The 72,089-nt window shown below is 43.2% G+C and overlaps 1 pseudogene across 1 annotated transcript; it reads right to left on the minus strand.

The window, feature by feature from the left end:
• Positions 1-31,799: 31,799 nt before the first annotated feature.
• On the minus strand, positions 31,800-54,982 carry LOC308308636 (cullin-2-like; annotated as a pseudogene). Its single transcript has 5 exons — positions 54,968-54,982; positions 54,707-54,771; positions 41,420-42,570; positions 40,189-40,378; positions 31,800-31,821 (listed from the first exon to the last, which is right to left on the minus strand). The product of its transcript is annotated as a cullin-2-like (transcript).
• Positions 54,983-72,089: the final 17,107 nt, after the last annotated feature.

Below are 72,089 nucleotides of genomic sequence, written 5' to 3' on the forward strand. Positions count from 1 at the left end.
CAATGTGCATCCAGTGACAATTTCAAACCCCCTTTTTTGTTTAAATTATTTATGGGATACAGCTCATGAATATCAAAAATCCACATCTAAAAATATTACAATATTACACAACCACGCAAAACAAGGATTTATAATAGAAAGAGAAAAGTCAACCTTCTGAAGTCAGAGTTGCTTGAAGTCCAGTCTAACGTTTCCGCAGTCGGTGATGATTTGGTTTGTTATGGAATCTGCTTTAGGTGAATGTGTATTAATCCCTTACACTGCATGTTGTAATGAATATTAGGTGTTATTGCGACCGTCAGGTCGCAGTTACTATCAAAACCTCCACCAGCTGTCCGTCAGTCTGTCAGTCAGTCACACGTCACACGTCAAACTTTTGCCCTGCTCATATCTCCGCAACCGTTGCCCCGATCCATGCCAAATGCCACCATGAGGCCGATTCTTGCAAAACACATTTTTGGACACTGCTCCTACAAATTTTGCCCTAGAATCACGCAAATCGGTACACACTTGCTCTACACTCATGTCATCAACATGGATCTGTCCCATTTAGCGCCACCATCAGGCCGATTATTTCAAACACATTTTTGGACACTGCTCCTACACATTTTGCCCTAAAATCAAGCTGCGACCTAACGGTCGCTTATCTCCCGATTAGGGAGTCTTACTGGTATTGCATGAGTTGTCTCCCTTTCTCTCACCAATAGTAATTTGGTAGTAGCCTATATGGTTTGCACTGGCCGACAGAGGACAGTTAACTGTAACTTGTCACTTGATTAGATAAATCTTGCCTTACTGACCAATAATTGCCCTGATCCATGTATTCTGTATCTGTAGCTCTATTATAATAAAGTACGTTCTATTTCCCCACAAAATGACTCTTGTGCATTGTTTCTGTTAAGGGGAAAAATCACTATCATCACTACTGCTACATGTAGATACAATGTAACACTGACATCTAAACACAAAAAGGCAGAGATGAATGCTCAAGTATTTTATTGATTGATTGGTATTTGATTGTTGATTATTATTTAGAAGGGATAGAATAGAGATCAAGATAACATTGTTATAAATCAGTGCTTAATTTGTGTCATTGAGAAATGAATCACTGTCATAAATGTTAACAATTCTCCTTAAAACGTTGATTGATATCAGCAATTGTTTCCTGTCTCTCAAGTCAGGTACGATATTCATACAATTACATTTTTCATATATTTTGGAAACAATTGCTGATTTTAAACCGCAAAACATACAGAGCCTACACAATATGGTGTGCTAGTCATAACTATTCTATGTATTTCAGGGGTTCGGGTATTTTAAAAACATATTTCTGTTTCTGAAAGATGGCAGTCCTATTGATACTGGTCGCCATTTTGAGAAAAACGTGTCTCCCTGCTAAATTTCCTGGTTCGTACTAGAGGGTGCTATAGGCTATCTTATTGATTCATTTTGGATATCATTTGTGTTTTATATTTTCTCAATTCATTTTTATAAAAAGGGGGATGTTGGTTAAAAGCAAGTTAAAGGCATACTGTATTAACTTCACTGTAATGGCATTAATGTTAAAAATAAATGTACATGCAGCCTGACTTTGCGGAGACCTGTTTTCTAGTTTATAGGCTATATATTTTTTGCCAGGTCATTCAAGATTTGTTAAAATGTTTCAAAAGTAAAATGTTCAAATTCAAAGACATTTTGGAAATGTCAGATCTACAAGCTCACAACGTGTCACATTGCAACACCTTGTGAGCAATACCTGTCCTGTGTTATTTTGTACTTCTGAATGGGGTCCGCTCACTATCCCGACGGGCCGCTGTTCCGACTAGCGTCGGCAGGTTAGTTACTGAGGTACGGATACTGAGGTTAAGTTTAGGGTTAGGGGTAGAGTTAGGGTTAGTTTTAGTGTCGGAATACCGGCCCGTCGGCACACTGATGCGGACCACTTCTGAATGACAGCAGAATTTCCCTCCCGGGATCAATAGAGGTTTATCTCATCTTATGTCACCTTATTGTATCTGATCTTGAACTGGTAGAGGGGTTGCTGGTGGCTGCTGGTTCCTCCCACCAATACATATTGAATTTACACATTTCTTCTGTGAACTATTAGAGAGTCGTTGTTAAATAACGAAACACTCGAGCTTGTAGAGCTTCTCGCTTGTGGGGTAAATGCTCGGTGCAACGCAGCCTAAATGCCAGGCAGCACAGTGTCCATGGAGTGGACTCCATGGACACTGGAGTATCAACAAACATTGCAAAGACTTGTAAACATTTCTGACTTAATAGAAGACATTCAAAACACATTACCTGCAGTGAGTGATCACAAGACACTACACATACAACACGTGGTTAGCAGCACCTCCACTGGTTTTAATTTGACGTCTACAGGGAAAAACAACAATGCCTTCAGTAAGTAAATAAAAAATAGGCCTACAACTGACGTTGTGGGTTACAACAGATACCACCGAAAATGCACTGAAATAACATGTTAAGGGCTGTTACATGGCTGTGTATCTTCGAATTTTTTGTGTACTTTAATGATTATTTCTGCAGGAGCAACAGCAGATCATGACTCACCATCAGCAGAGCTAGTAGACTGCTGACGTGGTTCTGGACGTGGCTAACAAAATGAACCCCACCGTTCATAGGATGCAATGGATGGCACTCGTGTTTAAAAATGCATTCCATCAAACTTTCAGATGCCGTTTTTCTCCCAGTGAGGAGGAAGAATGCTTAGGATTTTTACTGTAAATTCTCACTCTTGAAATATATAATCCTTAGGCTGGACTCACACATATGCGTGAAACATCGTCTGAGAATGGCCACTGGGGGCGCCGTACTAATGCATTGTCAACGCAAGGTTGTTTGGTTTTTTGTCGTTGCCGTGCCTCAAGCTAGCTAGGCTAGCTTGAGACACGGCAACGACAAAACACCAAACAACCTTCCATTGACAATGCATTGGACCTCCCCCTCCCCCCCCTCTTTCTGACACGATAGCTGTCGCAAATGTGTGTGGCGCGCCTCAGTTTCTGTTGATTGTAAACAATAATAGCGATTCAAAACAGTTGTCCTTCAAAACCCACCTCCATTCACCGTCATCAGAACAGAGGGAGCTCCTCATGATCACCAGAGCGTCTACTGCTCGCCCAGCTGCAGTCCATGAAGCATCATTTATGCTCCGTCCTGCGACGATGTCGCGCGCAGACCTCTAAGCTCAGAAGGGTTGCATTGGTGGCACGATGTGAGTTTGTATATCAGCTACTCTTGACGTGGAATACCGTTGCGCAATGAAGTATATATGTCTCGATAAGGGCGCACCTCACTAGCACAAAAGAGGACGTTGAATAACCAGTGCTCCCCAAAGCAACAGGTTTGGGGATCTGTTGGGAATTGATTACATGATACAGTCAGCTGTGTATTCAGTCTCAATGTTTGTAAACAAATAATTGGTCTAGGCCGATCGCAAAAAGAATTGTTCTCCATTGGACCACATTCATTTTCCCCTTTAATTTTCTAACCTTAATTAACATTTTCATAAGTACTTTATTACTGAAGTAAATGGACTTTTACGCAATAATCTTTTTTCAAGCGTCATAATGCCATTGTATAACAGTGCGTTTCCTTACTTGATGTTCTGTGTAAATTACACTGAATGGCCTTGTTATTGAAATGCCTTGTCTTGCATCATCAGACAGCACTGGTTTCATGGAGTCTTTATTGTCTCATTAAAATATGTCTGAATAAAAGGACTCTTAACACATCCTGTGCCAAACTCGTTCCTGAACGAGTTAAGAAAAATAATGTACGTGTGCCAGAGTTATCTAACTCGTCCCTGAACGAGATAAGCTTTCCACTGGAATCCACTAGATGGCGCTCCTGTGCAACCTATGAGTGAGGGTCCATGTGCTTGTAACATAATGTACACACTAGACCACATGATCCAAATGAACTAAACAACAGTGGTGAGTCTTTTCTATAGGATCAGTAAGGAAAACACACACACTTGGCTGTGTTCTATAGGTCACTTCATGTAAACAGAAATCACACAACCCCAGCCCAGCTAGTTTTTTTTTTTTTTTTTTTTTTTACCCAGCCCTATAAATACTGCACTCCGCCCCCAGCCTGTTGTTGCGTGTAGGTTGGAATTGAGAGACAGAGAGAGACAGAGAGCATTGTATTGTAAGAGTAATTGATAGTGTTTGTGATTGATTGACTGGTGACGTTTGAGAGAGAGAGGAGAGAGAGAGAGAGAGCGAGCGTGCGAGCGTGTTTGGAGTGCAAGGTGAGAATTTGACTGTCTGGAAGTGTTTGTTTGTGTGTGTGTGTGTGTGTGTGTGTGTGTGTGTGTGTGTTTGTTAGCGTGTTAGCTGTTAGCGTGTTAGCTGGTAGGGAGGTGTAGGTGGTGGAGGAGAGGAGGAGAGGGAGAGATAAGTGTTTATTCATTGTTTGTTCGTCTGTCGTGTTGTCTGTTGTCTGTCTGTTTACTGTGTACTGTTGTGTGTCCGTTTTGTTCTGTGTGATATCTGTTTTGAGGGCGAGGGGGAGGGAGAGAGAGGGGAGTTAGTATAGTTTAGTATCCGTGTTTTTTTTTTGGGGGGGGAGGCATGAAGCGTAGCCGGGGTTCGCTGCCGAGCAAGGGACAGTCAAAGCCGACACTGCAAGTGTTGAAACGCCATGTTGACAAAATGACAGTCACAGATGAGGAGCTAGAACCTGAGCCCATTCCGTTTCTCAGTCAAGTTGGGCGCCGTAGTGGCAGGACGGCAAGCGTAAACCCCGACGTGGATACTGATGATGATGATGATGAAGGACCGCAACCCAGCGCCAAGCAGGCTCTGTGCGTGCACGACATTGGTAAGAATTGAAACGTGAAATGACATTGTGTTTTATTAGGCATAAATGCAAACACTCAAATAAGTCAAGGAAGCACAGAAAATGTCTTTGCTGCCTACACAATCAAATGTGTATTATAACATCAGTCACTTAGATCCTAAAGTAGGGTTTTGTGTTCATCATTCATCTTTTTTTTTTGCTGGTGCCAACACATGCACAAAACGTACAGTCTGTTGATGTTGCTGCTGCAGAAATGCACTACAGTCAAACAAACTTCCTAAAGGAAGCTCAACATCTATGCTGAAAACAAGAAATAAAAACACTGCACAACTGGCACGTGCACACATAGACATCAAAGGGGGCTGTATCTATGTAAAAAAAGTGCCCTTTCCATGCCATACATGAAGGCAGCAATCAAGAGAATTGCCTTGTCCAAACTCTCCTGAACGTGAATGAATTATTTTATGTTGAAAGAAGTGCCCTCTCTGTAAAAATCCATGCCGTTACGGCACATCTCAAATATTGACTTGATTATGCTTAGTTCAGTGTGGTATCACACACCGTAAATAGCAGACCTCCAAGCTCACAACGCTGTATGTGCCCTCTCTCCAGACCATGCTTAGTTCAGTGTGGTATCACACAGTCACACACCGAAAAAATAGCAGACATCCAAGCTCACAACGCGCCGCACAGCGACACGTTGTGAGCATGGAGGTCAGCTATTTTGAGCTTGGAGGTCTATTTTCGGTGTGTGAGGTCTATTTGTGATATTTCCACCAAAAGGCCCTTTTTGAAATCGCTAACTAACATTCTCTGCACGTTCCTGCTGCAGATGCAGATTCAGATTCTGAGGAGGAGGAGGAGGAGGAGAGGAGAGGCGGGCCTCGCCGGGCAAGACTTGAGTCCAGTTCTTCAAGTTCAGGTCACTAGATAAAATCACATTTCTGTTGTTCAAATGTATGTATAATTTACATCAAAGTCATGGAACACACAGATGCATGCATGACTGGGTATGATGCTGGGGTTGAATATATATTATTTTCCTAATTTATTTTCCCTTTGTCACCAATGGAAAATGTTGTGATTACAGTGGATGATGATGATGCAGAGATCTTCCTGACTCAACACGGAGGACAATCCCAGTCCAGGCATGCAGGTACGTACATACAGTAAATACAAAAGAAATCTTGCATTCATGTAGTTTACATTCTGTATATACGTTCTTGCTAAATGGGAAATGATTTGTGATTACAGAGGACGCAGAGGGGAGTGGAATTGTCCCTCCCAGGTTGCAGACCCAGTAGTGAGATGATGGCTAGATGTCTAAATAGTAAGTTGATTTGATGTGCATGATTTTTACTATTTCACTGGGACACTGATGGGATGAGGGACACTGAGATGGAGGGAGAGCCATGATTTTATTTCACTGGGGTTTCAGACACACTGACGGAGGACCAGCCAGGACCACCACCTTCTGCTGCTGCTGGCCCATCCGTTCACCGCAAGTCTAAGAAGAAAAGTGGTGAGAAACGTTTCTGCTCATCACACACAATATGTCCATCCTTATTCTGGCTTTACTTGCAGCATGGCAAGGCCATAGAGGTCAAAATCATTTTGATATCTGTCAATGTAACTTCAGTTGAATCACTTACAGTTGAAGTCTACAGAGTACCATGTCTGTTCACAAACAATAGCCGATCTACAAGCTCACAACATGGCACAATGTGATGTGATGTGGTGTGAACTTGTAGATCGGATATTGTAGGTGAAGGATGATTAGGATATTTACAGGGCTGCCCTGAGCCAAAATGTTTGAGAAATACACACACCACATGAATGAAAACAATATATATATATATATATATATATATATATATATATTTTTTTTTTATGGTAAATGTTTTTCTATGATTTACAGCTGGTGGCAGGCGCAGAAGAACGGATGCTCCAGAGTGGGTTGATGAACGCAGATGGAGCCCCAGGCAGTTTCCGGACTTCCGGGCCCTCGTGGGAGAGCAGCAGATCTCCTGTCAGACAACCCTGTAGACTATGCAATATGGAGATTGATGCAAGTGACAGACTTCATAAAATCCGCCCCATCCTGGACATGCTGCTCAGAAAGTTCAAGGAGAAGTATAAACCTCACCAAAACATCAGAATCGATGAGGGCACACTCCTATGGCGCGGGCGGCTGAAGTTCAGAGTGTACAACCCAGCAAAACCCATAAAGTATGGCATAAAAAGCTACGTGCTGGCCGACTCCAAAAATGGTTACTGCTACACCATGAAGCCCTACTGCGGCATCAAGACTTCCCTGATGGACACAGTGAGCCGTCCATTCCTGATGGAGGGACAGGGCTATCGTGTCTTCCAGTACAATCTATACAACAGTGTTCAAATGTCGCAGCTCCTCCTCAGTCACAGCATCCACTCGTGTGGCACGCTTCGTCAGAACAGGGGAGAACCGCCATCCATCCGAGAAGTGCAGCTGTCTAACCTGAAAGTAGGGGAAACGGTGTCTCGCCACACTGATGATGTCATGGTCCTGGCCTGGAGGGACAAACGTATAGTCCGCATGATATCCACCTTCCACCAGGATGAGACGAAAACTGTTCAGGTGAGAACCGTTTCTGCTCATCACACACAATATGTCCATCCTTATTCTGGCTTTACTTGCAGCATGGCAAGGCCATAGAGGTCAAAATCATTTTGATATGTCAATGTAACTTCAGTTGAATCACTTACAGTTGAAGTCTACAGTGTACCACGTCTGTTCACAAACAATAGCCGATCTACAAGCTCACAACATGGCACAATGTGATGTGATGTGGTGTGAACTTGTAGATCGGATATTGTAGGTGAATGTTCTCTACCAGAATAGGGATGCAGAATAAGAACAGTCCAGTCTAATGATATTCACAAGTGTTGCTCATGACATAGACTGTATCTTAGGGGGAAATGTTTACATAATATGTACATACAGTAATGACATACAGTTCTAAAAGAAAATAACAAAATTCAGGGGTGCCGTGGATGATTAGGATATTTACAGGGCTGCCCTGAGCCAAAATATTTGAGAAATACACACACCACATGAATGAAAACAATATATATATATTTTTTATGGTAAATGTTTTTCTATGATTTACAGTTGGTGCCAGCGCAGAAGAACGGATGCTTCCGAGTGGGTTGATGAACGCAGATGGAGCCCCAGGCAGTTCACTGGACTTCCGGGCCCTCGTGGGAAAGCAGCAGATCTCCTCAGACAACCCAGTAGACTTTGCAGAGCTGTTCCTCAACGAAGAGGTGCTTCAGCATATCGTAGAGCAGACCAATCTCTATGCTGACCGAGCTGCCTTTCTCAAGGGTCCGTGCTTGGAAGGAGGTGACAGTGGAGGAACTGAAGACATTCCTGGGCCTACAGTTTCTCACTGGCCTAGTGTGGAAACCAAGCCTCGAGAGCTACTGGGCCACAGATTACATGGTCCTCTATCACTCAGTTGTCAAAAAGGTTCAAGGTTGTACTTTATTGTTACGTCTTTTGTAATAAAAATAAATCAAATGACCAGTCTGTCTTTTTATCAAATGTGTTGATAGAACTAGCCTGTTTCAACTATCATACTGCAGTGTAGGTGAACACCCCATGGGCCCTTACGGGTCCATTTGGTTCCATGTTACGTTGTAGAGTGCATTCATTATGGCTTGTTTTCTAGGCTCTGATGTGTCATAGTAAATTGGGTTCCCTTCATATGTCTTGTCTTTTCATCAAACGTGTTGATACTGTAGATCTAGCCTGTTTCAACTATCTATACTGTATAGGTGGTAAATGGTAAACACTCACGTTATTTGTCTAAGTGGGGTACAATGAGTTTCAAGAATTCAAACTGTAAACGCAATCTAAAAGCATCAAATCTCTCCATTCCCATAATTCAGTAAATGTACTTACTTTCTAAGTAATTGTCCATCACATACATACCTGGCTACCTAACTGACCATTACATGGTCCTCTGAGAGTACTCAGAGAGTAAAAATTGACCCGTAAGGGTCCATTTGGTTCTATTTGTACACTATTTCATGATGGTAGCCAGAGATGGGTGTAATGATATGGAATGGACACATGAGGGGGCTAAACCTCCCTTCATCACAGCAGTCTATGCAGGCACTTACTATTTACAGAAAATGTCAAAAAGACCACCTTTTATTGTAATGTATAATGAAAGACAGCAATTCAAAGGGTTGTTTGAGATATTTGCTGTAAAAGTTGAGCATTTTATGTTGGTCTGGCAATATTTCACAATATTTGGCAATATTTTTCTTCTCTTGAGAGGTGATTTAGGTCAGAAAATATTGTAACCTTTTGGTCATAACTTCGAAAGGAAATGTCATATGAACTTAGAATTTTTGTTCGTAGAATAAAGAACATCCTCAGGCTTTCAAAACAGGTATCACATTTCCAAATAGTCCTGGTTGAAATTACTTACTGGCAGAATATATACAAAACATGTGTTTTTCTCTGACATCCATTTCTGTGAAACACTATTACATAGAATATTGTACTTTGACGATGTGAACATCAAAATTTCAGAAAATAATGATTCAGCTGTCTAGTTTCTCTGAAAAAAAAATTATGACTCACAACATATTCTTTCATGGAGTTTTTGCCTTTGAAATGCTAAAAGTTACCACAAAACAAAGCACTATTTTGATAATCTTTTTTTATAAATATGACTAATATGACTATATATGATGAATATTTTTTACTTTCAACCCTTCACCAGTAAAGTGAACATCCTAAAGATTATTTTTCATACAGGCCATGTTGAGATAGAGGCAACAGTGACCGCTCTGTCGCATTGTCAAACATAAAAATGCGATTATCTCAGAACTAGTTTGAAAGGGAAGATATAGCAGATGACGCTCTCAATTCAACAGCAAAGGAATTCTACATGGAACCTTTTTTTAGACTCAACGCTCTTCAACATATGAAAGAATAAACCCTAAAGTTTATCCTGATGTGTTTGTTGTTCATATAGCACTTCTACACAAAGAGTTACAGCTGTTTTAAAAATGAATGGGAGTGAATGGTGGCAGGGACCTTTTTCTGATTTGGAAGAAACCTTGGCGGCAAATGTGTTAATGAGTTCATAGTTGTTTATTGCCAATCTGTTGATGTGGACAGTACCTCACATCAGCCACTAGAGGACACCATAACCCCTGATCAAAGAGAAAACAATGTCATCTTTATTTCTGTACAATAAATAATGTATCAGGCAATAAATGCAATATAGCAATCAGTTTAACAAAATTCAGAAAATCACACCTGGTTGTTTAAAGGAGCTATAGTCAAACTTTTTCTTGAAAAACGGATGCTAAAATAAAAATAATGTTTTGAAAATAGTAATAAGCTTCATATACGTGTTTCAATTAAAAAATGACCACAAAAAGCGTAACAATGATAAAATAATAATTTTGGCCATTGTCGGGCCGAAACCTAGTCTTGATAGCAAAGAATAGACTAGGATGTAAACAAAGTGTCGGTCTGACAATGGCCAAAATTATTATTTTATCATTATTTTACGCTTTTTGTGGTCATTTCTGAATAGAAACACATGTATGAAGCTTATTTTTTTATAAAATATTTTCGAAACATTATTTTTATTTTAGCATCCGTTTTTCAAGAAAAAGTTGACTATAGCTCCTTTAAGTGTCATACAAATGTCTGTTTATAAGGATAGTTTTAGAGAGTGTGAACAAACTGTTCTTACTCATTCATCACATGGCAGAAATCATTTAAACATCGATATCTGATCAGATTTATTTATTTAGTTTTCCATTTTTAATTCCTGCTCCATTGTCGTCGTGCCACTGTTCCTCCAACTAGTAAGGGAAAGTTAGCCTATTGCTAGACCAATCTGGAAACTAAATCTAAATCACTAGCTTTCTTCACAAATGTGTTCATAAACTTGTCTACTATTACACACCTCATACGTTCATATTGGCCATTTTAAAAATTTCCCCCTTTAATCCCAGGCCCTTGGGATACCCAATATCTTTGATTGGCTCCCACAAAGTATGTCAAGGGAGTTGGGTTTGACAAAGTTCAGAGGTGATAGTAGACACCTTTATGAAAACATTTGTGAAGAAAGCTAGTGATTTAGATTTAGTTCCCAGATTGTCTAGCAATATTAGGCTAACTTTCCCTAACTAAACCCCTGTATGATGAAGGACAACCTTTATTTATTAAAGATTCATTTAGTTTTTTATGCAAAAAAAAAAGTAATTGTCACCACCTTCCCCTGCTGCGTCTTAATGACGTGCCCTGGTCTAGAGCAGTGCTTCTCATCAACCTTTGGGTCGGGGGGGTCCCCAAATTATATTGTGGGGGGTCCCCAGATGATTAACTTAATGTGAAACATTGTTTTCTCACTCAACAGTAAACAAACCAACATAAGGTTTAAGTGTATAGAGGGTATCTACACATTTCTAAAGTTACAATTCTTATAATTATCTAAAATGACAAATTAATTAATTAGAGGCAGAAATTGTGAACATAGCAGATCTACGTGCTCATAACGCCTCGCAATGCGAGGCGTTATGAACCGTGTTAGAATCGTGTTATACAAAATGTAATGCCTCAACTCTTAGTGCTCGTCAGGGGGGGGGGGGTCCCCAGTGAAAATCAGATTATTTTGGGGGTCACAGCCTGAAAAGGGTTGAGAACCACTGGTCTAGAGCGTTAGGTCCAGGATCTTACCTCAGATCATAGATAAGGAATTCCGGTGCCCTGCGAGGCCCCGACTTCAGTAAAAAATAAATTAATCTACTTCACTACTCATCTCAACGAAGGCAGTTTTGTGTTGTCGAAAGTCTATTCTCCAGGGTGGGAAGCCTCTCAGGACCTTCTCTGTAAAATACACTTTTTGGGCAGAAAATAAAACATGTCTGCCACACGGAAACTATTTTGTTTACTCCACTGCGACCTCTACATATCTCGTCGATATAAATGACCGTTGACACCTGACAGGGCGTTAGATAGAACTCGCTAACCTCTGGACCAGGGCTAGTAGGGCAGATTAAGAAACTAAAGTAGTTGTTAAACTGTTTCCTTGGTTTCCTGCGTTCACTTTGAGTCGAACTTCTGCATAATCAAGGTGGAGGGGCCTTAATTATTGGAAAATAGCAGATACACAAGCTCACAGCACGGCACTGAGTGCCACGCTGTGAGCTTGTAGATCTGCTATTTTTGAAAAGTCGTGAAAAAGTCGTGCAAATCTTCGAATATGTATTTCCCTAGAACAAAATATTTTGGGATGGGAAACGTAGGTTTTCAAAAAAATATTCAAAATATTCAAATATTTGCACCCATTTTCACATTTTCAAAAATAGCAGATCAACAAGCTCGCAGAATCTCAACCTTTTTCTGTGAGCTTGCATATCTGCTATTTTTTTCAATAGTTAAAGCACAAAATAATGCGTAATAATGCGTTTCCAGTCTAAATGGGATAAACCCCCCTCCTCCCCCTATGAAGAACATTCACGGGGGGCCCCGCAGGGAATCCTTGTACCCAGGGCCCAGATTTTTTTTTTTTTTTTTTTACGTCCGGTGACAGTAAAGGGCAGACCTCAGACGCTCCTCCTCAGGAGTCTTGGTTCAGAGATCTGAACCTGTTTGATTTGGCGTTGGGAACCCGTTGTGACCGCATGCCCTTGCCCAGGCGGGGTTCGAACCCCTCGACCCGCCACATGTAAGTTACATGCTCTAACCACTAAACTAGGAACGGACCCTGATATCCTGTATAATGGGTCCAATAAAAAACACCCGGGTTCCTGACGGTGATCCCAAAGTCACTGACAAAAAGTCTCAAAAAATCCAGCAGATCATGACTTCACTGCTCGACCTGCAACACAACCTTGGAAACAATAACATGCACGCTGGTTAATGTCCAGTGGAAAATGGGCCGGGCATTCCTTACATACAACCTTTATGGCGTTGATGCTGTGTCAGCCAAATATCATATGAGCAGGCGTCTGCAAACCTTTCTGGATCACAGCCAGAGAACATCGCCATGCTGGATTATGGCCGACATGTTTTGTCAAATCTCTGATCTTGCCACAGACATGCAAATGAGAGGACAATAGTATTAGCAGAAACACTTAAAGAGCAAGCCCTGAATGAACCACCATAACAGAGACATCTGACCTGCTCTTATGCCTTAACTTAAGACCTGAAGACGTGGCAAATGATGTTTGGCTGTTTTGAGTGACCATTCAGGAGATGTCTAAAAAGGCTATAGTGTGTGCGGCCACTTCTGTCTTTTTTAGACGTCTCCTGAATGATTTCACTGTCGTGAGCCTGCACCACCACAAGGTGTGCGTAGCATTCCTGTGCATAGTGTTTTGAGTGACCAAACAGCATTTGCAGGATTCAGTACCGAGAATCCACAATACGGACAGTCGTGAGAATTAAACCCTCACATTATGTAGTTGTGGCCAGGACAGGGAATGTCATTTGTCTTTATTGATGTACCATTTCACCAGACAACCAGTCCAGTGCCTTCACTGCCATGCCCAAAAGACATGTGGTTATCTGGTGTCACAAAGTGTCATAATTCACGGACGGACGACATATTACACGTACGCGCCACTTGACCTGTGGTCATTTCCACTCTTGTTGACTGACTCACTGTCTTGAACGCCTTTAAAAGACGCATTGCATCATGGGAGCAGAGAAGTCGACTCCCAAAGGTGAAACCTTTCCATTGTCTCAATCTTCCAAGCACATCGTGTTTCCTCTCGACGCGATATGTCTGGTGTCTCTCATGTGTCTCTCTGTCCCTCTCATGTGGGACTTCCGTCATACGTATTCTATGTTTCCCCCAGGAACCGATCATTTTTGACCAATCACAGAACACTCATTTCATTCACGGAGAATGTTCAACAGATTTGTAAAGCGCCAAAGTCATTTCCTTTTGGGGGGGCGTGCAAGTACCGCCAAATTGCAGTACTTGCTGACGGTTTAGACCCTCAACCAGCTAGGTCTTGTGGTTCTCCTCTACCAAGCTTTCCAAGCCTCTCCACTCAGTCCATTCATTGAACCTTCTCTCCATCCATCCATTCTACCTTCTCTCTATTACTGTAAAGTCAGTCCTACTCTGTGGTGCGGAGACTTGGAGGACCACAAATCTGGTCATACATCAACACCTGTCTGCGACCAATCCTCCAGATCCGCTGGCCAAACACCACCAGCAAAAAAGAACTGTGGCAACGCACCGACCAAAACCAGCGGACGGAGAGATCCTCTGAGATCCTCTAACGGCGTTGGAGATGGATAGGCCATACTCTCCGTCTGCTTGAAGCCAGCCTCAAGCATCACAAGACGTCCCCAAGGGAGAAGAAAGAGGTCGGCAATTAACCTGGCGCCGAGACTGGGAGGCAGATGCCAAGAACACGGGCCACACATGGAGACAGCTTGAGATGTTGTCTCAGGACCAAGACGCTTGGAGAACTCTTGTTGGCAGCGTAAGCCCCAGAAGAGGTAATAGGTGTAATAAGTCTCCCCATTACAGTATATTCATTTAAACGAAAGTTGCTCAGTGGTGTTTGAAGTACCCGTTTTTGGAAGTCTGCCGGAAGTATCTGGATTTAGCCTTGCGTAGCGAGACTGTATCACTGCGTGGATGTGAGTCTGGAACTTCTACATGGAAGTTTTTTTCTTCCAAGGGGAGGGATGCAAATGGTTAGACCAGACCAATACTGGGCCCTGATTGGTCACCCAACTCTTCAGGGTGAGGATCCGCCAATTCGTTTGCACCGGCGGATTCGTTTGATTCCAGGCTAACCTGGATTGGCCTCAATATCGAGGTCAACTTTTGCGTCCCACGAGAACCGAGCAAGCGGCGCACTTTAGGGTTTCAAACCGTAGACGCAGACGCGCAAGTCGCATTTTACCCACGGATGTGTTGCTATCCCAGATCTGCCCACCAGGTGGCTTCACTGTATTTTCTACCATGGTTCTGGGGGCTTAGTGTAAAATCAAACGCCTCCGTAACGATCCACCGCGTTCCCTTTCAGAAGCTCTGGACGAATCGCTCTCCCTTCCCAGCCTCTCCGCCGCTGATCTCCCCAAACATGGTGAAGAAGAGCTCCATCTCGCGCTGCAGCGTGGCGTTGCGGCGGTCGGCGTCGGTCCGCGCCCGCTCCACGTTGCGGATCTTGATCTCGGCCACGTTGTGCCAGCGCTTCTGCTGCTCCAGGCTGGCGCGCAGCACCCTCACCTGCCCCTGGAGGGCGGCGTTGCACCTCTCCAAGCTGGAAGAGGAGGAAGAAGAAGAGCATGTTAAAGACTATGTAAACAGGAAGTAGTCCAATAAACAGGAAGTAGGTGTATAATCATCAATCTGCCATAGACACATTCATTAGGGATTATTTTTCTTTTAATTCCGTGTAACCCGGAAATAATTGGTGACCCATAAGCTAGCACACAGCGCCATCCAGTGTCAAAATAAGGATAGGTCATCAAACTCGTCAGTGGCTCGCCTGTTACTGAACTAACTAACACTCCAGAGCAATGATTATTAGAGCTTTAACCTTTTAACAAAACACTGTTTGTTTTAACCAAAGACTTTCACCTACCCTACTGTTGATCGCAGATACATATTTAACTTGAGAAGCATTTTAGTTGTTTGTCTTTTCAATTAAAACACATGTTGGTACACGAGTGAATCAATAAGTATTTTTTCTTTTTATATATATCAAAATTACCCATCCACTGGGCCAAGCAACCCATTAAGACAAGAAATATACCTTAAAAAGTCTTCTAATATGAAGTTACTTTTAGGTTTTCTGAAAAAAACTCTGTTTCGTTATCTGTGGTATTCTAACCTTTTCATGTCAAGGACCCCTAGAATCATATGTATTTGAAACAGACCCCCATCTCAAAATATCCCAAAAACAAAACTATGGTTTAGTAATGAGTCATCACTTTTCACAGATTTGTGGGGGGCATTTTTAGCCCAAGGAATGTTTTTCGTAAACTTTCCCTCACTACTCTCTCACCTGTGGATCCTGGCCTGGTATTCCACCTTCTGCAGCGCCATCTGCTGGCGGAGCTCAGCCAGGAGGGAGAGTGGGTCCTCTGGTTCTTCTGGTTCCTCCTCAACCAGGAGGGAGTGCAAGTCCTCTGGTTCTTCTGGTCCTTCTGGTTCCTCCTCAGCCAGGAGGGAGAGCGGGTCCTCTGGTTCTTCTGGTTCTTCTGGTTCCTCCTTCTCCTCCACAGGGTACCGGGGCCGAGGCCGAGGCCGCGGCTCCTGGAGGTCTGAAGAGGACTCCTGGAGGTCGGAGGGTCCGGAGGGGAGGAACACCTCGGAGCTGCCCGTGCTCAGACGCTCGTCCGTGGGGCCCGAGGAGGACGACTCCGGGGTGTTGGGATGGAAGATGTCGCCGTCGTCTTCGTCTCCCGCGTCGTCGTCATCGTCATCGATATGATCGTTGTCATCATCATCATCCTTGTCGTCCTCTGCAAGGTTATGATAGTTTGGGTTACACATCGGCACTCCGAAATAATCGCTATTCCGACGACCTAAATCTAACCCTGACACCTGAACCTAACCATAACCAGTACAACTAACACTGGTGAAGGCTAATCTGGTGAAATGCTAACCTGCCGACACTGGTGAATGCTAACCTGGTTTCGGAATGGAGAACTTCCCCCAATAGTTAGGGATGTTTAATTATAGTTCGTTTTGACACATAGCTGTATAAATTTTTTTTCTAATTCAGTTAATTTGAATTGTTTTTTATAGTGTGTTTGCACATTTTTAAATTTCTATTATTTTTATTTTTATATACATATTTTTCTTGTTTTCATACTTTGGGTTATTTGTCAGGTGCAGGAAGTCAGAGTAAGTAGGCCTATTGTGTAATAAAAACCCAACAAAAAGTAACATTTACAAATATATAGCCTACACCAACAGGGGGTCCTCAGAGTTACTACTGGGGCGCCGCCAAATCTTTGTGTGATATGATAATTCTTTTAAATTGACAACTTGAACCCTCGCATAACTATTCTGAAGAGAACTTTAGACAAAAATAGGTTTGGTGTAGATTACGTTAAAAAAAAGGTGCAGACCAAGTACAGAGTTAAGGGCAAAGTTTAGTAATTAACGACGACTTAAAGCTGTACTGTGGAAGCTGCTCAACTAGTGGTCAGTAGCGGTATTGCTTTTTTCGGCCGGAGTCGCCGCGGACCACCGGAACGGGGGTCCGCGGCCCATCATTTTTAGACCAGGATTGAGGGAGTAGCAAGCAAGATTCCTTCACCAATGTAAACACAGTTGCTGAGGGAAGCTACTTCCTTTAGAGACAGCAAGACTCGCTGTGATTGGCCGGTGGTGTATGATCGGCGCTGTGATTGGCCGGTAGTGTATCATGTGGGAGATGACATCATTTTGCCGTGAAATTCTCCCCCCCTCACAACTCATAGAAAACATATAAAGAGAAGGCTTCAGAAGCTGAAAATAACAGAGTAGGGGTTCTAAAACTTTAGCGATTTAACAGTTAGGACAATTTTAAGATTTGTTTTATAAAAAAAGTTACATGGTATAACTTTAAGTGCTTTAAAAGTCTGAAAAAAAAACCCACATCAACACAAATCTAACAGACTGACGACTGTGCTGTCAATGGAAATATGTATCACACATTTATACAATATGGTAGTGGGGGTCCCTGCTTCATGTCTCTCTCAGCTAAGGGGTCCTTGGCCTGAAAACGTTGAAGACCCCTGGCCTATACAGAATATATTCAGTCACTGTTGGAACAAGAGAAATTTAAACTAAGGGCATTTTGTCTATGATTTCAGTTAGCTTTAGTTTCGTACAGTTTTACAAATGTATACAGTTTCAGTTTGTCTGTTTTTCTTTTCTTATTATAGTTTTTATTTAGTTCAGTTAAACCATTTGGTGCCATGGCATTGGTCTGAAGGTTCATTAGTCCGAATTTGTTAAGAATACTATGCCTAACTCTAACCCTAACCCTAACCTCAGTAACCCTAACTAAATTCGGACTAATGAACCTTCGGACTAATGAACCTTCGGACTAATGGGCAGTCCCCAACGATTTTATCCAATTTTAGTTTTTGTTATTTCTTTACTTTTCGTTAACTATACCAACCTTGGTCCTCTGTTCCCCGGGTCGGAGAAAACCCTGGCGATCTCCCTGTCGGCGAAAAGTAGGCGGGACTATCCCCGGCTCCGCTCTCGTCCAACGGGATGATCTCGCAGGACGACCAGGAAGAGGCGGAGTCGATGGTTTTCCCCGCCTCCTCCATCGAGGTGGTGGCGTCGTGACCACCCGCGGCGCCGGCACTGCTAGCCTGGAAGTAGCGTCCGTGGAAGCAGTGCGGCGGCATCGGCCCGCCCACCTCGTCCAGCCTGTCGCTCAGAGACGCTGGACGCTCCAGGTTGTCGTAGACGGACAGCGTGCTGTCGTCCAGCGCGTCGCTGCTGCTGCCCCCGCTGGCCGTCCCTTGCATTACACCGTCAGCAGCCGTTCTTCTCCTGGTCCCAGAGGACCAGAAACAAGCCTCCGCCTGGGGATGGGACCATAAGAGATATTGATTGATTGACTGACTGACTGACTGACTGACTGACTGACTGACTGACTGACTGACTGACTGACTGATTGATTGACTGAAGAGCTTATTAAAGGTTGCATAGGAACAAGTACAGTTTCATGACATACAAATCACAAGTACAAATCACTGGTACAAGGTCAACTAAAAGGAGATCCTAGTAAGCTTTTCAGCTTATTTACACAGGAACCACTTTATGTATCTCATATAACAAGACAGACGGAAAGAACACAGTACTATGCATAGGAATTTAAATAAACAGGAGAAGCAGATATTTACAGTGGAAAAGGGGAGGTGAGTATGGGCTTAGTCTATTTACAAGTTTCAAGTAGCGGTTACATGCTGCCATTCAGACATCCCCCCATTCAGACACTAACCCTAACCCTAACCTCTATGGAAGTGTTGTCACTCAGACACTAACCCTATACCTAACCCTAACCATAAACTCTATGGAAGTGTTGCCACTCAGACAGTTAGAAGTCAATGTCTGAATGGCAGCATGTCTGAATGGAGAGCATATACCTCAAGGAGCAGCCGCTTGTAGGTGACTTTTCAGACCCATTTTGAAGGAGGCTAGGGATTTACTCTCCTTTAGGGCTTGCGGTAGGGCGTTCCACATGTTAGTGGAGCAGGAGAACAGCAGGGTGTTCCACATGTTAGTGGTTTAGCAGGAGAACGAATTAGAGCCTTTTTAGAGACAAATCTGGCCGGGTTGAACGTGATTAGTGGAGGAGCTGCCTCTGGTGTTGTAGTTGTGGACATATTATCGTTTATCGTGATAAAAACACTCAAGATAATGATATGGTGGAGATTTAATTTATGGTGAAATCCCCACCTCCGCCTCCTCCCCGAGGTCGGGCCGTGCCTCTGCCCAGCCACGGAGCGCCGGTCTGGGCTTGTTTAGGGTCCTCGTCACAATATCTCCCGTGGTATGGTATGCTGCTGCAGTTTCACCGTGACGGACCAGGAGATCGACAAAGCCACAGATGCGGCGTGGTTCTGCACCACATCACTGACTACTCCTGATCCGAAGAGACCACCGTCTCTAAATGACGCTGCTTCTCAACTGATAGAGGATGTAGAGCCGTCGTCGACGCTAAAACACAGTCTACACCTTCAACACTGTGTAAATGAGACTGGAATGACTGGACCTCGGGTCTCCTCCTACAGCAAAACAGATCATGACAAGTACGGTTCGAAAGAACCAATACATAAAGGAAACACCGTGACTGTTTGGAAGAGACTCGGGTTGACATCGAAGCACTCTTGGTTCGTCTGGCAATGATACTTTTTTACGTCTATAATATGGAACTTAATGAACCTTCAAATATCCAGGCTTTATGCCTATTAAACTCTTTGAAAAGAAAAGAAGAACGAAGATCCGAGGTGTTGACTTCTCAATAGCCTATTCTAGAGAATTGTATTTCTTGGCTGCCTAATAATAATTGTGATGCGTGCATTTTGTATACATTTTTTAGTTTGCCTTTTATGCAGATAAAACTCTGAATTGTTATCTTTTTTTGTTTTGTTTTGTCTATAGATATAACACATGTGACACACCGGGTCACACCCCCCATCAGTCTGAAGCGGAAGACAACAAACTCAGTATTGAACTGTATTAGCAGTAGCACTAGCAGACATGCCTCAACATATACAGTGGTTCACAGAAAATTGAGTCGCCTCAGGTATCTGTAGGTACCTCTGGCCACCCACCGGTCTCTCTGGAGATGGGAGTGTCTAAAAATAGGAGGCCGTCCTTTCAGCTTATCTTCTGCAATACAGTCAAGTGACACTAGATGGCATAGCAGAGCAATTAGTTTAACTATTTTGCTGGGGATTGAAATGAATTGAAATGAACCACAGAAGAGACTACTGTAGATAATAGAGAGTAATTATACTTTAAATGAAGTAAAAATACATTTTGGCATAGGACTTTTTCATTAAATGTTAATTAAATGTCTCATTTGTATTTGTAAGGGTCCATTTAAAACTGGCTATGGGACTAAAACGGATAATTATAAAGTTAACAGTTCACATGACAATGAGCTTATTACCAGCACTTAATAACAGTTCCACTGTTTCAGAGAGAGCATGTTTCATTATGGAAAAGCTCTGCTGTTCGCTTGTCTGTCTTTGTTTCCTTGTTGGTTTGAAAACATGTGTCTACCCATGTTTTTCTTAGATTAGCCAACTAATTCTACTATTTCTTTGCATTTGATGTAATTGGTGTTGGTGTAATGATGTATTACCTAAGTTCTAAGAATTACTTGAGTTCAATTTTGAGGTATTTGTATTTTACTTTAGTATTGTGTATTTACCCTTCAACTATAAAATATATATTGTTTTTAATGAGACATGCTTTGTAACCCGAGTGGCCACGTAATGGTCTTGTCCAGTTCCGTCCCGTTCTGATTCTTTTTTTGTTTTTTTTTAGACCTGTGACATTGTCCTGAAATCCGTTTATTTCCGAGGTTCAGAGAGACCCGAGCATTTAGCTTATGATTAGGCTATTAAAAGTCCATGCGTGCCTTTGCCTTTCATGTGGTGAGGTCTACTCAATCTAACATACTGCAGCTGTGTGAACTGATTGACAGGCACTGTCAGAAGTCAGAGCGGTGTAAACTTTATCATGTAATGTAGACTTTATTGTCCAATGCTGCTGGTTGGTTGCCTAGGAATCTATATCTATAATATTAACATTGAAACAAAAGCCAGGGAGAAAGGCCTAATAATATAGCCTAATAATCGAAATTTGCAAAGTATCTAACTGTTTTCAAAAGATTGTAGTGGAATAAAAATAGCCTACTCGAGTAAATGTACTCAGTACACCAATGAAGCCTGCGTGTGCCGTCAATTCAACACGGGCGGACAATAGAACTGGTTCAACATGTTTGGCACAGATACTTGTGTATTGGAAGCAATTAGCTTGTCTAGAGGGTCGCCTATATGGTCAGCTGCTCCCCCTCCAACCGTCCTACTGTATATGTTCCATGTTCTCCCTTATAGACTGTTTTTATTTAATTTTTTGACACTTGCTTTGGCAATGTAAACGTATGTTTTCTCACAAAATGTCATGATTACCGAAAAGTATTGAAAAACAGTGTGGTAAATAATAGTTTGACATTTTAACTTGACCTTTCACTCTGTAATTAGAAAGGGACCCTTTCACAAAAGCAAAAGCGATTGGTCATGTCAGAGGCTTGGTTCTCAAAAACCTCCTCGCTGTCACATCTTCTTCTGAGACGTTGACATTTACCAGAAGAGGAGGAATGGAGAAGGATTTCTACAGGCATTAGGCCTACATTTATGACCATGATGGCATTACATTATTATTATTAAACCACAATCAAATGTTTGTCCAGGTGTCTGGGACAACTAATAAATCTTTATGAACAACTTTATGAGGCTATTGGAAAAATGTTGCCTACTGCCTTGTTTCCAAATAAAGAACAATTTCAATTGAACATGTGAACAAAAGTTGTGTCTTTTTCGTTTCCTTATATTTAGCTTATTATTATTATGTCACGTTTATGTTGTTTTGGGACAGTGTGTGAACCAATTATTTTGTAATTGTTTGTGTCACAACGTTCTGTCATTTGATGACTTCTCCGCCTCTCGCTCTCTCTCTCTCTCTCTCTCTCTCTCTCTCTCTCTCTCTCTCTCTCTCTCTCTCTCTCCAGCCCTAGAATATATATATACATACAGTATATAGTATCAAAATCAGCTTAACCACTTTAATCTAGCTTGTAGATCTTTTTCAAAAAGAAATCTAACAATGTTTAAATATTTTTGTTCATTCTAACAAATCTTGTATTTATCAGCACAAGAGGGTATAAGAAGTATATTTTGAAGCCAATACTTTCATACTTTTGCTCAAGTACATTTTGAATTATGTACTTTAACAGAGTATTGCTACATTACAGTATTGATACTTTTACGTTTTCCACCACTGGGTATGAGGGCAAATCTATTTACTGCAGTGATTCAATTCTGTCCTGGCCTTCGGGGAGGCTGGGACAATCCCTCCCCCGCGCATAAGTGAAACCGGTTTTACCAAGTATTTGCATTTACTGGTGTGACTACAAGCAAGTCTTGACGCTTTGTATTTTCACAAGTGGCACATGAAACATCTGGTAGAATATAAATAATTTTAGGATCACAATGAAACGTTATCAAATAATGTTTTCTTTAATCAAGTGATAAGAGGAGGCTATACAAAAAATGTATACTAAGTTTTTATTAACTATGTTCTACAGTAGTGCTTCTCAAACTTCCAAATGTCAAGGTCTCTCTCCCCTTAACTCTGACTGTGTACAAATGACCACCCCCCTAAATGAACCCACAGAGTCTCTGGAAATTAGACATTTTCCCAGGAAACAAACTGGTGAAAACAGCTGATCTACAAGCTCACAAAACTGAACCAAAATAGGAGTATAGGCTACGGTTGACCTGAAAGTTCTCTTAAAGTTTATAAAGAAAAGTGTATGTGCTCAGAGACTAAAAGCAAACATGATATCTGTGGTGAGACATGAGCCTTTTAAAGTGAAATAGCCATTTAACAGTGTTGTTTGACACAGATAGACAGCATAGATAGACAGCATGTTGTGTTCTGAAGCAAATGAGTCAATGCAAAGAGAGAACCAGTCTGTATGAGGTGTGAAGAGGGGGAAGGGTAGTCTCCGGAGACACCTTAAGCTACTGTGGAATCATGTGGGGAAAAAAAGTTCAATAAGAAAAATACACTAATACAGGGGTCTTCAACGTTTTCAGATCAAGGACCCCTTAGTTGAGAGAGAGATGAAGCAGGGACCCCCACAACCTTTTGTACCTCAACCTCTGTGCTTACTGCTTAGTATGCTCTTTTTTCCCCTCCACACCTAAAGTATTTGCCGAAAATAGCCAATCTGCAAGCTCACAACACTTTGCAGTGTGAGGTGTTGTGAGCTTGTAGATCTGCTATTTTTGAAAAATTGTGAAAATGAGTGCAAGTCTTTGAATATCTTTGACACGATCTTTGACCCGACTTCTAAATCCTTCCTCTAAAATCGAAATCATGCTGTTCTCAAACCTTTTCATGTGAAGGACCCCCAAAATTACAGGTATTTGGCCACGGACCCCCCATGTCAAAATATGTTGTTCCAGGGACCCCCCAGAAGCAAATATTTGAGTTACAAATGTTCGCTTTTAAGTAGATATATTCAAAGACTTGCAAAAAAAATCATGATTTAAAAAAAATAGCAGATCTACATGTGAGCTTGTATATTTGCTATTTTTCAATAGTTAAAGCAGTCAATAATCCTAGGCCTAAATGGGTTAAACAAATAATTACAATTTGAGTGCAAAAATAACTTGAAAAGAAACTATTTACAAGCTCACAATGCAGGTAGAGATAGCAAGTAACCAACAAGTAATAGACTCGAATAGTCGACTCATATTGAAGAATCGCCACCCCGTGGCTGAACAGCCACACTACACGTTGAAATAAAATATCACATTTCTAGGGGGCGCGGCTAAGAATTTGGAGGCGTGTTTGACAGAGGTACCTCTAGGCACCTCTTGACACCTCTAGGTGTCATTTTAGACTTGGCGACGCTAAATGTTGTAACCCACTGTACACTGTGCCTTTGGTTGTTCCAACCACAAAACACTTTTCCCTTTTCCCCGCAAGGAAGCCAATCCCTGGCTTCGGACACGATGGATGGAGTTCACGCATTTTGAGGAAGGGGCGATTTTCAGTCACACGCGGCTGTGTGATAAACATTTCTCCGACGAAAGTTTTGCTAACAAGGGGCAGTTCACGGCAGGTTTTGCAAGCTATCTTTTGCTGTCCAAAGACGCAGTACCATCTGTTTACACTGTTGGCAATTCTCCTCCAGCGAAGGTAAATACTATTTTATTACTTCCAGTAGCAGATAAGTTGTTCATTTCAGAGGTTAGAGTTTATGAACGTATGGGGTGACTTTTTTGTACATGTTTTTAGCCAGCTACCAGAGAGATCGGCTGTCAATGTGAAGTGACAGTGGGAAGAAAGGTGGCCAGTGTTCAAGTCAATCCACACAAAACACCAAGGAGGAGTAAAGGTGTGTGTGTGTTAGTGTGTGTGTTAGTGTGTGTGTGTGTGTGTGTGTTAGTGTGTGTGTGTGTGTGTGTGTGTGTGTGTGTGTGTGTGTGTGTGTGTGTGTGTGTGTGTGTGTGTGTGTGCTCTCAACCAGATGTGGTGTGTGACTAAAACATATCAATCAATACAAGTCATATTGGTTGAATACACAACAGATAATCCATATGATCCAGGGATCATTGGCTTATGTTGGACAATTCTGTCAAAATTCCAGTTTTGCAACAGCCATGCAAAATATTACATAATAATGAAACGGACAGTGGTGGCCCTGAATGACTATAACATGTCTGTAACTCTTGAGTGTAAAAAAATGGAACCAAATGGTCCATTCCGTTCCATTTGTACACCCTGAGTTATGGGGTTCCTTGCAAATGAAGTATTTGAGAACCTCTAGCACAAATGGACTCAAAATGTGCCTTAGTGTCATACTAAATCAATGTCATGCATCTTCTGAAGAAAACCTGGACACTAGCATTCAGTAATTGGGTCTTATGATCATAATAATTATAACTCAAAATTATAATGTTTGTAAACAATGGAGCAATGGTCCCAAAATAGTTCTGTTCAACCAATTTCTTTTTACCAAATCGACAAATGGGCAGATGACAACATCAACATCCCCAAAAGGATTCAAAGTACATCCGCAATATTCATGGTAGTTAGGTTTGATTGATTGATTGATTATTTTATTTGACAAAAATGGAGAACATTACAAGCATAGTCAATACAATATAAATGTAGTTCAGTACAAGTACAGTTAAACACCCTGCCTAAAGTAAAGGAACATCCCAAATAAGACTTTTTACTGTCTTTTTTACGTTGGAACCCCTCTGTATTTAATTCATGGACATAATAAATAGCAAGCAAAGAAAACATACAATAATATTGCAGTTATAAATAAAGCCACTATGTACAGGATAGGGAAACAAGGGGTTGGGGGTGCTCCCTTCTTGCCTGTCTATGGGAGAAGTGAAAGGTGAGTTTTCAGGGCAGTTTTGAAGGATGCAATGTTACTCTGTGCAAAGACTTGCTACAGTATCTGTGCAAACGAGTGCTTACTCTGCCATCATATTAACTTACGGTATCGTGATTCCTTCATATTGGGCCTAATCAGGAACAACAAATAGTCAACATGATGGCGGAGCAAGCACTGCACAGATAGCAAGTCTTTGTACACAGTAAGGTTGTAACCAAACCTACCTTGAATTGAATTGTTACTGTGACTGTAATCAATCCAGTTACTGTAGGCCTTCTATGTAATCCTTTTGGGAATGTTGATGATGTCATCTGCCCATTTGTCAATTTGGTCAAGAGAAATTGTTTGTACAGCTCCATTGTTTACAATGGTTTGTAATGCAGGCTGCCACCTGATGTGGTCATGTGAAATTGTGAATAAGGTCTATAGGTCTATTCTGACTCCTAAACTCAGGGTGGACACTATCACAAGGCCACTGACTGAGCTGAACAGTTTGAAACTAAGTTGTTCATGTTATTAGCCTATTCCATTCCATTTTGCCAGCACAGTTTCCTAATTACACTGTTTCAACATTGTTATTGTCTAATGTATGTGTGTGTGTGTTTGAATTAGCAATCCAGGTGTGCCCAAACACGAGGATCGCTTCAACGTGGATGCCGGACCAGTGTGGCATCGAGCTTGCAGAGCCACTGTACGCATCCTCACCCAAATCCACACCTCCATCCACTCCGTCCACACCATCGACACCATCTACAACTGCGTCCCTTCCCACAAAAAGGCCACGGATCGAAGCTGTGGAGAGCCTGGACAGCACGGAGACACAGACAGAGACACTGATACAGTCTGACTCCACCTGTGTGCCTGATGTCGGTCTCTCTCAAGCTGTCGCCGATGCACAGGATATTTGCAGGTACTAATTCTTCTTACATAATAATGTTCTTTGATGAGCCCCTGACCTTAGTGTTTTTTTTATAAAATCCTATATCTGTTGTAATATCTTCTCTGCAGTAGTCCTCCCTACCGTGCAACAAAATACATGGTTTTTGAGGAGAACCTGCTACAGCTGTTCAACACATGCCCTTCTTGTACACGGCCATGTACACTGAAGAAGCATGTGATAGGAACTTTCCTGTCCATCACCCAGGTAATAAAACATTGGTAATCACTATGATCATATTTAATTATTTCTCGTTGTCCCCTTTATCAATGTTTGCGAGTTTGCTCTTTATCCATTAGATCTGCCTCCCCTGCAAGCGCAGAGATAAGTGGCAAAGCCAGCCCTATATACAGAACCTCCCAGCTGGAAACATCCTGCTGTCAGCTGTGGTGGCCTTCAATGGGGCCTCATTTATCCAAGGTAATGTTGCATTTTAAGTGGTAAACTTTATTTTTACACCCATCAATGCAAACCTGTATTTTTCTTGTTAAACACCATGTCAACATATTAAACATAATATAATTTCAGGTTATCCAGTATCAGGAGCAAAGCAACATTGCATTCCAGCTCCTCATCAAGTCTCAGAGTCAAGATGAGCCATTGGACTTGGAAGAACTGATGAAGTACTGCCTGGTGCCTGTACCCCCCAGCCTTGGGGCACAGGATGTTTTTTTCTCCAAGACCAATAAAGCCTCTTTCTTGCATTACCTTCTGCAGGATACAACCTCTGAACATCGGCCCTACCCCAAGGATGCTCTCTTCATCCAGGACGGCATGGCACTGCTTCATGTTCTTACCAACCTTCCCCCAACCTGTGGTGAAATATGTCTACAAATACTTGATCAGATGGTGGCCAAGAAGCACTTTTTGTTCTCAACTGACAGTTACCATCCAGACTCAATCAAATCCCAAGAAAGATTGAGGCGTGGAAGCTCAGAGAAAATCATTTTGGCTGGACCAGCAACCAGGAAGCCATATGACTTCAAGATGTTCCTTGCCAATGATGACAACAAAAAGCAGTTCAGCCAGCTCCTGCTACGTGTATGGAGTTACCAACAGTCAGCTTCAAGGCTGGAGAGAACACAGATGGCAGTGCTGATCGTGGAGGGGAAAGCCTATCAACTGGCCTCATCAAATGGCAAGGTAAATTGGAAGCCTATATTCTTCTTTTTCAGATTGTTGTGTAGATTGGTGGTAACAAGTAATCAAAATGCAATGGCCCTGTGTGTTTCAGGTTGAGGTGTGTGAGCGCCCTGAAATCTACAGCAACCAGGAAGAAACTGACACTAGGGTGGTACTGTACCTACATTATGCTGCTGCCCTAGGATACAAGAGTGCTGTGGTCAGAACACCTGACACAGACATTTTTGTAATTCTTCTGTACCATGCTCATGCCATCCAGCTGATGGTGTACCTAGATACAGGATCAGGGAAGCATCGTCAACTTATAGTCGGGGACCCAGTCCCCAAAATTGGAGAGGACCTGTGATGTTCTGCCGTACTTTTTATTTCTGTTTTATCTATTAGTTTGGTCATTAAGGTCCACAGAATGAGAGGCCTGCTCTGCCGGAAAGTTCGCGAAAAAAAGTTAGAGGCATTTTCGTGTAATAAAGCCTTCATTTTTTGACCCTGTGATATGAGCTAGGTTTCCTTTCTTAAAGTGCTCATTAAGTTGAGTAGAATGTCAATAAATCATTCCCAGATACACAGAACACATATGTGAACAACACCAAGTCAAGAAATAATCTCCCAAAGCCTTTCCAAATGATTTATAGCCATATAATGTACAAACATTTACCTGTTTCTTGCATTTTTCCCAATAATTTTATCTTTACTTCAATTGTAATCAACTTTGCCATGGCTTATGACATCAGGCAATGTTTCACCCTTTTCAGCAATCTTTATAGTTATTCCACACAAAATATTATTAAAATCAACCCTAAATTAAAGGAACTGTGGTGATTTTATGATCCTTATGCTCCAAATTCATATAGCCTTTTTCTGGCAGAAAAAAACCTTTACCCCCTCAAAAAACAAAACAAACATGTAACACAACAAATTCAAGTATTGTTTTATCATAAACAGCTGTTATCTTATACAATATATGAATTGATAAAACAGGAAATTAAACATTTAGCTGAATAAAATCAAGATTATGATATCTAATATCACGAAAATGAAAATAACTAACGATTAACTCATTCACTGTCACTGTCCTCAAGTATGAGTTCAACTCGTGAACATTTGTTGGGGTCCCCAGTGCAGAGGCATGCAATTACACACTTGGCCCCGGCTCTTGCACATGAGCATCCTCTGGTACACTTGCTCTTCTTGCAGTGGCAGTATTTGGTGCATTTATATTCTGCAGGTTTGGCATCCTTCAGCATCATGGTTGCCACTAGCTTACCACTGACAAGCTCTCTCCCAAATTTGGTTGCAACAGGGTAAGTTGGCTGAGACGTGTGTGCTCGTTTACATACAGCCAACTGATGCAGGGCTCTGTAAAGGTGTAATTGGAAGGCATCTTCAGTAGGTGGAAGACAACGCATGTCTCCTTTGATGTTGCCAAAAAGATGAGCTCGCAGTGCTCGCAGTACAACATCTGCACCACGAACGGGCTGTAGTTGTGGCTACTGACACAGATGTGATCATGATGTGCATATACTACATCACACACATGGATGGCCTACATGAGCTATGGGTAAAGAAGATGGACACTTACCTACCTGCTCATGCAATTGTGGATGCCCTGGCAGTGAAGTATGATGTTGAACCTTTAGATCTTTCATGCATACTCCTCAGCAGCTACATACTGACTGGATGTGACACAGTGAGCTATCTTTACAGAAGAGGAAAAAGGCGTGCCTACAAAACTGCTGTTGAGCACCCAAAAGTCCTTCTGCCTCTGTGCCGATATGGAGACTCTGGGGAAAGTCTGGAAATTACAGAAGATGTTGTGACGCGGCTAGACGATACATGGTTTCACTGTATGAGAGGAGTGGTTTCAGTGGTAATCTGGATGCACTGCGAGCTCATCTTTTTGTCAACATCAAAGGAGACATGCGTTGTCTTCCACCTACTTAAGATGCCTTCCAATTACACCTTTACAGAGCCCTGCATCAGTTGGCTGTATGTAAACGAGCACACACGTCTCAGCCAACTTACCCTGTTGCAACCAACTTTGGGAGAGAGCTTGTCAGTGGTAAGCTAGTGGCAACCATGATGCTGAAGGATGCCAAACCTGCAGAATATAAATGCACCAAATACTGCCACTGCAAGAAGAGCAAGTGTACCAGAGGATGCTCATGTGCAAGAGCCGGGGCCAAGTGTGTAATTGCATGCCTCTGCACTGGGGACCCCAACAAATGTTCACGAGTTGAACTCATACTTGAGGACAGTGACAGTGAATGAGTTAATCGTTAGTTATTTTCATTTTCGTGATATTAGATATCATAATCTTGATTTTATTCAGCTAAATGTTTAATTTCCTGTTTTATCAATTCATATACTGTATAAGATAACAGCTGTTTATGATAAAACAATACTTGAATTTGTTGTGTTACATGTTTGTTTTGTGTTTTGAGGGGGTACAGTTTTTTTTCTGCCAGAAAAAGGCTATATGAATTTGGAGCATAAGGGTAATAAAATCACCACAGTTCCTTTAATTTAGGGTTGATTTTAATAATATTTTGTGTGGAATAACTATAAAGATTGCTGAAAAGGATGACCATTGCCTGATGTCATAAGCCATGGCAAAGTTGATTACAATTGAAGTAAAGATAAAATTATTGGGAAAAATGCAAGAAACAGGTAAATGTTTGTTCATAAAATGGCTATAAATCATTTGGAAAGGCTCTGGGAGATTATTTCTTGACTTGGTGTTGTTCACATATGTGTTCTGTGTATCTGGGAATGATTTATTGACATTCTACTCAACTTAATGAGCACTTTAACCCTTAAGTTCTGTTCAGATTCACTACACCTTCGTTCTGTTCGGGTCATTTTGACCCGGTGGATATTTGGTTTAAAAACAACAACACTAATATACATTTTAACTTAACAAATCATCATGATACATTGACTTTGACTCAATACCAAACAATTCATATGATATATTTGGTAAATGTTTGCATTTCTGCTTTGCTATATCACATTAAACACTGAAAGAGCTAGGCGTTTTTACTGATTTAGCTGAAATCCATGTAAAAAAAACGACTTCATTTAATACTGGGAAATATTGCTCATGCTTATAGGAAGGGGGGGAGGGTTCGGAATGGGGCTTCGGAAGGGGGGTGTTAGAAGTGGGGGTGACTGTGTGTCTGTGTTTTGGCATAATACTGTGTATTTCTGTGCTTCCGGGTCAAAATGACCCGAACAGCACTTAAGGTTCAAAAAATATGAGGGGGGTGTAGCATGGGTGTAGTGCAAAAATATTTTTTTTACATGTTCATCTCAGAAGAATCTTTAAGGCCAGTGAGTTTCAGGTGGAAACATTTTTAACTTCTACCTTTTTTTTCCAAATGAAAATGTAAAACGGGTCAAAATGACCCGAACAGCACTTAAGGGTTAAGAAAGGAAACCTAGCTCATATCACAGGGTCAAAAAATGAAGGCTTTATTACACAAAAATGCCTCTAACTCTTTTTCGCGAACTTTCCAGCAGAGCAGGCCTCTCATTCTGTGGACCTTAATGACCAAACTAATAGATAAAACAGAAATAAAAAGTACGGCAGAAAATCACAGGTACCCCTCTTTTCTTTGAGCTTTTGGCCATGTGGGTCCCCGACTATTATCAACCTCTATGAGCTTGCAGAATCCCTGGGAGAAGACTACTGTTCCACTCTTCTCGGATTCTATGTGTTCAGTGGAGAAGACTGCACCAGTGCCTTCAAAGGGAAGGGGAAGGTGGGGCCCTTGAAAAAGCTGGAGAAGAATCTGAGGTTTTATGAGGCATTTCGTCAGCTTGGTGATGACTGGAATGTCAAGCCTGAGGTGATGAGGCAGTTGAAGGAATTTGTCTGTCTACTCTATGGACAGAGTCGCGAGACTTCAGTGGACGTCGCCCGTGCCAAGTTACTGCGGAAAATGGTGGGAGGGGATGACAGACTCACTTCAAAATCTAATGTTGACCTGGCTCGCCTTCCTCCATGCTACTCAGCTCTGAAGCCACACATCCAACGTGTGAACCACCGTGTTGCCTTATACAAGCGAGCTGATGAAGCTATTGTGGAAAAACCAAAACCATATGATGAAGGTCAGGGACCGAAGGGGTTTTGAAACCAGTGTGGTCCTGCAGTCCAGTCCTACCAACCTCACTGGTTGATCTCCTTGACACTGGAGAGCATGGACAAGAAGAGGAAGAGATAGAGGAATGTGAGGACGAGTTAGACTCTGATGATTTCTATGATCATGAGTGATTAAAGTGATATTTTGTTTTGCATAGTGCAAGCTATTTTATAGAGTGTATACTACTGTGTACTATTGTTCATTTGACATTTCTGAGGATGATTTCTTTCAGTGATGTTGTGCTATAAAGCTTGCTTAAAAACTCATCTGTCTCGACACTGTCTTATTTTAAAGTTGAATGCAATATTGCTATGTCATACTTGGTTAAGATTTGATTATATTGTAATGATTTGCACACCAACATGGCACAGGCACATGTGGCCACGTTAAGAATAGTTTCACTGAGATTCTTGACCCTCAAAACATAGATCTAGTCACCTTATGTGTTCATTTAAGTGCAAAATTGGCAGAGATATAGTGAATATCGTCTTTCGATAATGACAGTACTAATTTGCATAATGATGGAAGATGGGACATTTTTACAACATTTTAACTGATTAGAAATATATATCCAGGGGGTTTCATGATAACCCCACTAGACTACGGCTTCTAGAAAGCTACTGACTGAAAATTGCACTCTCTCAGACTGGGCGTATAGCGCAGACTTTTGGCTACAGAAAGAGTAATGTTCAAGATTGAAAGGTCATCTTGGGCTCAAAATGAAGCTTAGGGGCATAGGAAGTTTTCTGTATACAAATGGAGCAGTGATATTCACCATAAAGTGCTGGAAATTAGTCATCTTTGTTGTTATTTGTCAAGCAGACAGTATATTTTTTTGTGTTCCTGGGGATGGTGGATTACCTATTTAAGAATTCAATGGTAGCAAGACCCAAAATCCTATTTTGCTACTTACCCCTATGTGTCAGGATACTTCATGCCAAATTTCAGACTTCCATGTCTAGTTATGTAATTTTAGTGAATTAATTTATGGCTTTACACACTTTCGCTAGAGCCATATACCAAAATGGGGGTTTTCAGGTTTTTTGGGGTAGTAGGGACATTTTTACAACTTTTTAACATAGCTAATCATTTTCAGCACATCTTTTCCAATAAGGAAACACTGTTTAGAAAAGTATTTCCGGGGGGTGCATGAGAAGTACCTCAATCTACTAGACTATCCTAGATGACAAATCCATTGAGAAACAGACCTTTTCTCTCCACGGTCACGGAACTGCCATTTTTTACTCTACTACATGCACAAAATGTACATAGGACCCACACACCATCTTCACACCATCTTGCAACTTCAAACTTTTTATTTATTTTGCAACGTTTTGGTCAAAGACACGCAATTGGAAATCACACCACAGCTCTAGGCGGAACCGCTTGTTTCGTTTCACCAGCATCGACAGATAGGGTTTGGTTTAGGCATAATTTTACTGAGGTTAAGGTTAGGTTTAGGCATAGTTTTACTGAGGTTAGGTTTAGGGTTAGGGGGTTAGAGTTAGGCATAGTTTTACTGAGGTTAGGTTTAGGGTTAGGGTTAGAGTTAGGCATAGTTTTACTGAGGTTAGGGTTGGGGTTAAGGTTAGGTTTAGGTGATCGGACCACCCGACACCTCCACACGGTGCAAAAGAAGCGCTACCTAGCTCCGGTTCAGCCAATCAAAAGCTTCCATGGGCGGGGTTTGCCTGGAGCTGTGGTGTGATTTCCAATAACACGTCAAAGACCTTCTTCAGGCATCTGCTGACAGGTAGTAGCCAAACCCCTAGAAAGAGAGAGTTATGACACTTACGTCGACTCCCATTGTAAGCGTGGAAAGCCAGCTTAACCTAGCCTGGCGTTGCTCATACTAATTCCTCACTGCGTGCCGGATATTACAGGGGGTGGTGTTGTGCAGTCTGGTTTATTAACCAGGCTAAGCACCTAGCTTACTGGAGCCTGTTCTCATTCTTAGCGAGCCTTTGCTGCTCTTCAGCCCTGTCCGCCCCCATTATAACCGAGGCATTTTCACTCTCTGGTAAGTAGACTAAATCACGTCTTTTTTCCCCCTTTTAATAATGTTGTCTACCTTGGAGAGGCCCGTGAATGCGTTAAAAAGGGGAAAAAGACATGATTTAGTCTACTTACCAGCGAGTGAAAATGCCTCGGTTATAACGGGACTGAAGAGCAGCAGAGGCTCCCTAAGAATGTATGTATGTATCATCAAGAATATACACACATAAGATCTACTAAACAGTGAATCACAGTGTATGTCAAACTATACAATATAAGAAAAAAAAAACATTATTACACCTCAATATAATACAAGATAAGAATAAAAAATTATAAAAAAAAACAGCAGAGAAATCTTTCAACTGTACAGAAAACACTCAATTCACTTCTCAGGCAGGATATTTGTCCTAGTGCCTGAGAATACATGGGTTATTTGAAAATAGCAGATCTACAAGCTCACAACACGCATCACAACATGATGTGAGCTTGTAGATCGGTTATTTTCAAACATTTTAGTACTTAAACTGTTTCTCCAGTGTGTATACGCTGGTGACTCTTCAGGTCACGTAACTGACTGAAACTCTTGTCACACTCTTTACAGAAAAGGTTTTTCTTCTGTATGGAATGGATACGCAGGTGACTCTTCAGGGTACCTAATTGACTGAAACTCTTGTCACACACTTTACAGTGAAAAGGTTTTTCTCCAGTGTGGATACGCTGGAGACTCTTCAGGTGACCTAACTGACTGAAACTCTTGTCACACTGTTTACAATAGAAAGGTTTCTCTCCAGTGTGTATACGCTGGTGGCTCTTCAGGTCACTTAACTGATTGAAACTCTTGTCACAATCTTTACAGTGAAAAGGTTTTTCTCCTGTGTGGTTACGCAGCTGGTGACTCTTCAGGTGACCTAACTGACTGAAACTCTTGTCACACTGTTTACAATAGAAAGGTTTTTCTCCAGTGTGGCTACGCTGGTGTATCCTCAGGGTACTTAACTCACTGAAACTCTTGTCACACACTTTACAGTGAAAAGGTTTTTTCTCCAGTGTGTATACGCTCATGTCTCTTCAGGTGACCTAACATCCTGAAACTCTTGTCACACACTTTACAATAGAAAGGTTTCTCTCCAGTGTGTATACGCTGGTGGCTCTTCAGGTCACTTAACCGATTGAAACTCTTGTCACACCCTTTACAGTGAAAATGTTTTTCTCCTGTGTGGATACGCAGGTGACTCTTCAGGTGACCTAACTGACTGAAACTCTTGTCACACGCTTTACAGTGAAAAGGTTTTTCTCCTGTGTGGCTACGCAGGTGAATCTTCAGGTCATTTAACCGACTAAAAGTATTTTCACACTGTTTACAACAGAAAGGTTTTTCTCCAGTGTGGATACGCAGGTGACTCTTCAGGTAACGTAACTTACTGAAACTCTTGTCACACTGTTTACAGATGTGAGTTTTCTTATAGGTCTTTACTTCTCCTGGTTGAGTTAAAGTCTTGGTAAACTTTTGATGACTGAAAGAGTTTGGCTCATCTGTGTCTCCTTGTTCCTGGCTGTTTACAATTCTGGTGATTGGCTGGAAGGATTCTGAGGGGATCTGTCCATTTATGGGCATTTGGCAATAGAGGTAGTCATGGCTTGATTGAGATGTGAAGTATGTACAATCAGAAAAGCGGACCTTGGTCTGGGGAGATTGAGACCCCACTCCTTCCTGGAGTGGCGGTTCATCAGTCCATCTATACATGGACTGTGATAGTGGGAGTTTTAGGTTCTGTTGGGTAATGGACAATTACTTTATCCTCTTCCTGTTTTATATCTCCTTCTCTCACAACTCTGCATACGGGTGGGTGACGTGACGTAACGTTTTCGCTGTCCTCGGTGTCAAACATGTATAAATAAAAAATATATTTGTCAAAAACCTTCTGAATATTGTGCAGGACATTAAGCTTTATGTGAACTTACTCAAGATTAAAACATTTCATTCCTCATTTCTTCAGAATTTTCAACCAAACATGGCAAAACTCATATGGTGTGACTGTCCTGACCTTGTTTCTCAAAGTGGGAACTTGAATAAAACTAAGAAAAAGAATTGCTAAAAATCATTTGAAAATGAATTTAGGCTAAAAAAATGTCTATTTGTGAGCCTATATCTTTTCAAAGTCAAAGCATAATGTTTTCAGTCATTTCTGATCAAAAACATTTTGTCCCCCAAACCAAAATCATTTGGTGTGACACTAGTTTGGACAAATTAAACAGGCAATTATTTGGACACCTATTGGCTAGAGAGGTCCTTCTTCTGTAAGGCTATTCAGCACTCCCAGCACAACTGCAAGACAGGTGTCTGAGGTGAGTTATGATTTTAACATTTTCATGAAATGCCATCTTGTTGAAACTTTGACAAACTCACCACTTTGGATGTCTGTTGGTGTGACACCTTTTCATTAAAAAAAGCTTAAGTTATTTGAAGTTTTGGTCATATTTCCATGTAGATCTAGGTTGCTTTGTTATAGCTAGCATGCTGTTAGCATGCTAATGTGTACATAGTAGCCTCAAGGTAAACCTAAATGCAGAAAACGTAATATGGTGTGACACTTAATCATAATGGTGTGACATGTCTGCTTGTCACGCCATATGACTTGATTGTCACACCATATGATTTATACTGTATTTAACTACAGATATAACAATAAATAACAAAGTTCCATGTTTCTTTTGTACATTTAAACATTTGTTTTAAACATTTTTACATAAAATGTAATTTAGCTTCATTCAGTGATACTTCAAATTCATCAGACAGAGCAGAAACCCCTTCACAGAAACCTTAACATATTGTTTCAATCTAAACAATATTTTCTCTTTGTCTTAAACTATACATTCCATTTTCTTTTGTCAGCTGGAAAATGACAAGTGCTGAGAGAACGAGAAAGTACAGGGAGAAACTAAACAATGACCCAGCAAGGAGAGAGGAGCCAAAGGGGCGAGACTGCATTTTCTACGAAGAGCAGGAGGTTGTCTGTGGCATAGCAGAACCGCAACAAGGCAGCCGGTTTGCTACCCTCACCAAATACGACTGGCTGATGTACAATACAGTCTAAATGTATAATCTAATCTGATCTAATACTTTTGTACTTTCACTCACTGGACTGGACAGTGGACAGTGTTAAGGTAGGACCCGAGACAAAACTAGCGAAAATAGCTGATCTACAAGCTCTCAACACGTTGTGCTGCGAGAGCTTGTAGATCAGCTATTTTCGGAGTTGCGCAACCCAGCACTCTTTAGCTAGTGGAGATGTGGTGTAATGTCATGATTCTTAATTACATTTGTTCAACACAAAATGCTGTGTTCAAGTTCAGGAGACTTCGGAAAAAAGCAATTTACCTGAATGCTGAGTTCTGTTTCCACTAATTGGTGTTAATAAAATGTTGCCTTGGCTCCAAGTGTGGCTATGCGCCTTATTGTCTCTTTAGGATCCTTCTGCCATGGGCCGGCAGAAGACTTAGGTGTGCGTAGCATTCCTGTGCACATCCTCATCATCCATCTACTACTACAATTCTTTCTTATCCCATGTTAAAGCCCTACAATAATATCCTGTTCAGAAATATTAAGGCCATGTTATCCTGGGTAATTGTTTAATCAATCAGTAAAGTTCAGTACTCACTAATAGGTAGGTTAAAACACAGTTTGCTTTGACACATGAAGATATGATCATACGGTGTGACACTAAATCATTTGGTGTGACATTCCAAATAGTGAAAAATCATACCTTTATTAATGATTAAACCAAAAAAATGTTTATGGATTACATAGAGAATATTATCAGGAAGAGTCACAAATATTTGTGTAATTTTAGAGAAAGTTTTGACAGAATACATTTAAAATATGTTGTAAGATCATGAACATGGGCCTCACACAGAGTGTCGATTATGAAAAAAATATACAGATATAATTAATTTTCAAAAAACTATAGTGGATCACTGATTAGTTATGATAAAGGACTTTGATAAAGTGAGTAACTTAAGAAAGATGTACTCCATTTTCATTTTATGAACAATTATTTTCATGTCACACCATATGACGATTTTAGGCACAAGTACAACAAACTGCTGAATAAAGTCTGTCTGATTCCAATAAAATATCTAAAAACAAAATGTATTTCCATAAGGTTGAGAGTGAGTAGAACAAAAGTAAATAACTTTTATGCCTGCAATTTAAAGTTTTTTTAAAAACACATTTTTTGGGGCGTCACGTCACTGACCCATACACAAACTACATCATCTGGCCTCTGTGGAATGAAGTTAATTAAATATATTTTCAAATCTTATAATCGGACCTTAGTCACAACACAACCGGTTGCCGTGCATGCCTGACAACGCCGATGTGTGCAGGCTGCCGCCCCTCCAATTTGGGCACCAGCTAAGTGGTGTGGTCCTGGACGGCCAGCTATCATTCAAGGCACACATTGAATCAGTCACTCGGTCCTGTAGGTACACTCCGTAACATCTGTAGAATGAGACCCTTCCTCACCCAGGAGTCAGCCCAACTCCTCTTACAGACATCTGTCATATCAAAACTTGACTACTGTAACTCTCTCCTCACTGGCCTCCCGGCATGTGCACTTAAGCCTCTCCAACTGATCCAAAATGCCTGCCAAAATTCTCATACTGTAGCACTTACCGCAGCACTCACCTACCCCAACAACCATACATGAAAGCTAGACAGCTTTTTTTGTTCATATAAAGCTACCTACGTCTACCTACGTTATTTTTCTTTAGATTGATATGTCTATGCATTTGATGCATTAATGTTGATGTATTGATTTATTACCTTGTTTATTGTACTGATGTATTACCTTGCTTATTGTAAGTCACTCTGGATTCTCTGCTAAATGCCTAAATTGTGAATTGTACGTAGAAAGCAGCTGCTAGTAGCAGCACGTCAAGTTACTGCATGTGTCATATAAACAAACGTCAACCCTTGACCTCCGGTCGGTGGACTTAAAAATAAGAGCTTTTTTCTGGGCGCGTCGCATCAAATTCTACTTTGTTTTTACCCTAACCTCCTAGAAAATGAAGACCCTTCGACATGTAGACAGGAGGAGCCGGAATTTGAACCGTCGATGTACAGTATGGATCATTGGCCAACCTGCTTTACCTACTGAGCTACAGCCGTGTGTGTGTGTGTGTGTGTGTGTGTGTGTGTGTGTGTGTGTGTGTGTGTGTGTGTGTGTGTGTGTGTGTGTGTGTGTGTGTGTGTGTGTGTGTGCTTGCAATACTATTTTGTGGGGGCCCACAGGTGCCCACAAAGATAGTACAATCGGAGAAAAAGACCTTGTGGGGACAAATTTTAGTGTCCCACATGGCAAGGGTTAGGTTTAGGGGTTAGGGTTAGGGTTAGGGTTAGGTTTAGGGTTAGGGTTAGGGGTTAAGTTTAGGGATAGAGGTTAGGGTAAGGCCACAGGACTTGCATAAAAATGAATGGAATGTCCCCACAAAGAATTAGAACCGTCCACAGCCCTCCTCTGAGACACAGAGCCCTATTTTGTTTGTCTTTTACCGCCTGGTACAACAATTGGGTAATTATATTTGACAACAAGGGTTGTTTATTCATTTGTAATGCTAACAATTAAAATATTGTAGTGTAGAGTGTGTAGATGGGTTCTATTGTTAACTGGTGGGCAGACTTGGTAAAAAATTTATTTTTGGGCTCGCCTGAAAGGCGAGAAAACTATGTTATCTTCATTATTTATAAATATGGCAGTGGTGCTGGAGTATTGGTTGAGCTTCACATGACAGTTAGCACGCTGCAGAATATAGTCACGAGCGAGCCCACACTGTTTCGTAAGAACAGTATTTCTAGTAATTTATTGTAATCCTGGACACTACACTCCCTCTGCCAACTTTGGGAGACAACAGACTGACGTCATGCTTCCTTCTATGCATGATGAGACCAAGTTGCTTCTTTTCACCTGACGGGGGAGATTCCCCAGTTGGACATAGCGCATGGAAGGAACACATTATTCCGACCAGTTCTTTTCCCCTCCATGAGGCGCCATGGCTGGCCAGAGGCAGTATAGAGACCAGGATTACCGCAGTTTTTTTGTGACGGTACCCACCCTAGGAGACACGGGGGAGAACATGAAAACTCCCCACAGAAAGGAACTTTTGCCAACCACACCTAGGGTATGGGCACTGATGGCATGGAGGAGAGAACAGGCCCCCACGGCCCAGTGTCCCCAGCGGGAATCAAACCCAGGACCTTCTAACTGTGACAGCACTACTGACTGCACCACCGTGCCACCTTTGATACTTTTTACTTAATTAAGTAAAACATTTGAGTACTTTTTCCACTACCGGTTCAAGCTAAGTCAGTGGGTGGTTGGGATGATGTCCTTGAATGCTCTACTTGTCACTTGTTTTTACAGCAAGTGGCTGTACACGTCTGCCAAGCTCTGGCTGCGCTCGATGTACTCCTTGTCGATGAGCACCTCAATGCACTTTTTGATCATGCTAGCACTGGGGCTGAATTTGATTCTGGGGTCAATACTCAACTGGTAAATGAGGGTGTTGTGTCGCAGCCTCTTGCGGGCCTTCATGATCCTCACTATAGCAGCTGTTAAACACAACTTTGAGTCCTCACTTTCACTGTCTACAGTTCTCTCCATAGGCAGTGACAGCATCGGCACCAGTAGCGTAGCGACCCCCCGCCGGGCCCCGATGCGAGGTTTTCACCACAGCCCCCCCCCCATGCAAGGTTTTCACCACAGCCCCCCCCCCCCCCCCCCCCCGGTCAGAAACAGCGCAGCACAGCGGCTGCCAACACAATAATATACAGTAGGCAACAGCTGCCATCAGAAGACACAATATAACAGTATAAATCAGGGGTCTTCAACGTTTTCAGGTCAAGGACCCCTTGGTTAAGAGAGAGATGGAGCAGGGACCCCATAACCTTTTCATAGATTCCATATCTACAAACTCACAAGCTTGTAGATCGGCTATTTTCGGCTACAGTTCTCAGATTATGGATGGACACTAGTTCAAGTGGTTAATATTAAACATTGGAAGATTTGGAGGACCCCCTGTAGTAACTCTGTCTAAGGACCCCCTGTTGAAGACCCCTGGAATAAATGGTATTAATTACCTTTGAGTGGAAATTCTGTTCCCTAATCCTCCTCCTCTGATTGAGTCACGGACTGCACAACATATGTCAATAATATCCTACTTGCTTCTGTAGCCTGCAACTCTTTTTGTTTTTTAATTGGGTGGCGGGCCCACCAAAGAAATCAGATATTAGTTTCAGAGCCATTCTGTAGAAATTACCGATAACAGCCCTAAACGCTAAACAGACGGCAGAGAAGATTCTTCATGCCTGCCGCTAAAAGTAAACAGGAAACAGCTGTCCTCAAAGCAACTAGTCTGGATCACATTGCGTAATCAGTAGCACTCGTCAAGAGGGCCAATAGAGTGTCTTCTCAATCCGGTAAGCATTTCAAAATAAAAGTTTACTTTATTTTTATTTTTTATTTTTTATTTTTTTATTCCCCGGAGCGGTGGCGGGCCCTAATGCCTCCGGGCCCTAATGCGATTGCATCGGCTGCTTCCCCTATAGCTCCGCCCCTGATCGGCACCACCACCCTGAACCGTTTAGTTTTACTGGCAAAGTCCATATTTAATGAAAATGTGGACTCTTCATCTATTTCCTCCTTTTGCAAGTTGCAGTTGAGAATCTTGGCGTCCAACAGGGGCTTGATAGTCCTCTGTAGCTCCAGCAGCCCCATCTGTGTGCTGACCTGCAGCACCTTGGAGGACACTGTTTGGCTGTCATTGAAGGCCAACAGCACAGCCATTTGGCATGTTGTCACAATGGCCACGTAGGGCTTGGACAGATAGTTGATCTGGACCTCTCCTGTGCTGTAATTGTGCAGCCAGGTCAACCTTCTACTACTACCGAAGAGCTGCTTATGGAACACTTCAAACATCTGTACCCTCTCCTCTAGTTCTTGTGGTAAGGCGAAGGGGGAGAGGTTACGCACCAAGGGCCAGGCTTCTAGATTTAATACATGGAAGTGGAAGATGATGTCTACCACAGCCTTTTTGTTTTTTTGGTAAACAAAGTTGGTGAACTGATTGTTGAGGTCGGGGCCCCTTGACCCCACATCCGTCAGCATTAGCCGGAGCTGACGCGTGAACACGTTCCCACACATCTTTGTTAGCGTGTTGATCATGGCTTCTTCTGAGTCCATTGACAATGAACGGCCAGATAGTAAACGCTTGGCTAACATTCTGGAATATAATCTCTGAAATACATCCTTGTCTTCCAAATACTTGAACACTATGCTGAAGCTGGTTAGTTTGTCCTTCGTCTCGCTCTCCGTCCTTCCCTTTGCAGGCTTTTTCAGCAACTTGTCACAGTACCTGGCCAGCAGTTATGGGTCTTTCGAGTAGTTCACCACAGGATTCAAAGCCTTATCGAGTGCACTTAGGAAATAGTGATCCCCATTCAGAACCGTGTTAATGAGCCTAAGAAACTTACCATGAACCTCCAGCACAGACTCAACAAAGCGGGTGGGCCGATCGTCCTGGGAGAGGTCCTTAGTGGCTCGGAGGCCCTCGCTGTGGATGTGGTCCTGCAGCTCCTGGTTCATGTGGGATAAGCCACCAGACACGGTCTGCAGGAAAATGTACATATTGGCCATGTCGTCTGCCTTCTCTTGCCGGATGATGTTCTGACAGTTTTCAAGTAAGAAACCCCGCTGGCCGCCAACCATCCTCTGCTGGCATTCCTGAATGACTTTGGAGGTGGTACTGGGTTGCAGCCCCGTTTAATCCCGATTTTTTCCCAGACATAAGAATATTCAAATATTGTGTCATTAGTAACCCTTTGAAATAATAAATTATATTTTTTTGAAATTTTCATGAAAAAGTAGGTGAAAAGGTGTGTTTTATGATCGGTCACAATTGTGACCGGTGGGATAATGTGTTGTATCAACCTTTTAAAGGGTATATAGTAAATATAGTTATTCTAGAAAGTGATAATCTTACACCAAAGGCCATAACTACCTACCACCATATTGCATCCCTCATTAAACTACCTACCAGTAAGACACCTAAGGGTGAAAAGCGACCTCGCCCTAAAGGGCGAGGTCGCACCATATCTTGGTCATCTGGCCAGTGATATATATCGGACCAGTTACCTAGAGACCCCTGGTACCCATAGATATTCACTGATATGGGCTTAATATTGATGACATCATCAATATTGATGACATCATCAATAAAAGGGATTTGGTTCTCCTGGCATCATAGTGATCTCCATATCTCCATATATGGGCATAAAAGGGATTTGGTTCCCCTGGCATCACAGTGACGTCAGAGTGTGAGAGTCAGCATGATGTCAGAGCGGCAATCCCATAGACCGTAAAAAAGTGTGACGGACGGACAGACACAGACATGATGTGCCGTTTCTCATAATAAACTGCAGTTTCAACCATCCACCATCTAACTATCTACATACCATGATAGTGCATCCTTCATGTAAAGACCTACAGTATCTACCACCATACTGGGTCCCTTATCTAACTACCGGTACCTACCTACCACCTTACTGCAGCCCTCATACAACTACCTACCTACCACCATACAGCATCCCTTCTTCTAACTACCTACATACATACCAATCACCATATTGCATCCCTCATCTAACTATACCACACCATACTGCATCGCTCATCTAACTACCCTCTTACCACCATATTGCATCCATCATCACCTACCTACCACCATAATGAATCTACCTACTGTACATACCTACCTACCAGCAAACTGCATCCATCATCTAACTACATACCGGTACCTACCACCTTACAGCATCTATCATCTACCTACCTACCTTCCTACCGGTACCTACCTACCTACCTACCTACCTACCTACCTACCTAACATACTGCATCTATCATCTAACTACCTACCTACCACCTTACTGCATCCATCATCTAACTATGTACCTCCATACTGCATCCCTAATCTAACTATTTATCTATCTACCTACCTACCTACCTACCAAACACCACAGCAGTATGGTCTACCTACCTACCTACTACCATCATCCCTCATCTAACTATCTACAGTACATTCCCACCAACATATTGCATCCCTCATCTACTACCTACCTACCACCATACCGTGTCCTTCATCTAACTACCTACAGTACTTACCATCCACCATACTGCATCCCTCATCTTACTACTTACCTACCACCATCTGTGTGGCTGGTTCTACAGACAGGGCTCTCCATATATGGGCACAAAAGGGATTGTATGTATGATGTCAAATGTCATAGCCGTCATAGGACTTTCACATAACAAATAACTGAGTATAAGCATGTTTGGGGTCTCACAGCATATACAGTACAAGGATCTCCATACATGGGTACCAGGGGTCTCCATATATGGGTAACTGGTCCAATATACGTACATAACTGGTCAGATGGCCAAGACATGGCATGACCTCACCCTTCATGGCAAGGTCGCTTGTCGCCCTTAGGCGTTTTATTAGTAAGTCATCGTTCCACTCATCTACTTGCATAAATTCAGCACGTGCATTCAACAGCCTGGCTTGCCCCTAATAACCTGTTTGCCCCTAATAGTCCATGTCTGACACATCACTATCACAATCACTGAGGACAGCATCTTTCTCACTTTGAAACACTGCAATGTTGCATGCCTTGTCTGGGAGCTAATTCTCATCCAACATACCAGTAAGACTCAATAATTGGGAGATAAGCGACCGTCAGGTGGCTCGGGGGGGGCGAGTTACGGCCTTTTTAGCGGGCTGCAGTGGCGGGGGTCCGCCGCAAGGTGGCGCTCTACGCACGGCTGTCTCCGCGCCGCCGAGGCGGACGTGTGGGTACCGGCCCCAGCTCTCCCGTTCGCTCCTAGCCTGAGTTACGGCATTTTATGTGCGCTGCCGGCATTTTATGTGCACTGCAGTGGCGGGGGTCCTCCACTAGGGGGCGCGACCACTTTTGCATCCGTTCTGGAGCACCAGGAGTCGGTAGTCCCCGGGAATTCCCCAGTTAAAGTAAAAGAAAACAGCAGAAAGAGAATAATTTGCTATGTGCATTAGTATGTGTATAGCTACAGTAGTTGCTAATGTATTATCCCACCGGTCACTATTGTTGCCGTCGATATGTTTGTTCGTTTTATGACCACACTGAACACATTTGAGTAATTGCAAAGGCATACACCAATACTAGACTTCTTAGAGAAGACGTGTACCAAAAATCATGGTCCTAGCTTTATGTTAAGATACTTTACTAACATTTTCTTTTGGGGCTTTGATGCTTCCATCCTCTCCTCTTGGTGCAGACAGGAAGTAAACAGCTCTGGTCATGTGACAATTTAAAGTTAACATGTGACACTGCACATATTTGATTGGGACCCTTTAAACTTTTCAATAATTGCTGGAAATGCATGAATGAATCATTCAATAACATTTTATAGCCTCATAAATGAAGAAAATAGTTACGGTCACTATTGTGACCGGTGGGATTAAACGGGTTGACACCGCGCCTCCTCTCCTTTCAACCTGGCTATGACCTTTTTCATATACTGTGAACAGTTGGACATTTTCAGAAGCACATTGGATTCCCATGCATAAAAGTTCCCCATTTGTGTCAGAAATGGCTCCTCGAGAAATTCCTCATAAAACACGGTTGGGAGCTTCTTCTTAATGTGCTTTTCTATTTGGCCAAAGGAGTCTAGTCGGAAGGTAGTACTGACTTCATCTTTGTTTTCGTTGAGGTGCGTCCGGATCTGCCGAGCTTCACAGGGCTGGAGCATGAACTCTCTCCACGTGTCTAGCGCCATCTTTTGGATCTCGCACTTCCGATTTTCTGCTGGCACACCTTCGTGCAGAGTGCTGATGTTACTGTACAAACTGCCTATTTTGTCAGTGCCGTTGCTGTACTCCTGCCAGTATCGTTCGTACATCCGAGAAGCTTTGTTTGATTCCACGAGGTACGCAGACAACTGCCGGACGTGGTCTTTCAGAAACACTCTGGTCTGTGTGTGTAATCTCTCTGGGTTTGCATCGTACAAGTCATACAGGTCATGGATGCTGCCATTCCATCTACCTCTCTCCACATCAAGCGTCAGAACGGCTTCGAGCGCTGTCTGGAGATTGTTCCATGCCTCGTCAAAATCCACCATCCTGGGCCTCTTTATTTCTAGTACATATGTATGGCTTCGTTTAAGATTCTGGACTATAATTCACTTTTTAAATAGTTTAGGTTTCTAGTACGTCTGCACATTCTAAAGATTCTGGACTATATCTCTCTTTTAAAATAATACAGTTTCCCCACTGTCAACATTATCCTGTAATGATGACACAAAGCAGCACACTTTGCTTTATATCCTGCACCACTAAAGTGACATATATGATCCTTATAGTCTGCACCACGACAGTGACGTATATGATCCTTATAGTCTGCACCACCACAGTGACATGATATAACACTTACATCACTGGAGTGTCATCTATCTTATCTATATACATTTGCCAAATCTATGTATCTCTGTTTCTGTATGTGTCTATGTTTATGCCCGTAACCAATCACGGCCCACGGGCCATGGGTCCGTAGCCAATCAGAGAGGGGCAAAGGGTGCCGTTATAACATCGAGGCATATAGAGCGACCCCTTCCTCACTCCGGTGTCGAAGCGTTTTCCCCATGCATTTCTTCCATAGACATTTCATAAAGTGTTTATTTAACATCTTTTAAGCCTCTGACAAAGCCACCCCGGCTTGTGAGGAATCATGATTATATTCAACATTTTTTGAATGCAACGATTAATTAGAAAGCTGTAAAAAAGGGCAGGGTACAAGCCTGTGTACACTACTGCAAACTACACTCCCGGAATGCATTGCGAATGACATTTATTTCCTGAAATATGTCCCATAATTCACGCTCAGTCTAGTTATCCAGACCAGCATATGGCCTGACATGTAGTGATTTTCATCTCTGTGGACGCTCTTATCTTCATCTTTAATATAGTGCATCATATTTGTAAAAGACAGACACTTGCTCACGGAGTTCTGCTGAAGTGCAATAATCTACTGGGCAGACAGGGGGCAGTAGCTATTTCCGCGGCAACCGCAAGATATACAAAAGAAGAAGAACCTCCACCAATCACAGACGTCGATTTCACCGGATGTACATTTCTAGCGGTATGGGTAATGCAGTTCTTCTGCGATCTTGATTAAAACATGTTTTTACTAAAACTAGAGTGATTGCATACATTCTACAGGAGCATATAGAACCATTTTACAACCACAAGCCTACTGGTAAGTGTTCATTGAATTTGTATGATTGTATGGCTGGTAATGAAATCCCCTATGGGGTAAATGAATGGGCAGTTTACTTCCGACACCTCACTGCGATGCTCAATGCTCTATATAAAGGCCACGAGAGGGGCCGTCTCTGCCCGTAGCTAATCAGATGGGCATAAAAGTATAGGCCTATATGTCCGATCAGCTTCACATATAATTTTGGCCAACCAAACTATAAATGGGCCAACCTCTAGTCCAATTTTTAACTTGGTCAAACAAACTTGTCCGCGTAAAGTAAAAGTACTCATTATGCAGAATGCCCCGTTTCAAGTTCTCAAATGTATGAAAATCTTTTGAAAATGCTCACAATGCATCACGATGCGACACGTTCTGAGCTTGTAGATCGGCTATTTTCAAATGGCCGAAATGTATATAGAGCGTGGTGTAATGTATGTTTTGTAATAATGATCCAAAAATTCTACAAACTAACTAGATTTCAAATAAATGTAGTGGAGTAAAAGTATTTTGGTATGGTAAATATTTGGATCCGAGATGTAGTTGAGTAGAAGTAAACATATTGGAAATTGGAAATACTCAAGTAAAGTATAAATACCTAAAAAGTACAGTACTTACGTGAAACTACTTAGGTACTTTCCATCACTAAATGCTACAATAATTTTGCCTGGCAAGGCCAGTCAAAAAGGTCTGGAATCTCTGTGTGGAACCAGGTCAAAATGTAAAAAAAATACTCTGGTGATAAACCCACCCTATACTTGCTTACTGGGTGGGCCCTGATTGGTCCCTCACAACATAAAAAAAAACAGTATATATATATATATATATATATATGTCACGGTTAGATAGAGAAACAGTTAGATAGAGAAACGGAGCGCTTGCCGTGCGGCACAGGCGGAACAAGCGGTCGCCACAACAACGTCCTCCAGGCGGAGCCGCTCGATTGTCCACGACATTGCAAGCGGCGCGAAGGCCAGCGGACCTTGGTCCTGCTCTTCGCCCCCGAGCGCCGCAGGCACGAGTGGCCGCGAAGAGCGGGCCAGGACCGCGCGGCCGGCGGAGCGCCGCGCGAGTTACGAAGCCTTGGTGAATGCAATCGTTATATTTATGCCCAGGCCGTAAGGCCTGGGCAAGCTAGGCTAGGCTAGGCTAGGCTAGGCTAGGCTAGGCTAGGCTAGTAAATAAAGAAAGAGAGTCGCAAACGAGTGACGTCAGCGCCTTCACTAGTGAATGGCTGTCGTCGCCATCTGGTGGTGATTGGTGTGTGGTGAACGACAAAACAAGCGCTCTTACCACAGTCTAACCGAGTTACCCAAACTAACCTTAACATATATATATATATAGGTCTATATATATGGTAAATGGTGCATTTATACATCGCTGCTATCCAAAGCGCTTTTCAATGTGCATTACATTCACCCATTCACACACATTCATACACCAGTGGAAACCATGCAAGGCACCAACCTGCTCACCAGGAGCAACTCGGTGTTCAGTGTCTTGCCCAAGGACACTTTGACATGTAGAAAGGAGCAGCCGGGATTTGAACCGCCAACCTACAGTATGGATCATTGGCCAACCTGCTTTACCTCCTGAGCTACAGCCGCCCTGTGTGTGTGTGTGTGTGTGTGTGTGTGTGTGTGTGTGTGTGTGTGTGTGTGTGTGCGCGTGCGTGCGTGCGTATGTGTTGTGTGTAAACCTTAGTGTGGATAAAACAAATTCTATGTTCTCTGAACTGCAGCCCTAAAGATTTTCAATCGAGGAGGGACCATGTCTGCGGCATTTAAAGGACAACTTTGTTTTTTTAACATAAGGGTTCATATTTTAGTATATAATTAGTTATTCTACAAGTCGAGTGCTAAATTGCTTTTGCTCGTTTTTACCGTTTTTTACCGGACACCTGGCGGCCGGTTGGGGCATGCGAGCAGGCTGCTAATACTGTATGTTTATAGATTATAAACCAGCAAAATCTTTACTATCGCTTCCCTGCCTGGAATGGAATGTGTGTGTCACCGTGCCTGCCTGCTACTCTGGCAGCCCCGCCTCTCTCTAGCAAGGAGCAATAAGGCTGACTGAGGGTACTCGGAACAGGCTTGGCTTGAATGGCTTCGTCTACTTTGTTTCTTCCCAGCTAGGAGAAAGTAGGCTTACTGGAAAAGCGTACTAAAAACATTAAAATGGCCTACATCGACTCTACTCTACTGCAAGGATGGTGTACTATTCACAAGGATATATTATAATTCACAAGGAGCTAACACAATAATGTTTCGTTGTTGTGCTACACAATGGAAACAGCTACGATTAGTTTCCACAAACCCCCTTTACAATGTCTACATACTTTGAAAATAGCCCTAGTGATTCTGCAAATGGACATGGAAGCCTTGAGGGATAAAGACTTTGGAGTTTACAGTATTCATTTCGACAAAGTCACATAATCTTCCTTTGGAATGTGCTCTTTTTGTATGCTATTTTGCATTCAAGCTGTTTGGAAGGTGTGAAACAGAACGACAGGACTGATGGGTGTCTGTCTCAACCATCTTTGCAAATCGCCCTGATTTGCAAGTCAATAGAGATGTATTCATTTATTGGACTAGCTGCTAGCAGAACTATTCAAAGTTTGTAGCCTACTAGTACTGGCTGGCTGAGCATATCTGTCTGACAACAGTGGCAACATCTTCATCTGTGTTCTTTGCCTCACAATAAGGACGTCCATCAGGTAAATTATAATTCCTTATCATCTTCTGAAAAATATTGTATGCCATGATGATGGTAAAGAGGAGACATGAGTTTGTGGTCTGAGTGAACGGCGACGCAGAAATGAATGCAGCGGTCGCTTGGCTCGTATCGCTGATTTTGTGCTTCGAGTCAGCAGTGACTAGTTACCTCCCACATTCCATCTCTGTCAGGCTTAAAGGCACGGTGTTCCATTGTTGGAAGATTGTTTGGGTCTACAGTAAATAGTATTAAATAAATCGCCGATTTATTGTGTCTTAATAGACAGAATAGCAGCTTGCTCGCATGACCCAGCCCCTACAATCGGTAAAATCAAAAAACGAAAATCGACCGAAAGCAGTAAATGAAAACAATTTAGCACTCGACTTGTAGAATAACTAATTACAAACTAAAATATGAACCCTTATTGTAAAAAAACAAAGTTGTCCTTTAAGAGTGTCAGCGTGGACCGCAACGCAGTCATGGCCAATACGCCCATTGTAGAGCTGTTCATTGCTGTGCCTGGCAAGTATAAGGATCTGGTTGAAAAGCACAACGTTCAACGAGTGAAAATCTCTGTGTTTGCTTTACGATATAGTTACAAACATTGAATACTCATCATGACAAACATTTAATGTGTGGCTCAGTTGACAAATTAAAATGTATCGGTGTGTCATAGAATATTTGTCTCCCCCACAGAGATGCCTAGTGAGAGTAGGCCAATGGCCACTGCTTCAGTAGCCTCGGAAACCCAGGCTTCTTTTGGCGATCGCAAGAAAAAGAAGCCTGGGCGATCGCGTTATGATCACTGTTGTAGGAAGTGTAGAATTTCCCTAACCAATCAGAGTGCAGAGAGCGCCGCACCGAATGTGTTGACGTCACACCCTGTAGACAATATGCCTTCCGGTGTGTTCCAAGATTTCTAGCGGAAGTCTGCGTTTAACGGACGTTACGTCATGCGGTGCGGGTCTGTTTACATTCACCAGCGAAAAAACTGAAATAGATTGTAGCTCTTATCTCACTCTTAATAGGTGTAATATTGCTTGAATCAATGTTTTTGTTTGTATGTTGTTTATTGCGAGCGCAACCGACGGAGCAGGAGACGTAGACCAGAGTTAATTTCGTGCAGGGAATACGTTTACAGGAACACCACACCGTGAAAATAATACAGCTTCCGGTGAAATTCCTACGGCGGAAGTTGAACGCTTTCTGCCTTCTATTGTCACCAGGCTTTTCTCTTCGGAGATGAGTAAGCCTGGCTACGCGAGGCTATTGACGTCATGACGCAGCAGCGCTCTCTGCGCTGAGCAGAGGAGCAGAGGGGGGTGGGGGGAGGAGAACACATGCTATTGGCCAGAGACTTGCGGAGAGATTCGCCACGCCCGCCCATCTGCCTACACAAACTGTCCGCGTTAGGTTAGAGTTAGCTCCTTTCGGAACCCCTCACTCCACTGCTACTCCGGCTGGGTCGACGATCCGCCGTTAGCGAACACTTCTTACCTTTGTTGAACATTCTATCCAAAAAGTGACGGGTCTCTGTTAATCTATAATCGTTTTACTTCTTTATCGTGGAAGAAACTCGAAGCACTGGGATGAAATAAAGACATTATGTCGCTCAAAAGATCAGCCGGTTCTGTGTTTTTTAGACATTCCGGAAGTTGCAGCCGCATAGGAAAACATTACAGCCTCCCCTGGTCACGTGGTATATACACAACATGGAAACACAGAACCAGCTGACCTTCTGAGCGATATAAAGTCTTTATTTTACCCCAGTGCTTCGGTTTTCTTCCACGATAAAGAAGTAGAACGATTATAGATTAACAGAGACACGTCACTTTTTGGATAGAGTGTTCACCAAAGGTAAGAAGTGTTCGCTAACGGCGGATCGTCCACCCAGCCGGAGGATTCCGGCATGCGACCAGTAGGAACCCCATCTCGGAGCTGCGTAGCAGTGGAGTGAGGGGTTCCGAAAGGAGCTATCAGGGGCGTTATAGTGTCTTAGATAGTGGGGGGGCTGACATAGCTGCGCCCTCATTCGCGCGCGTGCACGTCTCGCGCACTGAAAATTTCACGGTTTTGATCGCGTTTTATTCGGGTTTCCGCGGTTTATTTTTTGGCTAAACAATCGGGAACGGCACACTACACTTTCCCTTTGCCTCTCTCTACATGCACCAGCCAGCAAGATAGTCTATAGTTATAGTAGATAGAATTCTTGGTACCAACACTCCAACAGACAGACAACACCAGTATCATATAATCATTCAGTTCCAAAAGCTTTTCAGTTAATCTACTTAATTTTACACCACTGTCTACTACAGCAAGCATGATGGTATTGGTTCCCAAACGTTTTAGCCCGTGAACCAAGAGAAACTAAACCCAAACAAGTAGAAGTGAAAATAGCCGATCTACAAGCTCACAACGAGTCGCTTCGCGCTGCGTTGTGAACTTCTGGATCTGCTATTTTCAGGACCCATACAATGTGTCCACAACGCTAGCCCAAACAGTGTTAGCCAGCAGCAGCATAGCATCCATCATTACTCAAACTCTAATATAGCCACAGCCACCGACTCACCAATTGCTGACTGAGTGACGATGAGACGAGCAGGACGATGTTTAATGCCTTTATAGCCTACATGGTCTTGTCTTGGTGTTCCGTTTATATTCCTTTATGCCTGTGTTGTTAATTTCACCACAAGTCCATCATGACGCAAGGTACGCACGGACGACAGAGAGGTGTTAAAGGGGCGTTCTTTGAAACCCATTTCCTTTATTTTTTTCATCTATACAATCGATCATTCAACATGTTTATTGTCCTGGAAATGGAAGTAGCCAAATAGCCCCTACATGCCACTGATGCAATTTTTTTAATTATATGAATATTTATTTTTATGTTCCACAATAGGGGCCCAACCCATATTATTGAAGTAACTGAGACCATTAAATTATAACACTTAGAAGACTTTCTTTTCATCATCCATGATTCAAGGATGATGAAAAGTCTTCTTTATTAAGTGTTATAACTTAATGGTCATGATACAAGATGAAAACAGAATTATATTGTCCAACTTGACCATAGCAATTATTACAACCAGTTCACCTGCAAATTAATAAAGCATGCAGACTGAGACAAGGCTGAGAGTGCTCCAGTATTTTATTTTTGTAATACTGACGAATAGCCTAGTCACATTACTAGACATAAATGACACTTTTTTTTAACAGAGGTAGAATATAAATTGTACAAATTAAAATCAAACAACTTTGGACGTAGAGATTGCAAATAATAGTAAAATTAAATAGTAAAATTAAAACTGGTGGTTTTACATAAAGTGACATTCACAAAAATCACTAACTGTACAACACAGAGGACCCCTTAGTTGAGAGGGATGTAGCAGGTTTCATTTTTAACTGCACAATCATAAGTGTATTTTAGATTCATGTTAATTAATTTACTTTTCCCCCACTACAAACCTCTTAGCCAAAAATAGCCGATCAAAAAGCTTGCAGATCTGCTATTTTTGGCCAAGGTTCTCACAATGTGGACAATATTCAATATAAAATAGAACATTTTTCTATCCCACATGGATTTGGCGGACCCCTTGTAGAAACTCTTAAGGACCCCCTAGGGATCCCAGACCACCTGTTGAAGACCTCTAACATACAAATTACAACAGTAAACTGCACACTGGAAGCACTAGTTGGCAATACTACTTACTGCCTAAAGTATAATGCATCCAAAGGTGCTTTTTCTTTCGTCGTTACGAGACCTTGCCTTCCGTTCAACTTTTCAAGCTTTTGCTTGTGAGCATGACAAACAGCTACACCGTTCAGACGCGATTGTGTCATTGTGCTCCGGAGCCATTTCTTCAGCCTCCGAAGACCACTGAACCCTCTCTCTGCTTCAGCTGATGACACTGGGACAACAACAATAAGCAATCTCACAAGTGCTTCAATTTGGCTAAAGAGGGCACGGACCTCCGTACAAACGCCCTTTAGAATACTGACAACTTCACTGCTTGACTTGTAAGCAATCCTGTCTCTGAACAGTGCGAGCTGTGTCTGCAGACGTTCTGGATGGAGCTCTGGGTAGTTTCGCACAACATCATGTACCTCTCCGGTTAAGAGGACTTGTTCCAGATTTTTTATCATTGTCAATCCTTCCTGCTCAAATCTTTCCTCAATCTGCACAGCCACAACATCAAGGGCTTTGTAAAACTCAGCTCTGTAGTACTCAACAGGGGATGCAGGTACATGTGCAGCAGCACTGCCAGTGTATCGACAGGGTGGCCTATGGAAACGTGGACATGCAATTGGAATTAAATTATGCTTCCGACACATTTCTGATGCCTTGCTGTGTAAAGTTTGGTAAGTATCTGGGTTTCTTTCTTTCTGCTGTATCTGATTGACCTGTTGCCATCTCACATAAGAAGCCAACACTTGCTCATATTGATCCAACACAGCACGCAAAGCACCCGTCTGAACAGTCCACCTTGTGGGACAAAGTGGCCGAATGGCCTGCTGTGGACCATCCTCAGCTTTTGTGATTGCCTTAAAGGTGTCCTAAACAGAACACCCAGCTCATTAACCCATTCCAGAGAATTTTTAATAAAAGCTGAGGCAGTGCAAGCTTGCTGAGTTATGATATTTACACAGTGTGCTCCGCAGTGCACATAAGGAGCAAGTGGTTGTTCTTTTTGAATGATGGCCTGTGCTCCTTTATCAGACATGTTTGCTGCGCCATCATATGTCTGGCCACGTAAGCTTTCCATTGGCAAATTGAGGCGTAGCAAAACATCCTTTATCACCTTTGCCAGATTTTCACCAGTGGTCTGTGAAACCTCATACAAGCCAATAAATTCTTAATGTACAAGCAAATCTTTATCAACATACCTTAAGCACAAAGCCTCTTGCTCTTTTCCTGACAGATCTCTAGTACCATCCATTATAATGGAGAACTGGAAGTGTGGAAAGAGTGGATTTTTAGGGTCTCGAATGTCCTCAACAATCGACCTAAGAATGGAGTTACTCATCAAGTTAAGGAACTCATTTTGAATAGTTCCTGATGTGTAAGACTTTTTACGTTCCAACCACTTTGTGAGGCATTCATCATCTTCTGCTTTGTAGCCTTCTTAAGAAGTTGCTCAAGGTTACCTTCACCAGAATCATGGCCTCGAAGCGCTAATCCCTGCCTTGCCAACAACTGAATACCACCAATTATTTGTTGAAGACATGCCCTTGCTTTGTCATGCTGTTCTGCAGTCACACTAGCGAGCTGAGACTGAACTGATCGGTCTTCATAGAAACTGGCATTTAAAGCCACCTTGTGACAACCAGACTTCTCATGTAAATTGAATTTTTCATAGGCCTTTTTCCAATTTTTGAACCCTGTAGAAATTGGCCAATGGTACTGAATACAAATTTTAATTGATTGAAGATTGTATTAGCAGATTTGCATAGGAACAGGTACAGTTTCAAGACAAGTCAACTAAAAGGAATTACCCCAAGAAAGCATTACACTTGTTTCAATTGAGATCCTTTTTAACGCATAAAAACATTGAACATTTATACAGGATGGCCTATGCACTACTATAAAATGTAATTGCATCTTTCAGTTCTCCTTCCAAAGCAAAGACATAGTGAGCAGCCCAGCTCTTATCTTACACTAGGAGGCTTGAAATAAAAATCTATCTTCTTCTGTTTCCCTTGCATTGCCATTGTATCTTCTTTCTTGCAGGAAAAAAAGGGAGAAAAAAAAGTACAATGACGACAATGAACAACGTCGACACAGTGACCATCAAGCAAGCATCAACAGCTATCTAGAGTAGCTGCCAGCCCCAAAACAAAGCATGACATTATACGAACGACCGTCATTCAGGGGCCAGGCTACGTAAATAGCCCCATAAACAACCTCACCCTCCTCCGCCGCGTTCTGTTGTTGGCTTCGGTGCGTGCGTTCAGTTGTTGGCCACGGAGGCACGGACGGAGGCTCACCGTCACGGAGCCAACAACAAACGTGGGGGTTCTTTATGGGGCCACGCTAGGCTAGCCTACTACACAAACAATATAGCTGGCGAGTGTAACTCGTCAAGGACTGTTTTTATGAACATAGGTCACAAGTACCAAGTTACAAAATACACTGGTAGGTATTATTCGCTACAATAGTAACTAAAAATCCTTTAACTTACTTCTAATCCAAGTTGTTTGTTCCAAAAAAGTGCATCTTCAGCTCAAACATGCTGCTGCTGATGGGGCAAAACAACAGTGAATACATCACAGATGAAGTTCCGGGTCTTGTAGCAGCATGGACCAATGGCTTAAACTGGTGGGTTGGCCAAATTGTGTGATTGGCTGGATGGTCGTTCAATCAAATTAAATCAGCCAGTAGTACTGTACGCTTTCGGAAAGGAGAGGTTGCGTTTGTGTTGATGAGAGCCAGCTTGCAGCGCAGGGGAGATTCATGCTAGCTTCACTGTGAAAGCAGTGAAGCTAGCATGAATGATGGATCAGTTTTACAAATCTGTTAAACAAAAACTGTGTGATGGAGAGTACCATGAGGAGAAACCAGAAGGGAATAGTCCCGCTTGGAACTCGTTCGTTGTAATCATTGACAATGATGGAAAGAAGGTAGGCGCTGCAAAATGCAAGGAATGCGACGGCGTCCTAAAATATGACACAGCTAAGACGGGCACCTCTGCTCTGCTTAAACATCAGTGTCAAGCTTGCCAGAGGAAAAAGTCAACTGACTTCAAGTCAACCGCCCATGACAGCCTTTGTTAGGGCCGGAGGACCAGGGGGAGTGTCAGAAAAAGCAAAGAAGGCCGTTATGGAAAAAAGCATCAAAGGTCTGCGCAAAAGATATGCAGCCTTTCATCGCTTTTTCGTCGCCAAAGTTTACAGAGTTGGCTCAAGTGCTAGTGGATACAGGGGCAACATATGGTAAAGTTGAGGCTAAAGATCTGATGCCTTCAGGAGTGTCCGTCTCCAGACACACACAGGAAAAATGTGCAGAGATAAAAGTCAAGCTGTTACCAGAAATTCAGAAGGCCATATCCCAAGCCCAATCCTGTGGAGCCGGAACGGATATGTGGACAGACGACTACCGAAAAGTGAGTTATACATGTATAAAGGTGGTTGCACACTGCTGCGTTATTTGTTGCGAAATGCGTTTTTCAGGGCAAGGAGAGAGAGAGAGATAGAGAGAGCAAGGGACCGAGTGGTGCGCGAAACGGGCGGCAGTGTGCAAACGTGACTGACATAACGTGAGGTGGATTTTTTATTCACGCGCTCCGAAATTCACTCCGATATTCGGCCCGAAAAACGCAGCAGTGTGCAACCAGCTTAACACTGCACTTCATTGATGAGAACTGGGAATTCCAGAGCCGTGTTTTCTGCTCGTGTGCTTTCCCAAATCAGCCCAAAACAGGAGCCAACATAAAGAACGAAATCATCAAACAACTGAAAGACTTTGGCCTGACAGAGTTGGACATCGAGAAGCTGGTTTTCGTCAGTGACCAGGGCCGGAACGTCCAGACAGCCCTGTCTAGCTGGACACACTACAGCTGCACAGCGCACGTTTTAAGTACTGTGCTCAAGCACGCCTTTAAAAAGGGTGACGAGGATCAACTTGAAGAAGTTTTTTTTTTAAGATTTGTTTTTGGGCTTTTTATGCCTTTATTGATAGGACAGTAGACTGACAGGAAATGGGGAGAGAGATGGGGAATGACATGTGGCAAAGGTCGTCCGGATCGGGAATCGAACTGGCGACACCAGCAGGCATCATAGCCTATTATGTGGTATGCGCCTTGACCACCAGGCCAGCGGGCGCCCCAACTTGAAGAAGTTAAGTAAATATTTGCTTATTTTTGACTGTTATGTTTCTTTTTTCCATAGTTTGTATATTTGTCATTTAATGTCAGAGTACAAAAGGACCCCAATCAATGTGCATTCTTATCCCATTTAGGCTTGACCTAAGCCTTCTGAAAAACAATATTATTCAAAAATTACCCTACAAAAACAAATATGTTGCTACATACTGTACATGTACTGTAATACACTAAAATGTGTTCCCGGCCTGGTTATTAGTAGACCTTGTATCTTTGATATTTTATTACACAAAGTAGACCTTGTATCTTTGATATTTTATTACACAAAGTACAAACGGTACTGTACAATTAGCATAAAAGGAGTACAGTTAAACACCCTGCCTAAAAGGAACACCCCAAATAGGCCCTTTCCTTGGTATTATATCTGAAGTTAACTGTACTGTCCTCCTGTCATGTGCTTTTCCCTGTCAAACAGGTGCGCAATGGAAGACTGCAAGTTCCTTACCACATTCTTCAAGCACTCAGGCTTGCAACTCATGCTGCCCCGCTCTCTTAAACAGGAGTGTAAAACGCGTTGGAACACCAAACTGGACATGATGGAGTCTGTGCTGTCCTACGATGAAGTGATGAACATTCTCCAGGAGAGGGGAGAATGTCACCGGATGCGACACACATCCAAAGACACTCTACAGATGTTGGTCAATTTCTTAAAGCCTTTCAAAAAGGCAACAGAGGAGTTGAGTGGGTCCACATATCCCACAATCAATCTTTTTTTTTTTTTGTTTTTTTTCATAAACTATTTATTATATTTTTAAGAAAAATAAATCAAAACAAGTTGTTTTACATTTGGTGCTGTAATTCCAAATAGGGCCACTGTGTGTTGCTATAAAGCCAATACATAACATCTCCTGTAACTGTGAGGCCAGGTGACACTCAAGCCACTTCCAGTTCTATCACTGAACTGGGGGGTAATGGGATCATCTCAAGAGATCCTAATTCCAGCCAAAATGTAAAAAGCTCAAGATTCTGTAAATTTTTTGATTATATGCTCAAAATGTCTACTTAGGCTAATTGTTTGTATAGTATTTCTGTTGTGCGTTTCCTATATTTGGATTGAATTTGATAGATTCTTTCTGTCAAGTGCATAAAACTAGTAAATCTTAACTTTAAATGTTGATGTCACCGGACTGAGACTTGGAAGAGCATGTGAGGGACATGTGAAGGACACCACTGATGTACAGGATTTCAAAACAGCTAAACAGTGATGTAGTACAAGTTCTGACTGAAGCCTAAAGCCCCATTTCCACTGTAGGGCCGAACCAGAACTAGAACCAGAACTTTCCAGAACCCACAAAGTTCCGGGACCAAGTTCTGCTTTCGTTTCCATATACCAGACGTAACCGGGAAGGTCCCAAAAAAGAGCAGCTGTGCGGAAACTTAAAAAAAGAGGATCTATTGAAAGTCTAAATAAAAAAGAACGATTGCGCATGAAAAGTTGCAACAGAACTTACTTATAAATAAGCACCATATGACATCAAATCACAGTTACAATACATGTGACATGTAACAGTTAAAGGAAGTTAAAACAGTTTGCAGAAGATAGAGATGCATTTTACATCAGTGACAGTTTAAGAACACAGCTTAAAATGTTTTGGTCCTGCTGCCTGATCCTTGGTGAGTACTATCTATCTCTCTGCCTGTTTCATTTGTCTCTCTACAGTATCTCTCTGTCTTTTACTATTTATGTCTCTTGTCTGTCTGTTTTTTCTGTCTCGAATGTGTTTGAATCTGGCATTGTTTCTACTACTTAACTCTCCCCACGCTTTGAACGTTAACGTTCGCCCCATTTTTTACAGAACCTCGATGCCAATACGGCGCTCGTTCGTTCGTTCGTCTGATGACTGTAAGCTGATGAGGGGTCGCGCGGCCGTGTACTGTAAACACATTTTCCGCGGTGATGGTGTAAAAAATCCATTATGCGTTACATCAACGGAGACAATTTCACTTCCTTGTTGATTTCCTCTGGCTGTAAGGCTCTGTGGCCAGTGACTGGTCTTCTTCTTCTTCAACACATAACAGGCAAATTCACATTCATTCTCGCATGACGCCGCCCTCTGCTGCCTGGCAGACCAAAGTGCACTATTGCACAATAAAAAAAAATAAAAAAAATAAATGTCTGTCTGTCTATCTACTATAACGTCGCAAAGGTAAGCCGCTTTTTGATGGCACCAGACCCAATAAATAAATAAATAATCTGGCAGTAGGAGAGTTAATGACCATCAACTGACATATGGGCATACATGGACACAGGCAAACAGATGGTCAAAACGGGTCCGACTAGACGCTCGGCCACCCTTACTGGTGTGCACAAAGGTCCATCTTCTTGGCCTTGGCGTTGGCGGCCTTTGCTGACGTTTGAGGCTCAGGAGGTCCAGTGACAATGGACAGCTGTTCCTCAGTGGGGATCCGTGGGGTCCCGACTCAGCACCAGATGGTAATGACAGACTGCTGTCGCTGTGGGCTTCCTTAGTGCCCAGGACACTGAAGATCCCGAGGGCAGTTAGCTGCTCCACAGGTAAGGGATAACTCCTGATCAGGTCCCTTAACCGACGCTCCAGCTTTGCAGCGTGAGCCTCAGCCCTCTGCCGCTTATCAATGTGACGGCCCGCACATGCCCGTGCATGCTTCAGCATCCGATTCACTTAGGCCAACTCAGCAGCGTGGGCGTGGTCCACGCTCTCCTCCCTCCTCCCTTCGGCGGTGGGCGACGACAGCGGAGAGGAAGTCGTCATTGTCCCCTCTGGCGCTGCAAGCTTGTAGATCTCCAGGTTCTCGAAGTGTGCGAGGGACCTACAGTGGCTCAGCTCGGCCTCCTGGCCCCCGGTGAAGGAGTGGTTGCATATTTTGCAAAAGAGAACCAGGTACTCCATGCCAACAGCAGTGGTGGAGTCATATGGAGGGAGGTCCTCAGCCATGTCCTTCTGGGGGGGGGGTGCATCCGGTGTCAGGGAGGTCGGCAGTGTCTCCCACCTCTCAGCTTCTGGATGAGCGTATTGAGGTGCATGACCATGCAAAACTTGCTGCAATGCTGTGGCCAAAATTCAAACAGCTACGAATGTTTAGCCAGCTAGAAAGGGGGGGCCGTATATGACTTGGCACGGGTGGAACTGTCCAATTTTCCACCACCTGATCCAGAGGACTAAGAAGAGGAGATGGAGGCCAATCAGTCCAGTCAGGCCACAGAGACCGAGGAGGACCAACCCGGGCCAGCAGCAGCACCATTATTCAGCCAGTGGGAGGACTTTGAAGAGCCAGAGCCAGCTTCTGATGATGAGGTTGACCGCTATTTGCGAATGAAGATGCAAATAGCGGACGCCAAAGACAAGGCCACGGTTAAGGTATTAAGTTGTGCTTAAGTATTGCTATTTGCTTTTTTAAGTATGGCTGTTACACTATTCTTTGTTCCCTTTTTTGGTGTACCTTGCTCTTTTACTGTAGTGTACACTGTACTTCTCCTTAACTTGTAAATATCCTTAAACTGCTGTGCTCAGTGTGCTGCCTCCGGGCGACTGATTTTCCCCTGTGGGATAATAAAAGTTATCCATCTGTCTATCTAGGAGGAACCGGTTTTAACTTTCTGGAAGAAGAATGCTAAATCGTTTCCAAAGATGGCCAGGCTGGCGAGGAAGATCCTTTGCGTGCCAGCTACCAGTGTTAGCTGTGAATCGACTTTCAGCAAATCGGGGCGCATTCTGGAGAACCGGCGCACTCAGCTTGGGTCATCCAGTGTCAACGCTTTGCTTTTCCTCAACAGCAACATGTGATAGGGTAAGTTATTGTCTACTTGGCTACAGTATATAAGACATTGGTAATACATTTATTTTATTTCATTAATTGTTGCTGTGATGTGGTGGTAGTATGTTATTGATGATTTATGTGTTATTGATGATTTGTGTGTTTGCTGTCTTTAAAGTGCCAGCTAGAGCATCCTAATAAAACAATCCATTTTCTGTCTCAGCGGGATGCCAGTCAGAGACACGGCCAGTGTGACACCACCGGACAGGAGGACACTGCGTTGGAACAGTCAATTCTGTTTACCTGGACACACCAAGCTGTTGCCAACATGCTGCCAGAAAATAAAGGACTGAGAAAATTTAGTAGGCCACAAAGATAACAGAAACTGAAATAATTATAGAGGGATGCAGTTGACAAACAACTAAGAGACCAGCAAGCAGGACTTTTTATATATTGTTTTAAAACCTATTATACCGGCTGTCATACCGGCTCTCCACACAATTCTATACTAAGATTCACCGCTTCACTTCGAACCGAGGTTTGATTTTTTTAGTTGGTACTGCATTAGGTAGACCAAGGGTGCCGCAAAATCTTTGTGTGATGTGATGTTTTTTTACATGGATTTACTTGAACCCTAGTAGTGATCTTTGCACTCGCGTAGTAGGCTAATATTTTCAAGGGGGTGGCGCGTTTTTGTCATATGATCCAATAGGAGCTGCGGGTCGTTGCCATAGCTTCAGAAGTTCAGAACGTCGACAACAAACATGGCGACAACATCTAGCGAGAGGCAGCCGCTCTTTCTCCTCGTCCCCGTCCGGACGGCTTTATTGCGACCGTCGGTCGCACTTTACTATCAAAACCACCACAAAGTGTAAGTAACTCCCAGATGTAAAAAATGACCAAATGCGCAAACATGACCAAATGACCACCCCAACGGGGCTGCTCACGGGGAATTCCCGGGGACCACCGACTCCTGGTGCTCCAGAACGGATGCAAAAGTGGTGGCGCCCCCAGTGGAGGACCCCCTACACTGCAGCTCACATAAAATGCCGTAACTCCGGCTAGGAGCGACCGGGACAGCCGGGGCCGGTACCTATTCGTCCGCCTTGCCGGCGCGGAGACCCCACCCCTCATTTCTCACATGGCCCTCTTCTACCGCCACCATGAGGCCGATTCTTGCAAAACACATTTTTGGACACTGCTCCTACAATTTTCGCCCTAAAATCACGCAAATCGGTACACAGTATGTCTACACTTCAATGTTCTATGCTTTTATTTTTTCTTGCTTTATTGTAATCATTTTACTTATCTCTTTTTTATGTATTTTTTATTTCTATTTTACTTTTTCTCTGTTAAGCACGTGTGCTTCATTTTATGCTCTGTAAAGCACTTTGAGCTGCATTTCATGTCATGAAAGGTGCTATACAAATAAAGTTTTATTATTATTATTATTATTATTACACTCATCCCATCAACATGAATCTGTCCCATATAGCGCCACCTACAGGCCGATTTTTAAAATCACATTTTTGGACACTGCTCCTACAGATTTTGCCCTAAAATCACGAAAATCACTACACAGTATGTCTACACTCATGTCATCAACATGGATCAGGAAGATTTTGGCAAAACACATTTTTGCCCTATTTGTGGATATAAGTGACCTACGGTCGCTTATCTCCCGATTAGGGAGCCTTACTGGTAGTATTATAGCCAGCAAGTATTATAACTTGCGCGTAGCCTACATAACACAGTAGCTGTAATGACAGCAACAGGTAACAGCCAGGCATACAGCCAGCCAATCGAGGGGGGAGCGGTTTGAAATGCATGCAATGCTATGTCTGTTTGTGTGTCCGTTTCTGAAGCTCTGTTTATCCTCTTCACAGGTTGTCTCGATTGGAGCTTGGGTGGTCTACCGACCACCAGCCAATGCAATTGCTGTCACAAAGTAATGTTTTGAACCCAGATGCAGACACAGAGGCAGAGGAGTTGCAGTTTAAATGTCAATTTATTCACAATACTGTTTGGAGTGGAGTGTAGCTGAATGCATGGGATCCGGTAGGCACAGACAATAGGCAGAGCTCAGCAGAGGTTGACGAGGGAGGCCAAGGAGGTTCCAGGGTTCAGGTGGTCACTGCAACAAAGGAGAGAAATGTAAGTACTTGGAATCACAAACTGAGAATATTAGCCCGGGTGGAACATGACTGACTGGAGCAATAGAGACTGAAGATCTGGCAGCACAGGAAGCGTTGACTCAGGCTTTATAGACTTCCTTCATTGGCTGTCTCCGCCTCCTGGCTGCCTCCACCTCCTGGCTTGTACCCCTGTCTCCAATCCTGCAATTAGAGAGAGCTAGAGAACTAGAAAGATGGAGAGACAGGTAGGCTGGGTGTGTCAGACGTGACAGTACCCCTCCCTCTACGGGCGCCACCGGCCGCACGTCTTGACCGGTCCGGATGGTCATCATGAAACTGGCGGATGAGGGATGGATCCAAAATCAACCTTCGAGAGACCCAAGAACGCTCCTCCACGCCATAACCCTCCCAATCCACCAGATATTGCAGCCCTCGACCACGGCGCCGAACATCCAGCAGTCTTCGAACTGTGTAGGCCGGGTAGTTGTCGATTAGCCTTGGTGGGGGCGGGGCAGGCGTTGGAGGGACCAGCGGGCTGGTGGAAACTGGTTTGATCTGAGAAACGTGGAAGGTAGGATGTACACGAGAGAGCGAAGCCGGGAGTTTCAGACGAACAGCACAAGGGTTGATGATGAACTCGACTTCAAAAGGTCCCACATAGCGAGGAGCCATCTTCTTGGAACTGACCTTGAGAGGAAGATCCTTAGCCAATAGCCACACCATCTGACCAGGTACATACTGAGGCGCTGGGGTCCGATGGCGATTAGCCTGGTGTTGCATCCTCTCCCCAGCGTTGAGAAGGGCAGCACGGGCACGCTTCCAGGTCTTGCGGCAACGTCGCATGAGGGCCTGGACAGATGGAACTGCTACCTCGATCTCCTGAGCAGGAAACATAGGAGGTTGATATCCAAGAGAACATAGAAATGGAGACATACCAGTGGAGGCATTGGACAGAGAGTTGTGTGCATATTCTACCCAAGACAATTGAGAACTCCAGGTGGATGGATTAGCAGACGCCATACAGCGTAGAGCAGCCTCAACCTCTTGATTGGCGCGTTCAGTCTGACCGTTAGTCTCCGGATGAAAACCTGAGGAGAGGCTGGCAGTAGCACCCAGGGCTGTACAGAAGGCCTTCCACACTTGAGAGGTGAACTGGGGACCTCTATCTGAGACAATGTCAAAACATAGGCCATGCAGGCGGAACACATTGTCCACCAAGAGGTCTGCAGTCTCTCTAGCAGAAGGAAGTTTAGGCAGGGCAAGGAGATGGACAGCTTTGGAAAAACGGTCAATGATGGTCAGTATAACCGTCTTACCTCCTGATGGTGGTAGGCCAGTGACAAAATCCACCGCTATGTGTGACCAAGGACGACTCGGCACTGGCAGGGGTCGTAGAAGGCCGGACCTAGGTCTCGTAGAGGTCTTATTTCGGGCACAAACAGGACAGGCAGAGATGAAGGACCGGGTGTCAGCCATCATAGATGGCCACCAGAACCGCTGCCGAAGGAAAGACAGCGTTCGATTGATGCCTGGATGGCATGTCAAATGGGTAGAATGCCCCCATTCAAGGACCTGGGAGCGCACATCATCGGGGACAAAAAGGCGATTTTGAGGACCGTTACCAGGGTCAGGCTGTTGGGTTTGAGCTTGGAGGACCCTCGACTCGATTTCCCAGGTGACGGCGGCGAGCACACAGGTAGATGGCAAGATGGGTTCAGGATCGGTATCACTGTCCTCCACAGAGTATTGACGAGACAGAGCATCTGCTCTAACATTCTGAGAACCTGGACGAAAAGTGAGAGAAAAATTAAATCTGCCAAAAAACAGAGCCCACCTTGCTTGACGTGAATTAAGTCGCTTTGCAGACTGAATATAGGACAAGTTCTTATGATCGGTCCAGACAATGAATGGCTGGACAGCACCTTCCAGCCAATGGCGCCACTCCTCCAATGCCTCTTTAACAGCCAAAAGCTCTCTGTTGCCGACATCATAATTTCTCTCTGCTGAATCAAGCTTTCGTGAAAAAAAAGCACAGGGATGCAATTTATTGTCAGTAGGAGAGCGCTGAGAAAGAACCGCCCCCAAACCAGTGTCAGAGGCGTCCACCTCCACGATGAACTGCAGGTCTGGATCTGGATGGATAAGAACTGGGGCAAAAACAAAACGGTTCTTAAGCTCAACAAAAGCCGATTCTGCTGCAGAATTCCAATGGAAGGGGGTGGAAGTGGACGTGAGAGCTGTTAGTGGGGCTGCAATAGTGCTGTAATTCTTGATGAACAATCTATAGAAATTGGCAAAACCAAGAAAACGCTGCAACTGTTTAAGGTTAGTGGGTACTGGCCAATCCGCAACAGCACACACCTTGGCAGAATCCATCTGCATTTGGCCTGGAGCAATTACATAGCCTAGGAATGAAACAGAGGGGGCATGAAATTCACACTTTTCAGCTTTCACAAACAGTTTGTTCTCCAGGAGACGCTGGAGAACCTGGGAAACATGCAGTTCATGCTCAACTTGGTCCTTTGAAAAAATCAAAATGTCATCCAAATATACGAAAACAAATCGATTCAACATGTCTCGGAGCACGTCATTAACCAAAGCCTGAAAAACACTTGGTGCATTAGTTAATCCAAATGGCATCACCAGATATTCAAAGTGCCCAAGAGGAGTATTAAATGCTGTTTTCCATTCATCACCCTCCCGAATGCGCACAAGATGGTAAGCATTACGCAAATCCAGTTTGGTGAAGATGGTAGCTCCATCAAGGTGTGAAAATGCAGAACTGATTAAAGGCAGAGGATATTTGTTTCTAACAGTGATAGCGTTCAGCCCACGGTAATCAATGCAAGGCCTTAATGAGCCATCCTTTTTGCCAACAAAGAAAAATCCAGCACCCACCGGAGATGAAGAGGGCCGAATGATTCCAGCCGCCACTGAGTCCCGTATGTATTTCTCCATCGCCTCACGCTCAGGTCGAGATATATTATACAGCCGACTGCTGGGGAGAGGAGCGCCATCTAGGAGGTTAATGGGACAATCATAGGGCCGGTGAGGTGGTAATGACAATGCTTGCTCCTTGCTGAACACTTGAGCTAGACCGTGATAGCATTCAGGTACAGAGGATACATCTGGGGGCTCTGCTGGAAGCTGTGGTTCAATGGAGGAGGGAGTCTGAGCAGAATGTAAACAGTTTAAATGACAAGCTGTACTCCAAGATTGTATTTTCCCAGTAGACCAATCAATTTGAGGATTATGTAGTTTGAGCCAAGGAAAACCAAGAACCAATGGGGTTTGTGGGCAATCTATTATATGCAACTGAATGTCCTCTCGATGATTAGACAATATAATAGTTACTGGTACAGTCTTACTGTCCACCCGGGCTAAAGGTAGACCATTAAGTGATTTAGCTTGCAATGGACAATCAAGAGGCATTAGATTAATGTTCATTTGCATAGCTACCTGGCGATCGAGGAAGCTCTCATCTGCTCCAGAGTCGATTAAAGCTGGGATGGTCACCGACTTAGAGCGCCAAACGAGGTCAGCATTGAGCTGTGGCCTTGAGGAGGAAGTACATTCAGCTCGGCTCGTCAGTATCTCCCCCATTACTGGCGAGCCCCATCTTTTACTGGACGAACTGGACATAGTGCTTTGAAGTGGCCGGCCTGACCACAATACAGGCAAGACTTGGACTGCAAACGTCGAGACCTCTCCTCCAGGGACAGTTGAGCACGACCCAACTCCATTGGCTCGGACTGGACCTCACTCTGAGACTCTCTGCGGAGCTCGGGACCTTTCAGAGCTGGAACACTGGATGGAGGTGAAACGTGGAACGGAGCCCTGGTTGGAGATGGGATATAGGATGGAACACTGGAAGCCAAGCCTGCCCGCTGTGGACGGAAACCTCTCTCTCTCCGACGCTCACGGAGGCGATTGTCTAGACGGATGGAGCAGCTGATTAACTCATCGAGATCATTCGACTCATCACGGGAGGCCAACTCGTCCTTGATGTCTTCATTCAGTGCTCTATGGAATGCACCTTGAAGGGCCTCATCATTCCATCCGCTCTCCGCAGCAAGAGTACGAAACTCCACAGCAAACTCAGCAACACTACAGGACCCCTGGTGAAGGGACATCAGTCGTCTTGTAGCCTCCTTGCCTCGTACAGGATGATCAAACACCTTCTTCATTTCACGGGTGAAAGCAGTATAGGAATGACAAATTGGAGACTGTTCCCCCCAAACAGCAGAGCCCCAGGTGAGAGCAGACCCCTTCAACAGGCCGAGCAGGTAACATATGCGGGAGCGATCCGCAGCATAGGTTCGTGGTTGCTGTTCAAAAACGAGAGAGCATTGCATTAGAAAGGCTTGACACGCTCCAAGATCACCAGAATAACGCTCAGGTGCAGGAACTGGAATTTCACGGGTGGGGGAAACATCAGGGGCAGGCTGAACATGAGCAGCAGCAGCATCTGGGACATTTGCAGCAGGGGCCTGTGGCTGGGTGTTGAGATGAGCCTTTATCTCATTGACACTAGTTGTAATTGCCTCCAAACGAGTAATAATCTGTTGCATGGCTGTTTCATGTTGACCAATTACATTGTCCTGATTAGTAATGGCTTGGCCGATTTGATTGAATCTTGCCTCCATTTCTGCAGGGTCCATATTGGCCAGATCTTACTGTCACAAAGTAATGTTTTGAACCCAGATGCAGACACAGAGGCAGAGGAGTTGCAGTTTAAATGTCAATTTATTCACAATACTGTTTGGAGTGGAGTGTAGGTTGACGAGGGAGGCGAGGGAGGCCAAGGAGGTTCCAGGGTTCAGGTGGTCACTGCAACAAAGGAGAGAAATGTAAGTACTTGGAATCACAAACTGAGAATATTAGCCCGGGTGGAACATGACTGACTGGAGCAATAGAGACTGAAGATCTGGCAGCACAGGAAGCGTTGACTCAGGCTTTATAGACTTCCTTCATTGGCTGTCTCCGCCTCCTGGCTGCCTCCACCTCCTGGCTTGTACCCCTGTCTCCAATCCTGCAATTAGAGAGAGCTAGAGAACTAGAAAGATGGAGAGACAGGTAGGCTGGGTGTGTCAGACGTGACAATTGCAGACTATGGCTAACGACGCCACAATTCGCCACATAGAATCTGTTATCTGTGGTGTTCATTACACAGTGTATATACTAGGAGCTGCGGGTCGTTGCCATAGTTCAAAAGTTCAGAACGTCGACAACAAACATGGCGACAACATCTAGCGAGAGGCAGCCGCTCTTTCTCCTCGTCCCCGTCCGGACGGCTTTATGGACGACGGACGCGTGTTGTGTGCATGCGCCGACACATGCTGACTCGAATATTCAGCTCCTTGGATGGGAAGCGAACCCCGGCTGTAGTGATCTGGTGCACCATAGCAATGCCGCCCTACGGACTGAGCTAGCGAAACCTGGCTAATGAAGCCTACTTTTTTTTGTGCTTTTATCTTTGACAACGTGGAAGCCCACTTTTTTTTGTGCTTTTTTCTTTGACAACATGGATTCTAACGACCACCTAACCCTACCCCAAACCCTAACCTTAACCTCAGTAAAACTATGCCTAACCCTACCCCAAACCCTAACGTTAACCTCAGTAACTGCGTGAGACGAAGTGGGGGTGAGAATGTCTTCCCGTCTGTCTTCCCGTCCGCTCGTCTTCCTCACAGCCCGTCCCTCAAACGCTAGCTCCCCGTCCTCACTCGCCAGCTCCTGCTCACTCGCCAGCTCCCGCTCACACATCATCTCCCGCCGCTCACACATCAGCTCCGTCCTCGTCTGCTTTGTCGTCCGAGACGAGGACGACATGAGTGAGCGGCTGTTACAGCATCTAGCAGTGAGGAAGAAGAAAAGAAAGCGAAAAAAAGAAAAAAGGTTCACAAAAAGTGATCAAAACAATGCAATATCCAGCTCTTGCCACCCGTGAGCGCATGCTCAATCAATCCACAAGCTGGCGAAGACCCTGCATTTCCTCCTGAATTTGCAACTGGCGACCAGCTTGGTGGTCTCAGAGCTCGTTCGAGCAGCAGAGCCCCCATCAGTCATGAGATCTATTTCCTGTGGCACCGATTAGCCTGCCTCAGCAGACGCTGCCACCATGACAGTGCGCACCAAGCACCATGACAAGGCTGACAAGTTGACAGGGGCCGAGCTGGACTCGGTGGTGGCAATGGCAGAGAAAAGGACTCTGTCCCAGACATTTTCCATACTGGACGATGTCAGCCACCCGCTGCACACAGCGCTTTACTCTCAAAAGAGTACATTTAGTAATAGGTTTAAATCCCTATCATGCAAAACAGACCGATATGGGAACTCCTTTATCCCAAGGGCCATTATGATATATAATGAAGTACTGGGGGGGGGGGGGGGGGGGGGGGAGAGGAGACGGGCGGGGGTTGGCTAAATCCTTTTTTTTTTTTTTTTTTTTTTGTTACTATAGTTTTAGCTGTGTCCGTTTTGTTTCATTTCTTTCCTCTTAAATATTGACTTTTTAGATGATTTTTATTGTGCTATGTCTTTTTTCACTGATGCATTGTTTTTATATGTTCATCATGCTCTTTTTATTGATAACTTGTGTGAATGTACTGCATTGGAGCAGTTGAATGAAATGAATTACCATTACCAACCAACCAACCAACCAAGATCATTGTGCCAGGCGGCCCCGGACGACACGTCAAGCTGGATTCAGAGGAGCTGACCAGGAGGATGCAGGAGAAACTTTGCCTGTACTGTGCGGACCCTGGACACTTGATTGCCAACTGCCCCGCAAAGGGTGTAGGGTAGGCCCTCTCCGAGATGTCCGAGACGAGTTACAGCTGCGGATATTTCCTTATTTATTTTTTTCCAGCTTGTGTGAGGAGCATAATTATGTGTGTGTTTGTGTTTTAATTATTGCTCCTGTTTTGTTTTATGTGTGAATTTAAGTAAATTTGTTGAACAACCTTTTGCTTCCAGCTACTCATTATTGTGACTGCAAAATGCTTATATAAGTGCACATTAGGCAAATTCTAGTCCTATTAAATATGTTAAAACTGTCCAACATTTGGATATTTTACAAAAGTGTTTTTCACAAATGAGGTGATTTCATTCATGGTCACTGTGGGTCGTGGGACTTGATGGTTGCTGTGTGTTAATCTTATTTGTTTCAAGTCTATGGTATAAAAAAATAAATGCTGGTGTTTTTAATGCTGGGTCATGTCCGCAGAAAGAGTTTAGTGCTTTGAATGCGATGGTCCCCCACAGACACCCCACAGAATTTGAAGAAGCACATTTGAATTGCTTCTTCATTATGAACATTTTGAGCATTTGATAATGATCCAACGGTTCGATAGATCTATATTTACACAAATCCTCTGCTTTCTTGTGCATTTGTGGATCTATAGGGTCCATACATGGCCTACTTGTGCTCCTTGTACAGAATGCAGTTCTATGTATTATTATTACGAGAGGTTTGCGCCCGCTTTGCCCGTTTCATAGTGAAGTGAAACATGGAATCATGGAAATTGGCCCACTTATAGTCTGGTCAGAGTGTCATCAATCCACCGATCCACCAATCCTCAAGCTTATCGGACATATGACCGTTTAAGCCCATCTATGCCATAGAGTTACAAGAAGAATAGAGAGGACACCGGATATCCCCGCCCGTCCACTTGCATTGTGTTGCACATGAAGCGTTTTAACCCCTTCTTCCTCATCACTTTTCACAGTTTTGTGTGGCTGAAATCTAGCCTAAGGAATGTTTTTTCATGCAAAACAAATGCTTGCAATGGATTCAGAATCATGAAGAACCCCTAGTCTGACCCCTCACATGGTACTTAAAGCAGATTTATTTTTGTATTCTTTTCCTGTATAGTGACGTCGATGGGACCTCTTTTTTCGCAATGTTTCCGGCAGAGCAGGCCTCTCATTCTGTGATGGTCCCCTTATTGACCAAATTAATAGAAAAAACAAAAATAAAAAGTGTGTTATGACATCACAGGTCCTCTCAAATTTTGGGCCTGCTGTGGCTCCCCGGCTACACCAAAACATTTGACCTCACTTACCTCAAAAATATGTTTTAACAAATGACCTGACAGAGCAGATGGAGTGGGGAAGTCAAAACACCAAAGGCAGGAAGGGCAGCTGTGGATGACTGGGTAGGAAACATTTAAAGTTCTTTACATGGAGAGCACATTCTTTCTCATGAAAATTAATGTATCACAATGTATCCATCTGGTTTCAGATCGAATGCTCATCGTGTGCATCGTGGTTCCACTGGGTGTGTGTAGGTAAAACCTTATACAAACAAGGAGTACGTGTGCCAAACCTGCACATAACCCAGTGGAATCACAATGCACAGGGATCTCCACTCCTCATTGCGAAGGAAACTGTTTTCTTTTTTAGCAGCGCCTTTTAGCTGCTAATGGACAACAGAGGCATCGATCACTTGTCTGAATAGATTTAATAGTTTTATGTTTGCATAGGAAAAGGTACAGGACAGTACAGTTCAGATACAAG

The sequence above is a fragment of the Nannobrachium achirus genome (genome assembly GCF_963921795.1).
Source record: "Nannobrachium achirus genome assembly, chromosome: 2".
Taxonomy (NCBI): domain Eukaryota; kingdom Metazoa; phylum Chordata; class Actinopteri; order Myctophiformes; family Myctophidae; genus Nannobrachium; species Nannobrachium achirus.